The sequence below is a fragment of the Nicotiana tomentosiformis genome, chromosome 5 (assembly GCF_000390325.3).
Source record: "Nicotiana tomentosiformis chromosome 5, ASM39032v3, whole genome shotgun sequence".
Classification (NCBI taxonomy): Eukaryota; Viridiplantae; Streptophyta; class Magnoliopsida; order Solanales; family Solanaceae; genus Nicotiana; species Nicotiana tomentosiformis.
The window spans coordinates 407898-479986 of NC_090816.1; the positions used below are offsets into that span (position 1 = coordinate 407898).

Genomic DNA, 72089 nt, shown 5'->3' on the forward strand with positions numbered 1-72089 from the left:
TGCAGAACGAAGGAGTATATACTCAGTAAATCGTATGGAAATGCTGAGAGGAAGGAGTGCAATGTATAGCCAATTTGTTGAGTGAATTGTATGTTGTGTGTTGAGTGTCTTTCTTCAACATTTGCTGCTTATATATATAGCAGAAAAATGTTGAAGAAGACCAAACGTCCACCCTCCATGGTGGAGCAAGCATTACATATTTGTGGAGCAAGCACTTCATGTTTGTGGAGCAAGCACTTCATGGTGGGAAGACCATTATCCGGTTGCCAAATTATCAATACACGGATTGGAAAATATCTGTTACAAATACGGATAATCTTACGTTAATATTTACTATTAACAAATAAATTTGGTCCAAAAAATTAATCAATCAATCGATCATTTGACCAAATCCAAATCCAAATCCAAATCCGAAGCCGAAGCCGTAGCCGTAGCCGAAGCCGAGCCGAGCCGAGCGAGCGAGCGACGAAGACGGTGCGAGGCTTGCTTTCTTCTTAACTCTTTAAGAGCTACAAGAAGAGCAATTATATATATAACCACCAAAAATGTCTTCCTCTTCCAATATGGGACAATGTCTCATTGTTAAGAGGGGGAAACTTAAAATTTTACTCAAAATTTCATTTTCCCTCCATTTCCCATTCACCCTTATTTTAAGAATATTCATCTTAAAATAAAACCTCAACATTATACACACCAGACAAAGTCATATGTTGACACGACTAAGATTGTCCAGTGGCCGGAGTTAACAAAGGCTACAACAAGAGAGGTGGACAATGTTACTACAGTCGACTCGGGTGGTGAGAGTCATCATTTTCTTGCTATATGTTTGGTCGGTACCTTCAATGATCTATTCAATTATAATCCAAATCAAGAAGTTATCCAAAAAATGATTTGTGAATAGATGGAGGATCTGTGCTGGTATGAGAGTGACTCTGATGTCTCATAATCAGTTCGTGTTCGAACTTCCTTCAAGGCAAGAAGATGTGAGAGTCCATGCAGGGGATTGGTTTTGGAATGGACGTTGCCTCTCTTTACAGTAGTGGTCAGCGGTGGTTGGCACAGAAATTGCTTGCCAGAAAACTGACCAGAAATGGATTAAAGCTTTCGGAATCCCCGTCAACGCATGGAAACTCGATACATTCAGAACCATTAGAGATCTTTGCGGTGGTTACATAGGTATTGATGAAGACACAAAGCATCGGAGCCACTTTCTTTGGGCAATAATTTGTGTTACCAACAGGAGTGCTAAATGCCCAGATAAGATAGAGCTTGAAGTGGACTGTTGGAGATATGAAATCTCAATTTTGAAGGATGTGGCTGCAACACCAAAACCTGTTCGAAAAGCTGGAGAAGAAGGGTTGGGGATTTCATCAATCAAAGCAGCAGTGAATATGGGGAAGGGTGTCGAGAATCAGGTCAAAACGCAACACGAGAAAGGACACTTTAATTCAAAAGCTACAGTAGACATACAGCTGGACATAGGGCACTTTAATTCAAAAGTTGCAGTAGACAGACAGCTGGACATATGGCACTTTAATTTAAAAATACTGGGCCATCTACCCAGTCTCATTAATTCACGGGCCAAGCAAGGAAATTTTATAATTAGGCACAATGAAGCGAGCAGCTCAAACATTCGTAGAGTCCCAGAGAAGTTGGGCCAAAATAAAAACTTTTATTCAAAAGGCCCACACGTGAAGGCCCATTTTAAGTCAAAAACAAATAAACCCATTAGCTCTCAGTCTTGGCGTACCATAAAAAGTTTACCAGACCCTTGTCTTCTTCACAGTAATGTTATACCTCTCTCATCTGTTGATCTTCAGTAGACCCATGTCAACCTAGTCATTATGGAATCAACTTCGCGGGATTTAACAGTTATCCCCCTCTCAGAAGCCGATGATGATGCGGACGACGAAGCTGAAAGCCCTTCCCCATAAGGCCCCACCGTCGGGGCATAAGCGCCCTCTTGCTACCCGTATGCGAGGCGTCGTCTTAGCCAACAATCTTAGAGGTCTTTCATAAAGGTTGAATTGGTCAGGATCTGCTTCTACTCCTCTGGTATGTTCTGACACTGATTCTTACAGTGAATATGTTCCCCTCTCTTGGCATGACAGTGACTCAATGGAACTACAAGGAATTCAACAAGTAATTTAGCAACCCACAATAATAGAGACTTCTAAATCGATAAAACTAGTTATGGGAAAGGCATGCAAGGCTTTTTGGGATCAATATAGCCGGCTTTGAACATGAAATTCTACACTTAATCCCAAGAATGGACCAGAAGAGACAGGTTCAATTGCAAAAAAAAAGGATCTCCTTCTACTTCTAGTAAGAAAAGAAATGGGAGGAAGAAAGGGGAATGTGAAGTTCAGAATCTTATTTGTGGCATCAACTATGATGGGATGAAGAAAAGTGATCGAGGCCGGTATTACAAGATACTGTCGAGATGAAGGTCAAAATTCTAAGTTGGAACATTCAGGGTCTAAATAATAAGAATAAAAGAAGCACTCTGGCGTCACTAGTCAGAAGGTGGAAAGCTGATATCTATGTCTACAAGAAACCAAAATGGATGGCATACCATCAAGTATGATTTATCAGATATGGGGGAATAAGTGAGCTGACTGGGCAGAGTTTGAGGCAAATAGAAAGAGTGGAGATATTATTATCTTATGGGACAATAGATTATGGAGGTCTGTTAACTCTCACTAAGGTTGTTTTTCAATTACATGCGTCCTCGAGAGTCTGCAAGAAGATTTCAGGTGGGGTTTTACAGGAGTTTACGGCCCACACAAAAACACAGATAGGAATGACTTCTCGAAAGAGTTGGGAGAAATAATGGGTATCTGGAGTGATCAATGGGTTATAGGAGGGGACCTCAATGTGTGCAGATTTGAGGGGGAGAGATACAATTGCAACATAAGAACCAAATCTATGAGAAACTTCTCTAAAATAATACAGGCCTCAAGAATTGCAACATAAGAACCAAACCACACTCGGGGCACAATACACATGGTCAAGGGGGGAGAACAATTTACAGGCCTCGAGAATTGACAGGTTCCTTATCTCTACAGAATGGAATGAGAGCTTTAAGTGTATCAAATAGTTGGCAATGCCAAGACCTATTTCAGATCACAAACCTCTAATGCTAGAAAGTGGTGACTGGCATTCAACTCTATCTTACTTCAAGTTTGAAAATATGTGGCTCCAGCAAGAGGGGTTTATGGACATGGTGAAGGAGTGGTGGCAAGGTTATGTGATTAGTGACAGCCTTGATTTTATACTTATTTAGAAGCTGAGAAACCTGAAGAAAGACATCTCCAAATGGAACAAGGAAGTCTATGGCAATCTAGAGACAAGATTAAGCATAATTCTAGAGGAGCTTTCACCTTTAGAACATGCAACAGAGAACAGAACTCCTACTCAGCCTGAAAAACAAAGTCTTCTTAATATGAAATTGGAGCTAATGGAAATTGCTAAAGCTGAAAAAACTTCATGGAGACAAAAATCAAGATGCTTATGGCTAAAATAAGGGGACAAGAATATAAAATACTTTCAAACAATGGCCAACTCTCACAGAAGATACAACTCAATCGACAAGCTCAAAGTTGATAGTGAGATCACAGAAGACAAGGAAGTGGTCAATGATAAGATCTTGAATTACTACCAGAATCTCTACAAAGAAAGTGAAGAGTGGAGGCCTACTGCGAGCTTTGAGGAAGTAGCCAGACTCACATAGGCAGACAGGGAGTTGCTAGAAAAGGTGTTTGAAGAAGATGAAGTACTTAGTGTCATTCAATCATTTGCCCATGATAAGGCCCCAGTGCCAGATGATTTCACCATGGAATTCTTCCACAAATCTTGGGTTTCATTAAGGCAGAGGTCATAGGGGGCCTCAACTAATTCCACCAGCATTGCTACATGATGAGGTATTGCAATGTATCTTTCATTGCTTTTGTACCTAAAAAGAAGGGTGATGTTGAACTTAGGGATTTCAGGCCAATTAGCCTTATTGGACGTGTTTACAAGATAGTGGCCAAGGTTCTAGAAGAGAGATTGAAGTTGGTTGTTGGCAAGCTAGTCTCTAGCTATCAAAATTCCTTCATCAAACAAAGGTAGACAACTGATACAGCTCTAATAGCTAATGAGGTTTTGGACTAGAGGATTAAAATTGGAGAACCTAGAGTTATGTGCAAGCTGGATATAGAGAAGGACTTTGATAAATTGAATTAGTCATGTCTAATATCTATTTTGAGGAAGATGGGCTTTGGTGAAAAGTGGATAAAATGGATAAGGTATTGCATCTTTACTGTCAAATATTCAATTTTAATTAACAGATTCCCTGTGAGTTTCTTCTCTCCTCAAAAAGGGATTAGACAAGGTGATCCACTCTCCCCCTTTTTGTTCATATTAGCCATAAAAGGTCTAAGTAAGATGTTGGAAAAGGCCAGGCAAATGCAGTGGATTCAAGGTTTCAGAGTTGGCACCAATGCTGGGAATACAATTACTATATCCCATTTACTATATGCTGATGATAATCTGATTTTTTGTGCGGCAGAAAGAGCACAACTCCTATAGGACCTATACATGAATCTCATCCTCCTACTCTTTGAAGCCATGTCAGTATTACATATCAACAAGCTGAAAAGCACTATCTATCCAGTAAACAATGTGAACAATATAGAAGAGCTGACAGGTACTGGTTGCAGCATTGGGGCATTTCCTACCACCTACCTGGGCCTCCCATTGGGAACCAAATTCAAGAATTGTGAAATTTGGAATGGTGTTGTAGAAAATTTTGAAAAAAGATTAGCCACTTGGCAAATGCAATATTTATCTATAGGAGGTAGATTAACTCTTATCAGCAGTGTACTTGACAGCATACCTACCTATTATATGTCATTGTTCCCTATACCTAAAAATGTGTTAAAGCAACTGGATAAAATCAAAAGAGATTTTCTTTGGGACGGGAATAATAGCTCTCACAAATTCCATTTGATAAAATGGGATAAAGTCATACGGCCGAAAAGCAATGGAGTACTGAGGTCAAAGATTTAGCAATCCACAACAAAAGTATGATGATGAAGTGGATATGGAGGTATGGTACAGGTGAGCCAAGTCTCTGGAAGAAGGTGATTGATGCAAAATATGGGAAAAGAGACAACTGGAGCACTAAAATTTGAAATGCCCCTTATGGTGTTGGTCCCTGGAAATTTATTAGCAAATTGAACAATGATGTTTTTCAGAAGATCCACTTCAAACCTGGTAATTGAGAGCACATCAGATTTTGGAAGGACATTTGGCTGAATAGCACAGCCCTTATGGATGAGTACCCTAACATTTTCCAAATTGCCATGGACAAGAATTCCTCAATTGCTCAGAACAGGAGCAACAACAACTAGGATGTGCTTCTGAGAAGGTCTGTCCAAGATTGGAAAATGGAAAGTTTAATGGAAATGCTAGCAAGGCTGGAAAGCTACAACATTGATGAAGATCTTTCATACACTGTGTTGGGGTAACAAGGGTATCTTCACAGTCAAAGAGTGTTACAAGCAAAACTACAATCAAAATCAGGTGCTTGATGCTTGGCCATGGAAATTTATATGGATGACAAAATTACCTATTAAGGTTATATGCTTCAATTGGATTGCATTATATGAAGCTTGTCTAACACAAGAAAACCTTAACAGGAGAGGATTCCAGCTGGTCAACAGATGCTATCTTTGTAGGAGGAATCATGAAACTGTCAGTCATTTGTTCCTGCACTGCTCAGTTGCCACTGATATATGGAATATGTTCTATAGTATTTTTGGTCTGAGTTGGGTTATGCCACAAAATATGAGACAGGCACACATTAGTTGGAGTTTGTGGAAAGTTGATAAGGCCATCAAGAAAATCTGATTGATGATTCCTGCAGCTATTTTTTGGTGTTTATGGACAGAGAGAACTAGAAAATATTTTGATGGCATCTCAACTTCAAATCACTCTCTCAAGTCAAAATGCCTACTTGAATTTTTTGCTGGACAAAACTGTCTCCTATACTTGGTACTGGTCATTTTTTTGAACTTTCTTAGTACTCTTGTCCTAGATTGACACTTTGTACGGGGCCTAGCTTCTCCTTTTTGTTTTTGCCTTTGTAACTAGGCCTCATGTAACTATGTAACTATGCATCTTCTTGATGTTTTTATTAATGGAATACCTTACTTCATCAAAACAAAAAAAAATGTGAAACCAAGACACAAAGAAATGGACTTACACATATAAGCAAATATATATATATATATATATATATATATATATATATAAGATGACTTGGCACCTCTTATAAGCGAAGAAAGTTATTTATCTTTTTCCTTCAATTTTTACATTATTTTCCACTCATTATTTTCATTTCGATTGTGTAAGAAGTCCAAAAGACACGTCCCTTCAACAACATCCATTGATAAAAAGGTGGAAAAGTTATTACTATTAATTAAGTGCAACCGTTTATTTTCCAAAAAACCCAATGGCCATATTTGATAGTTATATATGGCATCTAATGTCGCATCACAATGTTGACGGGTTTCTGCTTCATGAATGTTGAGATGGCAACTGAGAGAATTTTTCATATTTTGCTTATATATTCATCGTCTTCTCTGCTTTTTAAGGTTTTGTCGATCTCTCTTTAATTGATGAATAGAGATCGTACTAATTTTTTGCGTGACTTTTAATGAATATATCTTCAATATGTTTCCCTTATCAAATTTGATTGATACAGTTGAATATCCAATCTATCTATATATACAAAAGAGGAACACAAGCAAGGTGAGATGGCACGTTCTTTTCCCAGGAAACTCACTTTTCTTTTTTCTCAATTTTTGGCTTCATCTCTTATTTTTCCATTTATTACTAATTTATTATGGTTTATGATTAATAATTAATAAGAGTTTCAACCGTTTCTTTTCCCTTTCTTTAAAAGTCAATTCCTCCCATGTTTGTTTCTCCTCACCGTACATCATCCCTCTCTCTATATTTGTAGAATTCGCATAGGTTATAAGAACATTTTATGTCTACTCTTTCCCTACGAAATTAAGGTATACGCATTTCTTACTCTTTATCTATGTACACTTTCTATTTTCTCTATTTTTACTTGCTTCACTATTTTTCCTTGTAATAATTTCTTATTTCTCTATATTTCCATAACTTTATACATAATTCCAGATTCATATAGAAATGAACTTTCAATTGCTCAGCATATTGCATTGACAACAAAGAAATTTGCGATATTGTTGAATATTATTGCTCATTAAATTTTGAAAGTCAATGGCAAAACGTAGACAACCATGATTCTCCCTGATTCTATTAATAACACTCTTTTCTCTATATTTTCACCACCTTAATTTTACTTAATGGTATTATCAAACTTTTCTAGCAATTGTAATCTTTGAAAGCAGACTTCAAAAAAGCATATTACGTAATAAGTTTTTATCTCCTTTGGTTGCTTTCTTCCCTTCATTTTTTTCTCTTTTGGTTTAGTAGTAATAATATATGACTATCTCTTTCATAATTAGGTGATTTTTTCCTTTTAAATGTTTTATCATCTTTCTTTTTTGATTACTTATTTTGGGTTAATAGTGTTCTTGAAGACTTTATCTCTTTGTAAAGTAAGGAATATGCAGTAATCTAAATTTGATATCTTATAATAATTGATTTTTCAGTACAGAAATTATGTAACAAAGAAGGAAATTTGACCCAACAAAAGGAAGTGATTTGACTAATTAGATTACAGTAATCATCTACGATTAAGCATTGTTCTATAGGATTGAAGCCGTGGACACCTCTAAGCTTTGACTTCCCCTTTTCATATTTGGCACATGAATTGTAATTCTCGGTTAAAGTAGGTTGGTGGTGTTGCATTGGTGGCTTTATTGGTTTGTTCCGTGAAGTGAGACAAGAAAATGAGATGTGATCGATGGTGTAATGCAAACGAAGTCAAAAGAGTGAAGAAAATCAGAAAAGGAACGTCGAGAGAGGGGAAAGTACTGTGTAATGGTGTAATGGTGTAATGGTTAGAACGTGACTTATTTTTGCTTTTCTCACTGTTACAGCAATGCTTAATGTTGCTAATTTGGGACTAAGATCAAATTTGTTTTGGTAGTTGTTTGGTGTAGTCTATGATAGATGTGGGGCTTTTGCATCTATACCCGATTTTGGGATCACAAATGAACTTATATTCACTTTGCAAAAAACTTCGCAAGTCTACCCACTTTACGATCAACTTCACACTTATCGGGTCTGAAGTTAAAAAATAATTTGTCTGAAGTGAAAGAATTGCGCTTCAGATGCATTTAAGGCAAAATAGGTATGAAGTGTAACCAATGGTTCCATGCGCTTAAGACCAATAAGTCTAATTAAAAATTGTATTTCAGATGCACTTAAGGCCAATAGGTCTGAAGTACAACAAACGTTTTCCTACACTTAAGGCCAATAAGTTTGAAGTAAAAAATTGCACTTTAGATGCACTTAAGGCCAATAGGTGTGAAGTGCAACTAATGGTTTTATGCACTTAAGGTCAATAAGTTTGAAGAGAGAAATTGCACTTCACATGCACTTAACGCTAAAAGGTACAACAAACGTTTTCCTACACTTAAGACTAATAAGTCTGAAGTGAAAAATTAGTTTTCAGATGCAATTAAGGCCAAAAGGTCGAAAGTGCAACCAATGTTTTCATGCACTTAAGGTCAAATAGGCTTGAAGTGCAAATTGCCCGAAAATAGAAATTTGTTCTTCGAATTTTACCAATCAAATGTATGATTTAATACCTAAATCTACTTCAAATGAGCTCAAATTTGAAACATGACCTCCAAATATCATCAAGAACAAGCTCAATCATCAATTTGTCAAAACAACAATAAATCTAATTGACCAATTTTGCAATTAAGAAAAAAAAAATCCTAAGCAATAGTAAAAAATAAAGGGTCACAACAGCTCACCACTGTAAAACATCATAAACTAACTTAAAATATGTTTGCAAACGCCATATAAAATCACTGTTACCTGAAGAAGAAGAAGAAGAAGAAGAAGAAGAAGAAGAAGAAGGAAGGAAGGAATGAAAAAAAAGACTTAAAGTTATTTAAACAATGGGTACAAGTTAAAAAAAAAAAAAAGTAGGTACAGGTTAAATGGGCACGACCAAATAGGCTCCCGTGCAATTTTTACGATAGATGTTGTATTTGATACGAAAGTTCCAACAATCAGAAATCGGGAAATTTAATCACATTAATATATCAATGACATGTTACACTTAATTGATCTTTTTTCTAATATCGTTTCCTCCTTTGTAGTTTTTTTTCAATTTTAACATTGCCATTTTTTTCTTTTCTATTAATTTTATTTTGCATATTCTATTTTTTTCAAGTTTAAATTTATTAATTTCTTAAATTGATCATTTCAAATTTTGCCTTAAATATTTCTCATAGATTCTCTTTTTATAAAAGTTATAATATTTGATTAGTAAAGATTAATGTTCTTTTATAAAAGTAATAACATTAGTATACAATTTTGTTTTATTTTACTTTCTTTAAAATACAATTTCATTTTGTTTTATTTTCCCGCCGCGCGAAGCACGGGCAAATAGACTAGTTCTAAAATAATAATGATGCAACGAGATCAACAAGAGCTCTGAAAAGTTAAAACAACATTTTCATCATTATTTAGTGTTTATGACCCTCCAAGAGTATAACTTCAGCCACACTCAGTGCTAGAAAGGAATTTTAAGACCTCACTTGTGACACTTTTATGCAATAAAATGATTTTTTTTAAAAGTTATAACAACATGATATCGACATTTACAAGCTCATTAATGGCATAAACAAACCTGCCCCAAGTAAGCGACTCATCAGGCATCATACTTGTTTCACCCTATAACATTATTGGGTACTTGAATACCTTCTTCAATCGATAATAACATAGATTCCAACTAATTATATATAATATCATATTTCAGTACAAGGTAAAGTTACAAGTAAATTTTGTTATTACCTCTGTCCCGCATCAATATCCACCTATTCTCGAGCTATTTGCAAATCGTCCCTAATCTATTCTTTAACTAGTGCCTTCATGTGCACTTATCAAACTAAAACAGTACTCTTTTGTTTAACCATTTCAATGAGAATGCCACTTCATATAGGACATTCAATTGGAGTCCAATAATTTTAATTTTAAAAGCTTATTCTCCAATTTATTGACATCTCAAGCTAGTTATTAACCAGGATATGATCACAGAATTTACATCTGTCGAGACAATTTGAACCTATTTGATGTGAACCTACCAACTTTGCCCCTATCTGACCATCTTTCCATGAGAATTTATTTATCGCTACAAACGCCACATTTTTGGTCTAAGATCTCTTCACCTCTTAATTAAACTGCCTAACAGAAACATCTTCCCCATTTTCATATAGAAAGTATGAAGTTAGTGAAGTACCTCCAATACTTGAATTGCTGCCGTAACAGCGTCTATGCATCCACCTGCACCCTAAAATTAAACCAACAACACAACAATATAAATGGAGGTGGAAATTACTTTGTAACGATGAATTGTGACTTGAAACACATATATATTTTTTAAAATACAACTGTACACTATATAGTTCCATTCAGAATACACACGGATGAATATGCATATGGAAATTAACTACTATAAAAGCAGATAAAAGTTAGTTTTATTCCAGTTCATGGTTTCTGCCTTCTGAATCTGATCTTTCGGAGAACAGAAGAAGCGGCGAGGCACGCTCGTCTCATGACGGAACGGAGAGCTTTCACGTTCGACGGCGCGTGATATCCAGCGCCGACGTGTACAGCCACGAAGAATGTCGGAGCTGAGAGGGTCTGATCAGCAACCTCATTGGGAGTCCGGAACCAAAATGTGATTCTTTTGGACTCAAACGATCGAAATGTGTGGAAAGCAAATACAACCTATTAAGGTATAGCGCCCTTTAAAAGGGCGTTATACTTGAATTTGAAAAGACAGGCAAGTAGTATAGCGTCGTTTATTAAGGCATTATAGTATAACGCCTTAATAAACGGTGCTATACCTACATAATAATCGTCCAACCAGAACTCCCCCCATTAAAACTTAAAAAACTAACCAGGCGGTCCCCCCATTAACGACCAAAAAAGCTTGAGTAGAGCCCACCCGTCCCACAAAAAGTAAAGATTCTCGGTCCCACATCGTAGCTAAGGCGTTATCTCGTTGTGGGTTGCTCGTTTCGGCTCCAAATCACCAAATCTTCAACTTTCCAAAAACCTTAAATCGAGGTATTCCGACTTAGTTTTTGTTAAAACTCGTATAAAAAATGCATATTAGTTGTTTTTAATGTGTTCTATGTTGTTTTGTGATTGTTTTGCGATTTAACTAATTTGTTATTTTTATCCGGACTATGATATTAGTGTGCTAAAAATATTAGTAAAACAGAGAAATTATTATTAGTTGTTAAAAAAAATGTTAATTAGTTACTTTTTACAGTGGTATATGTATTTTTCGTGAATGTTTTGTGATTAAATTGATTTATTATTTTTATCCGGTTTAGATTATTTATTTGCTTAAAGACTAGTAAAATAGATAAATTGTTACATTAGTTCCCTCTAGTGGTATCTTGTGGCCTAATGTAGTGCTTCTATTTGTAATGTAGTGCCCTTTTAGCGTAGTATAATGTAGTGCCATTTAGCGTAGTATCCTTGTAGTTATTGAAATTAATCATTTAAATATCTATTATACTCAAAAATACGTCAAAAAAGCTGATAGTTCAAACACAAACTCTGTCCAATTCTAGTCAACAATCGTAAGAAAATAACATGAGAAAACAACAATATTTCCTGGACTAAATATGAGAAAACAATAATATATTCAGGATACCTTGGTGCTACTGGGCCTCAAATATCGAGCTCGGAACCCATATGTGAATATTTAATAATTAAATATTGTATAATTATAAAAATTAATTATTTAATTTTATTATAGTCAAAAATAAGTGAGTCATAAACAAAAATATATAATAACAATAAAACTAACATATAAAATAATAAAACTAATATATAAATTAATAAAACTAACATATACAATATTAAACTAACATATAAATAATAAACTAACATTTAAAATAACAGACATGTTGAGTGATAAATTGAGAAAATTTTCTCATCATGAACACAAGAATTCAGGATATCTTGGTGCTACTGGGCCTCAAATATCGAGCCTCAAAACCCATATATGAATATTTAATAATTAAATCTTTTATAATTATAAAATTAATTATTTAATTTACAAACAAACATATAAAATAATATACCTAACATGTAAAATAATAAAACTAACATATTAAAGTAAAATAATGTACTTAATATTGTTTAATTTATAGTAGACGACATGGAGGTTCCCCTTTTGCATCCCGGACCTGCCAGTCTGGAGCTACTGTTGTTACAGGGCGATCATAGGTCGTCGCATATATGGGAGGGACAGTTACTGGCCCAGACGTTCCGTGCCAGGAGAGTAGATGATATGTGGGGATTTCTTGGGGACCACCCTCTCCATCCCCGTATAGTTAGATGCCTCCAGGATACGGGTGTGGAGATCGGTCGGCTGCAGCTGGATTGGTCGTTGATCACGGCCCTGATAGAGCGGTGGTAATCAGAGACGCACATATTCCATTTGCCCATTTGCGAGGCCACTATCACGCTTCAGGATGTGGAGGTCCTATATGGGATACCCGTTGATGGACACCATGTTGCTTTGTCGAATGCCATCAGAGAGTACACGAGTTTGCACTACATGGAAATGCTGCAGCGGCTAACTGGTTTCCAGCCACCGGATGAGACTGTACTAGTTGGAGCCAGTCGTCTGTAGTTGACGCCCGTACGGCAGCATTTGGAGGCATTGCATACTGACATCACAAATGATACATTGGAGCTTCATATTCACCGGTACACGAGGTTGCTGTTGCTCATTATGTTTGGAGGGGTTTTGTTCCCCAACACTTCGGGAAACCCAGTCAGCTTGAGATTTCTTCATCATCTTGAGCGGCTAGATGATTTACCTTAGTACAGTTGGGGTGATGTTGTTCTCGGTTACTTGTACAGGCATATGTACCGGGCGAGCATGGGCACCCAGCACCCAGCATAACGTTGCTGAATTTTTGCCACTGCTACAGGTGAAAACATAGTCGAATACTCTATTCATTATAACATACCCAGTAAAAATATACCTTAAATTTTACATCCACTTTGTATATTAGGTTTGGGCCTGGGAGCGGTTCCTGCAGTTGCAACCACCTCTACCACCCTTAGCTCTGGGTGCACCACCTTCGTTTCTCCCTCTAGTTAGGAGGTGGGTTGATACGCGAGGATATGGACGAGAGTACGAGGATCGACATAATCTCCACTTGTTCAAGGATTTGTTGGATTTGCCGGAGGGCGCACATGTAAATGTATACCTAAGTTTACTTGGTCTGGCTTCATATGTGTTGTGTATACCCACATTTTCTATTGTTACTTAATAGTTCATTTGGAGGCCATACAGCGATGAGCTAATAGCTGGTTTGCCCGATTATTGCTCGGCCGGCCAAATTATGTAGAGCTCTTCCGTCCCGTTGATGTGCCTTGATATTGTGGAGCATCATGCCACCGAGCGAGTACTTCACCAGTTTGGTCGCCGTAGCTTGTACCGCCACCGCTCGCCTGGCATATCACACATTACCAGCGGGATGATCGTTCCACGGTCGACTAGACATATATGGCATGGCTAGAGGCGTAAATCGATACTTGGGACCAACGACATGACCTGATTCCCCCTCCATCTGACCAGACGGAGACTGGGCATGATTATATGGGCTGGTATCGCAGCATTACTCGAATTTTTGTCGAGAATCTCATTTATCACGCTGGCTGTCGGTACGTTCCATACACCGGGAGGCACGAGGCACTGGTATGTTATTTGGTACACTTACTTATAATGTTAACCTAGCGTTCCGTAATTTATATTTTACGTGTTGTGCAAGCTATTGGCCTACATTTGTTCCACCAGTTGGAACTGCAGATGCAGCAGCCGCTTTGCACGAGTATGGCCGGCAGGTTACCGATCTGGCTACCCGTACATTGAGGCGAGCCCGAGATGATGAGCGATTAGGATACGAGTTTGAGTATGTGGCGCCAGAGAAGTACCATTGTGGGACACCAGTGGGGCCGAAACGTGGTCGACGTGGCAGGCGTACCCCACGAGGTAGGGGTGTCCCATGAGGTAGGGGTATTACTATTAAATTTAAATTTGTTTTTATCTCATTGATTAGTAATAAATATCTTTATGTTTTTTTTAAAGGCTTCATCCTCGCCCATCACGGAGGCCACTTTGTGCGATACTAACTTGGCGGTGACGGATGATTATATTCAGGAGGCCGACGAGACCATGGTAAGATAATTTAAATTTTTGTGACTTAACACGTACATTACTAATATATATTTCATATACTAAATTATCTTATTATTTTGTAGGTTACTGCTGGACTGACGGCCCCTTCTACCAAGCCTGCCAGCCCTACTGACGATCATACTGCAGCGCATCCTCCGATAAAGAGGCGACGTAATGAGGATGATCCTGATAGCGTAGCCGGGCGGGATGGAATGCGCCTCAGGCCAACGGCTGCATTAAAGCATACAGGATGTGGGACACATTGATTTTTTTGTATTTTAAGTACATATGACATTCAGTAAATAATAGCAACAATTTTTATTGTTTACATTATATTATGTTTTTATTCTCTGGTTCTTCGTTATTTTAATACTACAACACAAACACAAATATAGCAACTTAACATAATTTAAATTCAGTACAACTAATGAAAATACATGACCCGTAAAAACATAAAGATAAAATACTACGATCAACACATACATGTGTTTGTTTAGTCACTACCGTCTATTATTCTCTCCTCCAACCACTTAAATTTCTCTTCCATTTTATTTTTTTCTTCTTCCGCCTCTTTTAGTTTCTCCTGCACTGTCACAATTTCTTGTTGCATTTCAGAGATCTGGCATTGGTATTCACCGTTTATATTCCAAACATACTGCAAACATGATTTGTAATATTCCTGGTTAATGGGTTCATCATACCATTCCTCAAACATACAATAATTTTGTCATTGCGTCCAAACAATTATTGACACATCCAGTATTTGCGCCCAACATTATCGTCGGACCAACATGCCTTCAAAATCGCACGTTTGCCACAATAGCACTTGGTTGGTCATTGCGTCCAGACATTTGTTAATGCAAGAAAAATAAAAAATTTATGGAAGGTTTTTGTCACGCCCCGAACCTAGGAGCGAGACAAGCACCCGGTGCCTCACCTAACCTAGCGTACCAAATTGCGACTAAGGGACTCTGAACACATAATGTCATACTTTGGCCATGGGGAAACCTTGCAAGAAAATTTGCGAAGCAAAATATAAAACTGAATGGAAACTAGCGCTAACTAAACATCAATATAAAGCTAGGCTGAAAAGGCCGTCATAGCTACTACAGCTGACAAACCACCAAATTATACATACCAGGCCTACAAACCCAACATACTGCACTAACCAACAGGATATGTCTACAAGCCTCTACTGATAGATGTACTATGATCGGAACAGGGCCCCGACCTACCCATAACATATATACAGATATACATAAGATGTACACAACACTCTAGACCTGGCAACTCCGAAAGGCGTGGAGCTTACCGATCAGGCTGAACTCGGGAAACACCTACTGAGGAGATCTACTCGTCTGTCTATCTGAACCTGCATGCATGAAATGCAGCGTCCCCGGAAAAGGGACGTCAGTACGAAATAATGTACCGAGTATGTAAGGCAATAACATAACTGAAAATCGAAACTGAACTGATAATATAATAACTGGAAATAACTGGGAGTCAAAGATGATCTGGAGATATACTTACCTGCTGATACTGACTCAACTCCTTCAATATAGTAAGTAAAATAATTGTACGGCCTTATAAGGCTCGGTATATATAACTGCTATGCCATAGTAGGCTCGCTCATAGGCGCTCGGCCATACTAGGCTATGTATCTCGACCATGCTGGGCTCGCTCATAGGCGCTCGGCCACAGTAGGCTCGGTATATAAATTTCCATCTGATCAGAGGTTGCCCAATAGGGGCCTGCCCATCGATTATAGCTCGATGGTAATGAAAATACTGTAATACTGTATATATAGGCTTGCTGTTCTCTTGACTGGAAGAAGACAATACTAAAATTGAATATAGAGTCTCGATAAGGAATAATATTGTAACTTATGAGACTAGAATAGTGTGAATAAATTCATGAATATGAACTTCTCTTTTTGTCTCATTACTAACATATGTAGCTACGAGATCATGCCAAAATGAAGGAAGGCTTAGCCTTAACATACCTTATCACAATCTTTTCAATCACCAAGTTGAACTCACCTCTTCGCACCTTAATCTACAAGAATGATAATAATACTATCGTTAAGTTACGAAAGGTACAACTATCGCACAACGAACGACAAACCTATTTTGTATTAAAACGGGCAGCATCTCCCCTATAATCCTTACTTCCTCCAAATTCAAGATAACACCAACAATACAAGAACAGAACAATAACAACATATATACATCATTTTCCAGCCCTATATACACCATCAAATACTACAAAACAGCCCAACACACCCCAATCTCTTCGTACACAAAACGACCACCGTAGTAGTGTCAAACGACCCGAAAATATTATGACGAACGACCAGACAACCACCCTACATTTATATGGTGTTTATAAACCCCCTTCCTCCTCCAAAATCCACAAAATAGTAGTAAAACACGCAGCCCAACAACAACACAAAACAGTCCGCTACAAGTGAATAACTCGAACTCACGGCTTCCGATCACCGTCCCGTGAGTTCTTACAAGTATAGAACGACTTACCATGAATTTATAGAAGAAAAATTGGATGAAAGAGAGAATTAAACTCACATTATTTATTGGATAACTCAGCTCTTATCTTGGTTCTTCAAACTCTAGGTTTTACCTCCAATTGGAACTTGAAAGGGAGAGAAAATCAATTAGGGTTTGTGGGAAATTTTTGGGAGGATTCTTTGCAGAGATTATGTATGGTTATTATGCTCTATTTTAAGTCTAATATATGAATAAAATAGGCCCTTAAAAGGCCTCTTTGGACGACCCAAAATGGCCCCTTTTTTTGGGCTCTCATTTAAGCAAGTAGGTGACACACCTACTTGTCACCAAGTAGCTTGCGCAGTATCGCACAAATGCCCATATCTTTCTACTCCAATGTCATATTGACAAACGGTTTAATGCATTGGAAAATAGACTCATAGATCTTTAATTTGATGGGTGGAACACCCCATAACTCTAAGTATATTGGGAGAAAATCGCAGTTACATTTGACCCAAAGTTTCAGTAAAACTTATGAATGTAACTTGTGATGACTTTCATCGACTTTTGTTCCACAACTCTCTTGACTTCAAAACATAACACACGGATGTCATACGACTAATATAAATCATAACATAATCTCCTTATCATGTTAAGCACCCTAGTCTCACCCCAAAGGTATATGTTATAACATTCCCAACTTGTCGACTTTCGACGAAACATTATTTTCTTCAATTGCTTTAGCTTCTGAACCGTCCAACCCTCTTTGTACTTGTTGTTCATGATCTTCAATATTTGTAACCTCAGAGGTAACATGATTAAATTAATTTATATACTTTTAAATATTATCTCATTTTTGGTCTTACATTAGTTTGCTTACGATGCATTTTTATGTACGAAAATTTAGGGTGTAACAGTTTTGCTATTTGTTTTTGTTAAGCGCAAATAATAACTAAAATTTGCTAGTTATTTATAGGCAAGACAGCCCACATAACGTAGTAATTTACTGCGCTATGCTTCGCGTGTTAAAGATTCTTTCGGGTACAAAATAGCTTTTCCAGAAGATAGCTTTTGCAGGCGAGCAGCTTTTCAGGTCGACAAGACAACACACATAACGTAGTAATTCACCGCACTATGCTTCGTGTGTTAAAGATTCTTTCGGGTATAATACAACTTTTTCAGAAGATAGCTTTTGCACGCGAGCAGCTTTTTCAGGTCGATAAGACAGTTGTTTTTTTTTTGAATGGGTTTATGTTAGATTGTTATACTGAAGTATTAATATTAAATATCAACAAGATTTAACAGCAATGGAAACATAATTTTAGTTCATACATTCTGCAAGATAAACAAGTACATACATTTATTACAACCACATTATAGAAACAAAATACTACATGTATCCTTGATAGTTGGGCACATTAGATGAACCAGGAGCTGGATTACTACCGCCACCCAAACCAGCTGAAGGACATTTACGTCAGTCGTGTCCTGTTTGCGAGCATATGCCACATTTGCGCGCATAAACTGTATCACTAACATCCATTTAATTCTATATACGCGTTCTTTTTTGGACCTGTCATTGACGTACATAGTCCTTGTTACACACTATTTTAAATGGTACCGGCGGCCAATAATGCTCAGCACCCACTGGCTGCAACTGCCCACTATGGGTGTTTAAGTATGCAGCAACACTATATTCTTTATCAACGTAGTTGGTTGCCCATAAACCTCTATGTTGAAAGCACTTGATGGCATGTGAGCACGGCATGTGGTATATGGACTATTTCCCACAAGAGCATAACCTTCTGGCTTCATTTACGATGTGTGTATTATTCCCCCGGTTGTGATGGATAGCGGTGCGAACTTCAAAAATATTTCGCTCGTTGCAATACTGCAAAAATGAATGTCAATGTGCTCGCTTCCTGTATTTCTCAAATCTTTTCATTGGTATTGGCATAAATTCAACACACCTTTCCATCAATGACGATGCACCCTAGCCCTTTCAACAAACCTCTCTGACATCTGCTTGAATGACATCCGCACCATGGCAGTGACAGGCAATCCTCGTTCAGACTTCAATAACCCGTTGAAAGACTCTAACACATTTGTAGTTAGAATTTCCCATCTTCTGCCACCATCCGCATACAAAGTCCACTTGTCAAGCTCATGTCGCATCAACCAACGATAGGGTCCCTCGTCTTCCTGCCTGATTGATTCCATGCGCCTCCTAAATTTACATTCTTGGTGATCTGTTGCAGCCATCCATATTAAATCATGCAAATCCTTGTTGGGATATGCCTTCTGGAAATTGGCCTTCAGGTGCCTCACATAGTAACGGTGGTAGGCATACGGTTCTTTCCATGCATGCAAATTCTGTACAGAACTTAAAATACCACCATGTCGATCAGATATTAAAAAAATACCTGAACCTGTTTGATAACTTGCTCTTTCAAGTGGTTCAAAAATAGTGTCCACGTCTCTTGGCTTTCATTGGTATAAATAGCAAAAGCTAAGGGAAATATACTTCCATTAGCATCTACTGTAACGGCGATCAATAGCTTAATATCATACTTTCCATAGACATGAGTGCCGTCTATGGATATTACCGGTCGGCAATGCAAAAAACCATCAATTGTTGGTTTAAATGCCTAGAACACATATTTGAATATATGTTCTAGTATTTCTGAACTCCGCTCAAGATTCCATTCAACAAAAGTCATGTGTTTAAAGTGTTGCAATGCAGCCATGTACCTGGGTAGAGATGCAAAGGACTTATTCCAATTACCATAAAAAAATTCAAACGCACGTTTGCACCCGAGAAATGCCTTTCTTTTGGTAATGGTGCACCCATATTCCTGGTGGACGGATGTTATACACTCTTTGATCTTGTACCTTATGGACGCTTCAATATGTGGAATCAAGAGAAGAGAAATCAAGTTAGCATTCAAGTTAAAATGATTCCCACTGAATGTGTCCATTTCACAATTGTGGGTGTAAATGTATTTACCCACAACCCATATATTTGTTTTCTTCTTCCTCGCACGCAGCATCTAATTACAACCAGTAAACTATCTATGGCAGACTACCTTGTATACATCTGGAGATGACTCGCGTACCGTGATCTCACGACACTCTTTTACACTGTACATTAGCACCGCCCAGGTTAGGCGTATTTTATCGGGAAAAAGCATGCACTTTGACAGCACCATTGCTCTAGATTTATCCCATATTGCTGTCCGAAATTCGTTAGTATCCATTGTGAGGGCATCCACATCCGGCATACTTGGCAAATGATCAAGGTAGGAAATCTCCTTTGAATGAAATGGCATGCGGGACTCGTACACTCTTGGTCCAACGGGGGTGGAGCACGCTCTCTCGTCAAATCAGGCCCAGCATTCTCTTCCTCCTCATCATCACTCTCATTAGGGAAGGGTGTGTCATCTCCAAACTCATCAGCATTGTTATCATAATCACTATTCTCTCCTGACTCTGTGCATCTGCCAGATCCCGATTAAATATGTCATCTTCGGGCAATTGAGTAAGGACGGGACCTTCAGGATGCTCGTTTTCACTGCACAACCAACAAAATAATGAGTTACTAAAATTGGTAAATACTTTACGAATAGTTATATCACTTCACTTACAAATCGTAATGTGTTGGCATCCCATGATGGATATTATCCTGTTGGTGATGACTCCCGGATGGACCACCATGATCCAACACACCAGAACTAGGCATATTTTAACTGGGCGTTGGTTCATAATTTGTAAAATTTATATCTGGTCGGTACCCCCTGTGAAATATATGAGTGTTAATACAAATTCAATGCATAAAAAATAAACATCGTAACACAAAAAACAATTGCAGTTTACCACTCGTCTTGTGGATTATGTAAACTACGAGAGAAATTATTTCCTCGTTCCTCATTCGTCCATGGAGATAAGTTTAGATTAGGTCAAACTCTTTCAGCTGGAACCTGTTCAGCTAAAAATGCTCCAAAATAACCACCTGATGACTGAGGGATATCCCTGCTTTGCGCAACCTCATTATTGCGAACGTCTTCAACTTTGACGTACATTTCTAACATTTTTATCACAAGAAATTCCCAGTATTCATGTGGAGTCCTCAAAATATCTCTCAGAGTTTCATCGCCATCGATGTTAAACTCAGCATAACAAGCAACCCATTGCGGAGTGACAGAATACGAATATCTTCCGGTTACTTTAAGGTTCACCGAACGTTTGCTCACTCATTTTTTGTATATAATAACGATACCAATTTATCGTACTCCATTGTAAGTGGCAAATTAACATGATACTGTGGAGATAAACTATAGGTTACTGAGTTATTCGCCACCACAACCTCACCCCTCACCCTCCCCTCACCCCCAATATAATTAAACCCTTAATTTTCGCTCTTCAGACATTATGACAAAATGCAAAACAACTTAACGAAGAAATATTTCAGAAGACTTGAGAATATTTATGAATGGATTTTTAAAAAATTCTTAACCTCCTTAAATAGGGCAAAAAATCAGTTCGGGGTACAATTGTTTTAGGTATAGCGCCTTAAATAAGGGCGCTATACCCAATTGAATTATTGTTATGTCAGTTAAGCCCAGAAAAATTATTTGTGGGCCCACAAAATATGTATAGTACCTTAATAAACGGCGCTATACTTTTTCGTGTTTTCAAATTCAAGTATAACGCCCTTTTAAAGGGTGCTATACCTTAACGGGCAAACGACCGTTAAGGTATAGCGCCCTTTAAAAGGGTGTTATACATATTTTGGTCACTATATTTTTTTCACACATTTAGGTCGTTTGAGTTCAAAAGAACCACATTTTAGTTCCGGACTTCCTCACTACCCATTTCTCTTTTTTCTATAAATTTCCCAGACTGTCGGCGCGTACTTATATGACTTATCCATTGAATGCAATTTATAAGCCACATTTGTCTAATTCCATTTATATCTCCGTTTCTCCATTCTCCATATCCCATTTTGGACTCTTGTAATTGCATACAATTTTCTTTTTAAAAATTTAACTTTTCATTTATAATTCTTCGTTAGGGACTGACTTATTAGAAAAATAGTTTTTCCTTGGAAGTTAACCCCTTAGATGATTAATGGTTATCGATTTTCTTTTCATAAATATAAAAATTCATGACTCTATATGTATACTCAATAATACTTGTTGGAGTTTTTAGACCTTTAATAAATATTTGATATATTGAAGAATATCTCATTTGCTCTGCATAGGAGAAACATTTTTTTAAAGTCATTCTCTATTGAACAATCATAAATGAAGAGCTAAAATTTTGATAAGAAAATTTATGTGTAATGAATAAGAATCCAAATAGGAATCTAAAGTAGGAAAAACTTAGGCGTTTCTAAGCACACATAAGTTTATTGCATGTGACTTATAAATCGCATTAGGCAAGTGCAATTTGACATATTCGACTTATAAATTGCATTTGTTGCATATGCTACTTATGGCATGTATAATAAGGACTTCCGTCAAAGTCATAAACCGAATGGTTACTCTCCTTCTTCGTAATGCTCTCGGCACACGTTAGTTAAACGTATGCCGCTTGTGTAGCCATGGATAAAGGGAGAGGCAGAGGACGGGGTCGATCTCATAAATACCCATTAACTACTCTTGCAAGCTCGACGATAACTAAAAATAAGCCATTGATGGAGAAAGCAGCACCAGAAGCTACTCCACCATCAACAACTCAAACTGTAGATCCAGCTAAGGGAGGTGTTGCATGTGAATTTGGTTCTACATCGAGCCATCCTAACATCTCTAAGAGATTAGATCTAACTTCGCCAGTGTTAGTTGGTTCTGTAACAGCTACTTTGACAGTACCAGCCAATGGAACAGTAAATATGCTTAAGCCAGCGCAAAATCAAGTAAATTCGTCGGAGAAATCAGCAAAGGCAGAGGTGGTAAGAGCAAGTGAAGCTGAACCTAAATCTCCATGGGCAACTTTGTTCCAGAAGAATATATTCGTTACAAATGGTATGTCACTTTCCTATATCCCACCGCAAATTATAGATGGTCAGCATATGGTTCAATTAGACAAATCAGAGATAGAAGCGGAAGAGAACAAATGGAGGTGTGTATTGATTGCATATATTTTAGGAGATGGACCAAGGTATAATGCGATGAAGAGATACATTAATTTACACTGGTCACATGTTGCTGAGCCTGATCTGTTCTACCATGATGAAGGCTATTACATAATTAGATTTCAAACTATTGAAGATGCTCGTGAAATATTATGTGTTAGCCCTTATTCAATAGCTATTAAGCCTATCATTCTAAAACCATGGACCCCTGACTTTTGATTTCACTGAAGAATTTCCTACTGTTATTCCATTGTGTGTCAAATTTCCTAAGTTGCCTATATCTTGTTGGGGAGTTGGCTCACTCAGTAGAATTGCTTGTGTGATTGGGAAGACTATTTTTGTTGATGAGTGCACCACTAAGCAGACTCGGGTATCCTTTGCTCGAACGCTTATTGAGGTTAATGTTACTATAGAGCTGCCAATTGCAGTTATGGTTATGGATCCAACTGAAAAGAAGTTTATGCAAGTTGTTACCTATGACTGGAAACTTGCCTATTGTGACAAATGCTTAGTTGTGGGACACAAGTATTCCAATCAAGCAAGACCTATGATGCAGCAGTCAATCCACCCTAAGAAAGTATGGAGTAATAAGGTAATCATACAGTAATGGAGAACTAAAGGTCATATACCTAATGCATCTGAGCCACTGAATACATCCTCATCTGAGACTCAACAACAAGTTATCACCAATCTGGAAGCTGAAGTTCATAGAAGAGCAACACAAATACCTGAACCTAAGGAGAGCAATACTCAGCAAAACTTGGTGCCTGTAGCTGAGAAACAGGATGATAAAGGCAATGCAGTGCAAAGTCCTGAACTTAACCTCATCAACTTCCCTCTTTTGTCTCCCATCCCAATGAGAAATAGGTTTGAGGCAGTATCTATAAGTAGAAGTACACATTCCACCTTGTGATAGAGGTGGAAGTAGCAATCAATAGTAATGAATTGGTTGTTCTGGAATATATGGGGTGTAAATAAAAGGTATAAACAGAATGAGGTTAGGGAATATATTAGGAGAAACAAAATAAAGTTAGTAGATTTTGTAGAAACTAAAGTGAAGGAAGGGAATGCTCAAAGGATTTCAAAAGCTATTGTTCCTGGATGGAATGTTCTGACAAATTATAAGGATGCTAAGAATGGAAGGATTTGGTTGTTGTGTGATACTAATCATCTCATTGTCACTAGTCTTAAAGATGATGCTCAAATGATACATTGTCAGGTGAAAAGTAGAAGGGGAGATATAGACTGCTTACTCACTGTAGTTTATGGTTATAATGGGATAGAACAAAGAAGATCTCTATGGGATAACCTACAACTACTATCAGTAAGCATAATAGTTCCATGGTTAATAGCAGGAGATTTCAATGCAGTACTATATCCAAAGGACAGACTATCATGTAACCCAGTAAATTGTTCAGAGATTCAAGAATTTGCTACTTGCCTTCAACAAACAACATTGATAGAACTACCTTGGAAGGATGACTATTATACATGGATAAATAAACAACCTGGTGTAGATAGGGTCATCAGTAGACTGGATAGAGTTTTTGGTAACTATGAATGGATGATGTCCTGGGGCCATGTGGAAACTAACTATGGTTTGCCTCAAATATCATATCATGCTCCTATGCTGTTAACATTGTCATATTCAACATGGACTGGTAAAGTACCCTTCAGATTTTTCAACATATGGGCAGCACATGAAGACTTTTCTCAAATAGTGGCAAACATATAGAATTCTCACAATACTCATGAAACTTTGAAATCAGTATGGATAAAGTTGAAAGACTTGAAACCTGCTCTGAAAGCTTTGAATTCTAGAGAATTTAGAGGCATCACTCAAAGAATTGAAAATGCTAGACTAGAGCTGAGGACCATTCAAGAGCAGATATCAATAACTTGTACTGATGCTTTGTTAGATATGGAGAATGAAACACTACTCAATCTTGAGAAGTAGTCCTTAATTGAGGGGAGTGTTCTACAACAGAAGGCTAGAGCAAGATGGATACAGCTTGGAGATTCCAACTAAAAATACTTCACAGTAGTAATGAAGGATAGAACTCAAAGGAAGAAGATTACATAAATCACAACATTACTAGAAGACAAGTTGACGGACCCTGCATCTATCAAAAAAGAGATCATGTATTTCTATAGGAGTTTAATGGGATCAGTTGCCAATTCATTACCTGCCATAAACAGATCATACATGAAGAATGGTCTTACATTGTCTCATCAGCAAAGGATGGATTTGTGTACATAGATAACTGACCAAGAGATTGTTGAAAGTCTTAAAGCTATTGGTGATAATAAAGCACCAGGTATTGATGGATTTTATACAGTTTTCTTCAAAAACGCTTGGGGAATTATCAACATTCAGATTACAGAGGCTATAAAGGAGTTCTTCTCAACTGGAAAGATCTATTGGGCAATCAATTTTTCCACTATCACATTAGTTCCTAAAGTGACCAAACCTGCCACAATCAAAGAGTATAGACCAATAGCTTGTTGTTCAGTTCTATACAAGATGATCTCTAAGATCTTGGCTTCTAGATTGCAGAAAGTCATGCCAACCATAATTTGTGAAGCTCAAGCTGGTTTCATCCTTGGCAGAAAGATTGCAGACAATGTAATTCTAGCTCATGAACTAGTCAAATCCTATACTAAAGCTCAGATATCCCCTAGGTGTATGATAACGATTGACCTTCAAAAATCCTTGTGAATGGAGAAACTACCGAGCCTTTCAATGTTGCTAAGGGTCTTCGACAAGGAGATCCTATATCTCCTTTTCTATTTGCAATTGTGATGGAATACTTGAGTAGATCCCTCAATGAACTTAAGAAGGATCCCTCATTCCAGCACCACCCCGGGTGCAGGAAATTAGACATAACTCATATGAGTTTTGCTGATGATCTATTGTTGTTTGCCAAGGGTAACCTATCCTTAGTGACTACAATATACAAATACTTCTCTCAGTTCTCTGAAGCATCAGGTTTACATGCTAATTTGGGTAAAAGTTCAGTATATTTTGGTGGAGTGAAACAAGATGTGAAGAAACGGATTTTGGATCACCTGGGATTTGAACAAGATTCTTTGCCTTTCAAGTACCTAGGAATCCCCCTTTCTACTAAGAAAATAGCTCTCATTCAATGGCAACCTCTGATTGAAAAGATCACAGCCAAGATCTCCTCATGGACTACTAAAAAGTTATCCTATGATGGTCGTGTGCAGTTGGTGCAATCTGTTATATTTGGTATCCAAGCCTACCGGGCTCAACTATTCATCTTACCTGCTAAGGTTTTGAAAATGATTGAGGCACTCTGCAGAAGATATATTTGGCTAGGAACTAACACAATAACTAAGAAGGCATTAGTGACATGGGAGAAGATATGTACTCCTAAGTCAGCTGGTGGTCTAAACCTTATAAATCTCCCTTTGTGGAACAAAGCTGGAATTGCTAAAACATTCTAGGATTTAGCTCACAAACAGGATAAGTTATGGATAAGGTGGATTAATGCCTATTACATCAAACGGCAACAGCTCCAGCATATGCCAATCCCACAACAAGCTAGTTGTATGGTGAGAAGAATAATTGGATCAAGAGGTACGATGTTGCAGGCTCAGAACTCCAATGATCATAATACTAGTAGTATTAGGCAAATATACTTACAGTTGCTAGGAGAATTACCAAGAGTGGGCTGGAAATGTCTAGTTTTTCAGAATTCTGCTCGACCAAAGGCAGTGTTCACTATGTGGCTGCTATTGCATGGAAGGTTGCCTACTAAAGACAGACTAGCTAACTGGGTATTAAGTGTCACCCCTCACTGTGTTATGTGCCAAGGTCAGGTTGAAACAAGGGAGCATCTTTTTGTGCAATGCTCATATGCAATAGAGCTATGGAAGAAAATTATAAAATGGATTCAAGGAGGTCAAATGATAACATCCTGTTGGGATCAACACCTTCAGTGGATCATCAAGCAAGGTAAAGGAAAATCCAACAAGGCTAGCATATTCAGAATGATCTATGTTGAAACCTCATATGCACTATGGATTGAAAGGAACACACGTATATTTGAGCAAAGATATTGTGACAGTGCTGTTTTGGCAAGAGAAATAGCATATATTTGCAATATTAGAGTAGCGGCTCGAGCTAAGAATCATATACAACAATTTACAATAGAGGAGTAGATCAGTAGTAATATGTAATTAGGTTTGTGGTAGTGTTTACTTCTTTTAAGATAGTCAGCTGAGTTTGCTTGACTATGGAATTGTAAAGTATCATCTTTGGTGATTAATACAAATGAAATTTAATTACCAAAAAAAAAAAGGACTTCCGTCTATTCTTTCCATCAGGTTTTATCCTTAAACTGCATTCTATACTTGAGTTTTGTATATTCATAGTATTCTCTCAAAAACAAAACATCACTAAGTGTGGGGATAGCCAGTTGCTTGTCACTTATTATTATAAGTTCTCGTTGGGTGGGGACAGTCAACTGCTTGTAAAACAGGAACGGGTGACATGGTTAATCGAAACATATAGATCTCACTAAGCAGGGGCGGATGCACGTTCAATAAAGTGGTATCATACAATACCGCTTCGTCAAAATGTTTTACTAAATATGTATTAATACTGCGTGAAAATGACCAAGTAGAAAAAAAGGACAACACTCAACACAAATTGTCTCTTGGCATATTTATATGACTCTTTTTGCTCTAAGAGGTCAGAGGTTCAAATCTCGCATAGCATGTATTTTTGGAAATATTTGAGAAAGCTTCTACTAAGACTATTTCTTGTCTAGAAGTATGATAATTAAAATTATTTATTCTTGTTTTTCTATAAATTTTTGAAACAGTCTCTCTACATTCTTGAAGGTAAGGGTAAGGTCTGTGTACACTCTACCGGTCTACCCTCCCCAGACCCCACTAGTGAGATTATATTGGGTTGTTATTGTTGTTGTTGTTTTTCTATAAATTTCGACACTGCTTATAAAAATTCCTGCTTACGCCGTTGTCAATAAGTGTGGAAGAAGGGAATATAAGCGTGTCTTTCACCTTGACATAAATATCTATGAAGGAATATGCAAACTTGATAGAATATTATGTTACAGTTTACAGGTACACCTGAATCTGAATATCAGATTCTGCCCAGACAGTCGGTGGATAGAGATAATATTTACGTATAGAGGAGGCGCCTAGCTTCGGTTCTTAGAATCGAATAGAGCATAACTGCACCGCCCCGCCGTCACATCTATTAATTTTTTGCAATTCCAGCGACGGCGTGGCTTACCCGAGTCCAAATCTCGGACAGCCATCAGTGGGAAAACACTTGGGGCCTCATAGAAATCATGAGATGTCATCAAAAGGCACCTTTGGCAGAAAGTCAGCAGACCAAGGGATAAGCAGCCGAAAGTGGGAGAGCATCTTTGACATTCTTGGCCATGGTTGACAGCAGGATCCCTCTAGGCTGCCTTTTCAGCTTTGCCATGTTAGAAAGCACCAGGCAGCTTGCCAAGCTGGAATGCACCAGGCTGCTGGACAGCCTTGCCAGCCCTGTCAACCACCCCCTTTGTATAGCCATTTTGATTTTTATAAATAGTCATTAGACTCATTCTTTGTAATCAGCAGATATTTGATAATACAAAAAAAAGAGCGATTGCCTCCCAAATCTTGGTCTCTTTCTTTCATAACTTTCTTGCTTGTTTTGTGTGATTGCCATCGCTTCAGTACGGTTGTGCTATTTATTGTTTAGGACTAAAGCTAAGTAGCAGTCAAGCTAACTTTGTTATCCTCACAGAACCCTCAGAAAAACGGTTCTGTGACAATTGGTATCAGAGCCTAGGTTCTTGCATGGCTCAGAACTCACATTGCAACATAGAAGAAACCTACATTGAAGAAAACCCAGAAGCACAAAGAGGTATGGGCCGAAAGCGCGACAAAAATAGGTCCAGAGATGCATCTCCTGCTGATAGTGAGTTACTACCCTACGTGGAACCTGAAATTTCCAAAACTAGAACTCTCGATGAGAGGGTTGTTATGGTAGAATACGGTCTGGCGGCTTTTCACCATCGTATTGCCGCCGCCGAAAACAATATATGTTCCTTTGATTCAATTGCCCTTGATGGACTTGGCGAAGTCAAAGTGAACATTCAGGAGCAAGACGAAGGGCTAACCAACCTTGAACTCAAGCTCACTGAGGCTTTGTCCGCCCTATAGGCAGATGTTGAGGCATTAAAACTGCGTATAGAGAAGACCACAAGAGGCAGCGGGCTTGGTCCCGTCACTATCCGAGAAACACGTATTGAGGCTCATAAACCCAAATATTTTCAGGGTGAAAGAAGCGCTCAAGATGTGGAAAACATCTTGTGGCAACTAGATGCTTATTTTGAACATATGAGCATAGCCATCGATGCTGCCAAGATCCGAACGGCAGCCATGTATTTGACTGAGACCGCCATACTGTGGTGGCATAGGAAAAAGGCAGATATGGAGAAAGGAACATGCTCCATTGACATGTGGAAGCAATTCAAAGAGGAGCTAAAACGGCAGTTTTACCCTCAAAATGTAGTGCACGAAGCTCACCGAAAGTTGAGGGATCTCAGGCAAATATCCTCTATCCGTGAGTACGTGAAGGAGTTCACCATACTCACCCTTCAGATTCCCAACTTGATCAGTGAGTATCTATTGTTTAGTTTATTGGATGGCCTGTAGAATTGGGCCAAACAAGAATTGCAAAGGCGACAGATCGACACCGTCGATGAGGCTATTGTAATAGCCGAATCATTGTCAAATTTCCGGACCGGAGTGTCTAAGGGAAATAATAATCGGAGCCAAGTTGTTGCTGCTCCAAAGATGGACACCCACCGAGGTAAAAGCAAATTTGTTCCCAACCGGAACAATGAGAACAAAGGCAACCGCAACTACTCTTCCCACTTTTGCAAGAATTATGATGAGAAGAGTAAATGAGGTACTCAACGGGATGTTTTCTACCTTTACGGAGACCCTTCTCATGCTGCTCGATTTTGCCCTACACTCAAAAAACTAGGAGCAATAGTCGCAGCCCACCAGCAGCAAGGACAAACAGCTGCGCCAACCGGCAAGCAACATGAGAACCGTGGAGCACCAACTGATGGTGCAGGACAAGGGAAGAACAAAGTTGTTGTCACGCCCTAAAATCGAGGAGCGCGACCGGCGCTCAACCGAGTGAACCCGAATGAGCAAGCCTGTTAGTTTTCATTCTATCCAAATTCGTTCGTGAATAAAGAGGAGATATACTACGTTAATCAAGTACTAAAGATATTTCATTAACCGCTTCCATTTCATTCCCATTAACAGCATCATTCAATATTTCCAAAATAGTACGAGATTATAGATTTAATGAAAAACATGTTGCCAAATACCAACAGTTCTAATACAATTCCTAACATCAAATACCGCCCACAACCTGTCTACGGAGCCTCTAAGTACAACTAAAGAGTAATATGGAAATGCCGGCAACAAGGCCCCGGCTATACCTCAACCACAAAGTACATAAGAAACAAAAGATACATGACCCCGAAATGAAGTGGGGCTCACCAAATCGGCTGAAAGGAGTGTACTTCTATCACTGATCAATGTCGACCACTGTAGAACCACTTGCATCTATTAAAGATGCAGCGCCCCTGGCAAAAGAGACGTTAGTACTGACAAATAGCACTAGTATGTATAGCTAGAAATCCTCTTTCAAAATAGAATGCCTATATGATTTATACGTGGAACACATAATATAATATAATTGAAACAACATGAACAAACAAGGACAACAAAAAAAGGGCACCTATTGTCTGCATTAATAATGTGTCTCATTAGACCGTCCTTAGTGTTCACATATCATATTATACACTTATGTGTTTCATAGACCGTCCATAGTGTCTATTCATATCGTACATCTATACCTCTTATACACAATGTACCTATGCATTTCATAGACCGTCCACAGGATTTCATATCACAATGGATTTCATGACACAATGTACCTATGCGTTCATAGACCGTCCACAGGATTTCATATCACAGTGTACCTATGCTTTCATCGACCGTCCACAGGATTTCATAATACTATGTACCTATGCGTTTCATAGACCGTCCACGGGATTTCATAACACAATGTACCTATGCGTTTCATAGACCGTCCACAGGATTTCATAACACAACATACCTATGTGTTTCATAGACCATCCACAGGATTTCATAACACAACATACCTATGCATTTCATAGACCGTCCATAGGGTTTCATATCACAATTTACCTATGCATTTCATAGGCCATCCATATGGTTTCATAACACGTTATACCTATGCGTTTCATAGACCGTTCATAGGATTTCATAACACATTGGAAACAAAAGTACAAATATGTACATCTCATAACCGTTCACACCACATATCACCTAATCCATACTTTCAACCACTTACAACATTATTATTTTATTGGCTTCCTTGGCCATACATATGATTCTTTAATCATGGCGCAATGGTCGTATTTCATATTCTACACTTTTATTTCTTCCCTTTCATAGATCATCATCATAATTATCAACAAGTAGAATATTCCGAAAATCACAACTTTAAATTCATTAGTAATAAAGGCTTTTAAACACAATCGATTTCTTTTCAATAATTGGAGTAAAATGATTGGCAATCGAAGTACAAGTTAAAATATACCCAATTTCCACTCACGAATATGTAAGAACGCAAAACACATCGAAAATTACTTACAAAGCATAGCATTAGCTAAAACAGCCACATATGGGCATCACTTGAGTTCATAAACTTTTAGCCGATTATATTGTCGAAGTCAATATTGGAATAGTTGAGTCAGAGCTCATTTCATAATCTCTCTCACATTATTTCATTTCATTGACACAATTGGTCGCAAGTATAACTTTCACTATTGGCCCGTTGGCCACACTTTATATTCCCAATTATGACTTTAGGTACACATATCAGCAATTACGAGTTTTAAGAATATTGAGATTCTCTCACACAATTTGGCATACTAGCTTTCATTTGAAATACGATTCAAGCCACCACATCTTAATACACATCCCATACTTTGAAACTCATAGAAACATTATGGAATTCAATTCCAAGAGAGAAAGTTTAGCCAACATACCTCAATTGAGCTTTCCTTAAATTACTACAACATTCCAGAAATTCTAGCAATCCCAATCTATTTTGAGACATAACAAAATTTAACAACAATTAGGATGATATTTATGGTCTCAACTCTTTTGAGCATCTTATCAAATACTAAGTGTGCAAATTTAACCACAAGGTTCTTCTACAAGATTTCCTTTACTACACAACCCAATCCTTACTTATTTAAGCTCAACAATCTTCCCACAAATATTTTTGGTACATGCATGTATAGATAATACTCTCATACCCAAAATCATACTCCTAATCAACCATCTTTTACCCAAATTCAAAATTGAAAACTAGGGTATGGAACCTTACCTCTTAGATGAAGAACTTATGGGTTTTTCCTTGTTAAGCTTCCAAGATTTGAGCAAGACTTGATGAATAATTAGCCTAGGATTTTCTCTCTCTCTAAAACACTCTCCCTACACTCTAAAACATCAGAATATTTGCTCAAAAATGACCTTTTGCTTGTATTTAACGAAGTAGGGTCGGGTTTTAAAAATCTAAAAATGAAGCTCCGGAATAGGTTCTGCGGTCGCATATGCGACCGCATAATGGTTATATGGACCGCATATCGGTCGCATAATTGGTGTCCAAAATGACCAAAAATCTGCTTGAGTCTGCGGTCACTATGCGGTCCGCATAACTGTTATGCGGTCGCATAATACACCGCATAACAGTTATCCGGTCGCATAGTCGACCGCATAATTTCTTCTAACTAACCCATTTAACTGCCTCACTCTGCGGCCATTATGCGGTCCGCAGAGTGATTCTGCGGTCGCATAATGGACCGCAGAAATGCACTTTTCCGTCAAAAATTTTTCTTTACTTTTCCGTGCATTGTTCAACCCAAAAGGTCTGAGTCGCGGTGAGCAAGCTCGCCGCAAAGAATTTCTACAATTCTCAAACATGTAATCCTAGTTCGGCACCATGAAACATTATTTTCTTTGCAAATTTTACCGGGCTTTACACTTAAGTTCTTTAAAATTTTCTGGGGTGTTATATTCTCCCCCGCTTAGGATCATTCGACCTTGAATGAGGGTCAAAACATGTTATTAACATCTTATGCAACTCAATTTGTTTCATACCACATTCGAGCAACCCCAAATTTGACTAACTCGCAAAATTTCCAAAACCTTCGCTAGAGTTTCCCTTGTAACTAGGCCTATCCACCTGTCAAATATCCCCAAAAACACACCCTAACAACATATACGTAAGCCAATGATGTAGCATAATACAAAACAACACCAATTGTGGCCTCACAAGCAATTATATTACCAGAACGGAACACCCTTAACATCAAATGTACAAACCATACATAATTCATAGAAAGAAAATCTTAGAATACTTTGTAAATACATAGATATTCAAACATGTAAGGATACTTTTCTTTATTTCTTCATTAGACTCCCAAGTAGTCTCTTCAACCTGTTGGTTTTTCCATAGCACTTGATGGAGGCAATCTTAACTTCCGAACTTATCTAACAAGGATAGCAAATAGTCGTTCCTCATAATCCAATTATCCATTAACTCCACCTTCTTACACATAGACACATGAAACACCGGGTAAATGGAGGTCAACAATAGGGAAACATCATTCTCATAGTTTGGCAATAGTAGGCCTCAAAGAGAGATAACACTTATGTGATACTAGTCGCCTCCTGGAGTGTAGGGAAAAATCAGTTTAACTCGAAATGAGAATATTCTAACACCCTGAATGTAATATGGGTTTCAAAATACATGAAGTTGCATTATGCTCTTAACAGTAACTAGCAAAAAGGAATCTCTGCCACAACCCTACGAGGATGAAAAAAAGTTGAGCACTTGTGATATTATTATCATTCTAACAGCTTAACCCTTCATAATAGTTGATCCTATATGAGAGGACTAGAGATACGACGAATTTGTCTTTCAATTCAACATGCTCATGATATGTGTTAGAATCTGAAACATTCACGAGTGACACCACATAGATAGGATATCCTAATATTGGGGTTGAGGGACTTACTTGATGTCCCTTGACTGTTGGGGCAGTGCCTTAGATGGTGGCCCTTGACTCCGCACCAGAAATATTTATCTGTGCCACGTCGGCACACCCCCAAATGATGCCTCCCACACTTGGGACATGGGGGCCTTTGCTGCAGCTAAGAATCCCCATATGACTGGACCTGCAGATTAGACCCATGGTTGCCTTGCTTACTATGGCCCCACCGCTGTTGATCATGCCCTGATGGTAGTGCTCTAGCTGAAGACTGAGCAATTGACTGCGCGGGTCTGGATGACACTCTCATATGTAATGCCTTTCCACCATTACCCCTACTGTATGAGCCACTAAGATTTCCCGAGGATAGGGTATTTTTGTTATTATCTGGCCCTCTCTTTATTTTTAACTTTCGATCCTTTGTAGCTTGAGCAAACGCCACCATTATTCCATAATTCATATCAGAATTCAAGGCAGCCGTAGCGGCCTCATTAATTACCAAGGGACTAAGTCCTTGCACAAACCGGTGCACTCTAGCCTCCATAGTGGGCAACACATAAATAGCATACTTGGACAGGTGCGCGAATTTCATATAGTACTCCTATACACTCAGGCTACCTTGCCTCAGGCTCTCAAACTCATCGGCACGGGCTACCTTAGTTTCAGCAGGCAAAAAGAGGTCAATGAAAGCATCGGTAAATTCACTCCACCTTGCCAAGGGGATCCCTTCTTCACGGGACTCCTCCCATAGTTGAAACCAAGAATACGCCACCTCTTTCAGGTGGTAGGAGGCCAATTCCACTGCCTCTGTTTCAGTAGCACGCATAACTCTGAGAGTCTTGTGCATCTTATCAATGAAATCCTGGGGATCTTCCTCAGGATTAGTACCCGTAAACACTGGAGGATCTAACTGAAGATACTTGTTCACTCTGGAACTAGCAGATTCCCCTGGCTGGCTGGAAGGAGTAGGCCCAACACCCGATCTATGGGCCTGAGAAGCCACTATTTGTGCCAACATTTATATGGCTCCCCTAACATCAACATCAGAAACACCAGAATCGAAAGCTGGAGCTGGATGTGGAACTAGAATACTAGTCGGAGAGACCGTTGCACCCTCAGTAGGTGTAGGGACAGGTGCAGTCTGATCGATTGTGGTAGAATCAGGGAGTGTAGTAACTGGAGGAATATCCTCACTCCTTAGGTGCTCACCTGCATCATTGAATATAGAATCAACTACCACTCCTAGGGTGACATTGGCCCTTTGGCCAGTTCTTGCATTCTTCTTAGGCGCCATATACTGAAAGTTAAGGTAAAGCACTAGTTACCGGAGGAACAAACTTACAATCAGCTTTATCGCACGATCAAGGACATGAAAGAAGGGTATTATTCCTAAATGTCCATGTAGCATCCTAATTATAGATGTGGTCGGCAACACACCGATAATAAGGACTCTACTAGACACGGCTCCGAGATATCCTAAGACACTTTAAAACTTTAGGCTCTGATACCAAGTTTGTCAAGCCCCAAAACCGAGGAGCGCCACTGGAGCTCAACCGAGTGAATCCGACTGAGCAAGACTGTTAGATTTTATTCTACCCAAATTCGTTCGTGAATAAAGAGGAGATGTACTCCGTTAATCAAGTACTGAATAGATTTCATTAACCGCTTCCATTTCATTCTCATTAACAGAATCATTCAATATTTCCAAAATAGTATAAGATTATAGATTTAATGAAAAACATGTTGCCAAATACCAACAGTTCTAATACAATTCCCAACATCAAATACCACCCATAACCTGTCTACGGAGCCTCTAAGTAAAACTAAAGAGTAATATGGAAATGCCGGCAACAAGGCCCCGGCTATACCTCAACAACAAAGTACATGAGAAACAAAAGATACATGACCCCGAAATGAAGTGGGGCTCACCAAATCGGCTGAAAGGAGTGTACTGCTATAACTTATCAATGCCCCCTGTTGTAGAACCACCTGCATCCATTAAAGATGCAGCGCCCCCGGCAAAAGAGACGTTAGTACTGTCAAATAGCACTAGTATGTATAGCTAGAAATCCTCTTTCAAAATAGAATGCCCATATGATCTATACGTGGAACACATAATATAATGTAATTGAAACAACCTGTACAAATAAGGATAGCAAAAAAAGGGCACCTATTGTCTGCATTAATAATGTGTCTCATTAGACCATCCTTAGTGTTCACATATCATATTATACACTTATGCGTTTCATAGACCGTCCATAGTGTCTATTTATATCGTACATCTATACCTCTTATACACAATGCACATATGTGTTTCATAGACCGTCCACAGGATTTCATATCACAATGGATTTCATGACATAATATACCTATGCGTTCATAGACCGTCCACAGGATTTCATATCACAATGTACCTATGCATTCATAGACCGTTCACAGGATTTCATAACACAATGTACCTATGTGTTTCATAGACCGTCCACATGATTGCATAACACAATGTACCTATGCGTTTCATAGACCGTCCACGGGATTTCATAACACAACATACCTATGCGTTTCATAGACCGTCCACAGGATTTCATAACACAACATACCTATGCGTTTCATAGACCGTCCATAGGGTTTCATATCACAATATACCTATGCGTTTCATAGACCGTCCATAGGTTTTCATAGCACGTTATACCTATGCGTTTCATAGACCGTCCATAGGGTTTCATAACACATTGGAAAAAAAGTACAAATACGTACATCTCATAACCTTTCACACCACATATCACCTAATTTGTACTTTCAATCACTTATAACATTATTATTTTATTGGCTTCCTTGGCCATACATATGATTCTTTACTCATGGCGTAATGGCCGTATTTCATATTCCACACTTTTATTTCATCCCTTTTATAGATCATCATCATAATTATCAACAAGTAGAATATTCTGAAAATCACAACTTTAAATTCATTAGTAATGAAGGCTTTTAAACACAATTGATTTCTTTTCAATAATTGGAGTAAAATGATTGGCAATCGAAGTACAAGTTAAAATCATACCCAATTTCCACTCACGAATATGTAAGAACGCAAAACACATTGAAAATTACTTACAAAGCATAGCATTAGCTAAAACAGCCACATACGGGCATCACTTGAGTTCATAAACTTTTAGCTGATTATATTGTCGAAGTCAATTTTGGAATAGTTGAGTCAGAGCTCATTTCATAATCTTTCTCACATTATTTCATTTCATTGACACCATTGGTCACAAGTATAACTTTCATTATTGGCACGTTGGCCACACTTTATATTCCCAATTAAGACTTTAGGTACACATATGAGCAATTACGAGTCTTAAGAATATTGAGATTCTCTCACACAATTTAGCATACTAGATTTCATTTGAAATACGATTCAAGCCACCACATCTTAATACACAGCCCATACTTTGAAACTCATAGAAACATTATGGAATTCAATTCCAAGAGAGAAAGTTTAGCCAACATACCTCAATTGAGCTTTCCTTAAATTACTACAACGTTCCAGAAATTCTAGCAATCCCAATCTATTTTGAGACATAACAAAATTTAACATTAATTAGGAAGATATTCATGGTCTCAGCTCTTTTGAGCATCTTATCAAATACTAGGTGTGCAAATTTAACCACAAGGTTCTTCTACAAGATTTCCTTCACTACACAACCCAATCCTTACTTATTTAAGCTCAACGATCTTCCCACAAATATTTTTGGTACATGCATGTATAGATAATACTCCCATACCCAAAATCATACTCCTAATCAACCATCTTTTACCCAAATTCGAAATTGAAAACTAGGGTATGGAACCTTACCTCTTAGATGAAGAACTTGTGGGTTGTTCCTTGTTAATCTTCCAAGATTTGAGCAAGACTTGATGAATAATTAGCCTAGGGTTTTCTCTCTCTCTAAAACACTCTCCCTTCTATCTAAAACATCAGAATATTTGCTCAAAAATGACCTTTTGCGTGTATTTAACGAAGTAGGGTCGGGTTCTAAAAACCCAAAAATGAAGCTCCGGAATAGGTTCTACGGTCGCATATGTGACCGCATAATGGTTATGCGGACTGCATATCGGTCGCATAATTGGTGTCCAAAATGACTAAAAATTTGCCTGAGTCTGCGGTCACTATGCGGTCGCATAGTACACCACATGACAGTTATGATATCGCATAGTCGACCGCATAATTGCTTCCAACTGACCCATGTAATTGCCTCACTCTGCGGTCATTATGCGATCTGCAGAGTGATTCTGCGGTCGCATAATGTACCGCAAAAATGCACTTTTCAGTCAAATTTTCCTTTACTTTCCCGTGCATTGTTCAACCCAAAAGGTCTGAGTCGCGGCGAGCAAGCTCGCTGTGAAGAATTTCTACAATCCTCAAACACGTAATCCTAGTCCGGCACCATGAAACATTATTTTCTTTGCAAATTTTACCGGGCTTTACACTTAAGTTCTTCAAAATTTTCCGGGGTGTTATAGTTGTGGGCATGTTCAGTCATATGGCCTTATTCAACCACATGACTGTTGCCGCTATTGCTGCCCAACCGCCTCGTGTGAGGCCCCATGAATCATTATTTGTCGATGCCAAGTTAAACGTCAAAGACATGCGCATCATGGTGGACACAGGTGCGACACATAATTTCGTGATAGAGGAACGAGATAGGGATCTTGGACTTGTCTTTGTATTCAGCGATACGATGTTAAAGACCTTCAATTCCCTTCCAGCTACCGTTCATGGCTTTGCTCCTAACGTGCACATTACTTTAGGAGGCTGGCAGGATTGACGGACTTCACTGTTGCCCCCATAGATGTCTTTGATATCATATTGGGTTGGATTTCTAGTATGAGATCAACGCGCTTATCTATCCGCGTCTCAAAGGTTGGCCACATCCGTCCATCCAAAGCACCTTACAGAGCCCCTGTCTTATTTCAAAAGAAGAAGGAGGGTACCATGCGCTTATGTATTGATTATCGGGCCCTTAACAAGATCACTGTAAATAACAAGTACCCAATCCCTTTGATTCCTGATTTATTTGACCGCCTAGGGCAGGCCAAGGTATTCACCAAGATGGACCTGAGGAAAGGCTACTATCAAGTGCGGATTGCCGACGGAGACGAGCCCAAAACAACTTGTGTTACATTCTATGGGGCTTTTGAGTGGTTGGTCATGCCATTTGGATTGACCAACGCTCCTGCAACATTTTGTACATTGATGAACAAATTGTTTCATCCATTTTTGGATCAGCTTGTTGTCATATATTTGGATGACATTGTGGTTTACAACAACAACCTGGATGACCATGTGGAGCACCTTCGCACGGTATTCAAGGTACTAAGGGAGAATGATATGTGTGTAAAACATGAAAAATGCAGCTTCACACAACCCATAGTACAGTTCCTCAGGCATACAATCAGCCATGGGGAAATCCGGATGAATAGGGATAAGGTAGAAGCTATCTAGAACTAGGAAGCTCCAGCGAAGGTACCGGAACTTCGGTCCTTCCTAGGCTTAGCCAACTATTATCAGAGATTCATCTTCGGTTACTTAGCTATTGCATCCCCACTCACCGACTTGCTGGAGAAAGACAGGGAGTAGAAATGGAGCGACATATGCCATGAGGCATTTGAGAAACTCAAGGCAGAAATCACCAAGGAACCCGTATTGGCCCTGCTTGATTTCTCTAAAGTTTTTGAAGTTCAGACCAATGCGTCTGACTTTGCTATATGAGGTGTAGTGATGCAATAGGGTCATCCTATAGCATTTGAGAGTCAAAAATTGAACGACGTCGAAAGGCGTTACACTGTCCAGGAAAAGGAAATAACGGTCGTAGTTCACTACCTAATGACATGGAGTCACTACTTGTTGGGGACTCATTTTGTTTTCAAGACTAACAACATCGTAACAAGATACTTCCAGACCCAGAAGAAGCTATCTGCCAAGCAGGCCCATTGGCAAGATTTCCTGGCCGAGTTTGACTACACCCTGGAATACAAACCAGGGAAAGCTAATGTGGTAGCCGACGCTTTAAGTCGCAAAACTATACTGGTAACCATTGTTAGCTCATCAAGCAGTGGAATTATCGAGACCATCAAAGAGGGCATGTAACATGACCCTGTGGCAAAGCAACTTCTTGTCTTGGCCAGTCAAGGCAAGACCCAAATATTTTGGAAGGAAGACGGTCTCCTATACACCACTGGAAAAGGAGTGTATGTACCCAAGTGGGCAAATCTCAGGTGTACACTGCTGAAAGAGGGTCATGACATTGCCTGTGCAGGTCATCCAGGGCAAAAATGCATGTTGGCCCTGATTAAGTCTTCTTATTACTAGCCTCAGATGCGGGACGACATCGAGGTATACGTGCGCACTTGTCTAGTTTGTCAATAAGACAAGGTGGAATCCAAACTCCCAAGGGGTTTACTTAAGTCGATGCATGTTGCGGAGAAGTCATGGATTAGCATCACCATGGAATTCATTACATGTCTGCCAAATTCAGAGGGGTTTGGCACCATTATGGTGGTTGTCGACAGATTCACCAAGTATGCAACCTTTTCAGCCACCACGGCTAGTTGCAAGGCTAAGGAGGCAGTTTGTCTATTCTTGAGTTACATCGTGAAACATTGAGGTATGCCTAAGCACATTATTAGCGATAGAGACCCTGGATTTACGGGCGCATTCTTGAAGGATCTATTCAGCTTGTTGGGAACTGAACTGCACTTCTCAACAAGTTTTCATCCTCAAACCGATGGACAAACGGAAAGGATTAATGCCCTCCTCAAGTGCTATTTGAGGCATTATGTCAGCACAAACCAAAGAGACTGGGCTAAGCTACTTGATATAGCCCAATTATCTTACAATTTGCAACGCAGTGAAGCGACCGGGAAGAGTCCCTTTGAGCTCGCAACTGGGCAACAGCCCAACACCCCACAAGCATTGCCCGTCAACATTGGATTAAATAATCCGGGCACTTATCACATGGACAAATTTTGGGAGGAACAAGTCGATCTAGCCAGGTCATATCTTGACAAGGTTGCCCGCAAAATGAAGATATTTGCGGACTCGAAGCATCGTCCAGTCAACTATAGGATTGGAGACAAGGTCATGGTAAAATTAAATGTACGGCAGTTCAAATCACTGCGAGGCATACATCACAGTCTGATTCGCCGATATGAGGGCCCATTCGAGATTGTTGCCAAGGTGGGTATAATCTCTTACCGACTGGACATGCCGCGTCATCTAAAAATCTATACCGTCTTCCACGCTAGCCAACTGAAACCATATTTCAAATACATAGAAGATAAGGATCGGGCGCAGTCCAGCCGCAGTCAAGTTTTTATTACTCCACCAACCACAGACAAGCAAGTAGAGGCCATCATAGACCATCAGTTGGTCCGTAGGAAAGGATGGGGCAATTCGAGTGCACAGTTCCTTGTTCATTGGAAAGGAATTTCGCCAGAGGAGGCATCATGGGAGAAATTCGAAGATTTGTGGCAGTTCAGAGAACAAGTCCACAATTATCTTCAGTTGTGCGGCGTCGGGGTCGTCGCCATTTCAAGTGGGGGAGAGTGCACCGCCCCGCCGTCACACCTATTAATTTTCCGCAATTCCAGCGACGGCGTGGCTTACCCGAGCCCAAATCTCGGACAACCATTAGTGGGAAAACACTTGGGGCCTCACAGAAATCATGAGATGCCATCAAAAGGCACCTTTTGCAGAAAGTCAGCAGACCAAGGGACAAACAGCCAAAAGTGGGAGAGCATCTTTGACATTCTTGGCCATGGTTGACAGCAGGATCCCTCTAGGTTGCCTTTCCAGCTTTGCCATGCTGGAATGCACCAGGCAGCTTGCCAAGCTGGAATGCCCCAGGCTGCTAGACAGCCTTGTCAACCACCCCTTTTTGTATAGCCATTTTGATTTCTATAAATAGTCATTAGACTTATTCTTTGTAATCAGCAGATATTTGATAATACAATAGAAAAGGGCACTTGCCTCCCAAATATTGGTCTCTTTCTTTCATAACTTTCTTGCTTGTTTCGTGTGATTGCCATCACTTCAGCACGATTGTGTTATTTATTGTTTAGGACTGAAGCTAAGTAGCAGTCAAGCTAACTTCGTTGTCCTCACAGAACCCTCAGAAAATCGGTTTCGTGACAATAACCCCCTAATGGTTCTCTATGAAGGTCTCAGAACAGAAAGGTTGTTCTAAATCAGAATCCAAGACCTATAATGGAATGTAGGGGTATACATAGGTCGGGTTGGTTAGGATTTTACAATTACCAAACCAATTGTATTGGGTTTTTAAATCTATAGACCAAATCAAACCAACAAAAGTCGGGTTTTTCAATATCGGGTTTTCTCGGATTTCTTGGATTTTTCGGGTCTTTTGGATTATTCTTTTTCGATAAACTTGTGTTCCAAATATTTCTATAGTCCTAAATACAATTTTACCAATAACAACCATATTTTTATTTTTTAGTATTGGCCTCAACTATGCTAGTCAATAGGTTGTATGGTTCCACTTTATAAAGGTCTCTACTTTATAAATTATTTTTCACTTTACACCAAAATGCTAATAAAAGCTTAAAGCAATTGACCTATCCAACTTCAATTGAACCTTAGATAAACAATTAGAAAGAGCAGGTTGGAGTATCATGGACAAATCAATTACTTTAAGTATTGTAAAAAGTCTAATTTCTTCAATTGTCAAATCAACAAGACCTTAGAGAAACAATGTAATACAAAAGCTTCTTAATCGATTAAAAACTATGCACCAACTTTCTTTTAATTAATTACCTTGAAGTAGTAAAGATTTCAAAAATAGTCATGAAGCAAATTGTAGTTAACTATCCCTCTAATCAATCCTCAAAGGCAAGTATGCATATTCTGAAAGAAAAGAAATAATTAACATATTTAATATTAAATAATATAAAAAAAATAACTATACTCATTAACAATTGAATATAAATTACTACATTCTTCAACTTGCTCAATTTTCTGGACTTCCTCTAACATGTCTTCAAACTTATATTCTTTGGAAATACATCAATGTAAGAAATAATGTAAGAAATATATCACTCTTAATTTTACATAGTCCATATTATTTAACCAAATGATTCAAAATATAAGTAAAAAAGTTTCAATATCTTTTTAAGTAACGGTCAATTACTCATGTTAATCATCTAAGAGAAATAAAATAAACAAATGAATTCGACAATAGGGAGGAATATAACAGATTTGCAAAAAAACTCGCTAATCAAAAAAAGAAAAATCTTAGTTAATTGGGAAAAAGCAAGACGTATGTATGCAGCTAAAAGAAAACATGTAAAATGAGAAAGGGAAGAGCCTTACCGATGAGAGCAAGAGAGAGTTGATAGGGTTTGAGCTAACTTGGTTTGAGCTAATTGGGGGGTTTTGGAATAGAACGATAGGGTTTCTTGCTTTTGGAGAAGAGGCAAAATGATTTCAATTGTTTTAAGTGTTTTAGAACAGCTTTAGGACTAGTCTAGTTCTGCTTTAGGACTAGGTTTTGGTTTGGGTTCAATTATTCTTTTATGGGCCAGACAAAAACAAACATTTACATGGGCTATAAAACCAACTTAAATATTTTTATCTATCTAATATATAAAATATGTATACATGTAATGTCGAGTTAGTTTTGTTTCGGTTTGACTTTTTTTAGTTAAAACCAAACCAACCCTATTATGGTCGGATTTCATTTTTCAATACCAAACCACTAGTCAGATTTTTTTTTCGGGTTAACTCGGATTTTCGGGTTGGTTTGTACCCCGGTGGAATGGGTGCATTATCACTGTGATAGACTAATAATAGCTTGTGACAGCTTCTTTTTCCCCTACTTGTGCTTTCATAATCTTTTTTCAGACCTTTATTCTAGATGGTTCTTCAGTTGGATGCACTACAAGGATGAAGATTAAATCTAGGACTGATGGAATTACTTGTCCGTCAATAGAGATCGCGGAGTTCAACCACATTCCTCAACGAAAAATATATTGTGGTATCTTGCCTCCAAAAGAAAGTCGTCGAACATGATTTTTGAATTGAAATGTAAATAAAAAGTACTACATTCATATTATAATTTTTATGGTAAACGTAATACAACAATTATTGCAATTATTCATTTCTGTCGTGCATAGGTTACAGGCATACAATCGTGTATTTGAAAACTGCAACAAGCTCAAGAACTTCCATTATCCTTGCCGAGGAATAGATCAGAACACTGCTTTACTGTGTCCTCCGGGCAAGTAACTGGAAAAAAGAGAAAGAAACAAACAAATAACTGGTGATATGATTCTTAGGGTAATTATGCAGGCGAATAAGTATTCAAACATCAGAAGAATGTGGTTTTAGGCGAACCTGTGTGACCCACAGTTCTCTCGGACTCGTAGATCTCATGGTCATTTCCTCCCTGTTAGAGTAAAAAGCAGGATTCTAACTTCAGGTCAACCATGAAGAAAAAACTTCAAGCACATCAGTAACTAAAGACTGACCTTGTATGTCTTGTCACCAAAAAAGTGAATTTCATTAAATTCTTCAAGGTATCTCAAACAATAAGTCTTGTCCCATCCTTGAGGAAAAACCTGTCATGAGCAAGATTACAAAATCATCCGTCAAGAATACACTTTAAACATTAAAGTATCAATGAGCACAAGTATAGGCTTAAAGTCGCTCACATCAAAACTAATTTGGCCTCCAATGGAGAAGGTGAGGTTAAGGTGTGCAAACTTTTCTCTGAGCACAGATACCATTGTTTGACGTATCTTGTGTACCTGAACATAGTTCATTAAGTCTTTAATTTATAGAGAAAGAATCTGCCAGGGGTACATTACTGCAACACATATATGTGGTACTAGAGCAGTTGTGTCTACCTTGTCATACTCCTCAAATTCATCCCGTTCTTCCTGACTACAGTTCCTCCCTATAGGTGAGACATTTAGCATGCCACTTCTGAACTCAATGAATGTTCCTCTGCAAAGGAGAATGATTAAGAAGTTTTCCACAAAGAAGCACATAATTCAACTGTTCAATTTTGATGACCTTTCATGTGCTCACCTCTTTATTGGAATATCCAAGTCAGCAATGTAATGGAGGGCAAAGTTAATAAATTCCTGCACATCATTTGCATCCCATCAGGATATATTTCGGCCCTTAACATACAAACTCATTTCTAATTCAGTTGGGTGAGCTTAAGTGATGAACATGAATGCTCACCCAACTTTACGCAACAAACATACACAATTAACTCTTCATTGAACGTTTACTATTATGGGAAAAGAAAGACTATCAACTAAATGCTGAAATTTACGAGCATCTGTTACCCTTTCTTGGATGTGTATTATCCCCTAAAGTTTTTACCAATTATCGAAGAAGGGAAGCTATAAATATCTTGAATCAACACTTTGTTTTGGCTTTTAATGGACAAATTTCTTTGTTAAGGTTACAAATTCCAAGTATCATAGAAAACATGTGATATGTCAACAGAAAATTAAGATAAACTATACCAAGCCAATTTCACACAAGAATTGATAAAACAAATGCAAATACAGAGAAACACATCCAGAAAACACCACTCTTATATAGTAAGTCTTGAAGTAATTGCTGAATAAAATTATTAACCTTGAATCTGTTTAATAACTTAGTTATCAAACTTCCATTAACTATCATACATGTTAGAACTTGTGAAATACTCCATAGAAGATATACTTTCAAACTAATTTATTGTTTCAACAAAATTCTTTCTCGTAAGTTATCTTATCAACACATAATTAAAAGGATCACTAAGCCCTTCTCGAACTGCACTTGGTTGGGTATGTTCCCCTCTTTGGACTTTTAGAAAAATAAAGCATTTCCTCATTAATAGGGAAAGTGCAGTGACTAACCTTGAGCTTCTCGTCTCCAAGAAATGACTTCAAGCTCTGCATACAGGGAATCATGGCATTTCAAAAGATATCACCCTGCTAATTATCAACTAAGGAGAATGAAAGAAGAGATGCGCTTTGAAGTTGAAAAGAAAGAAAAACTCTCCAAGTTGTTCCATATATCATGAGACTATTGTTTAGTCAAATGGTTGTGAGTAAGAGAAGTTCCATTTCCATGTAAATCATATCCAAATTTGAACTACGAGGTTAGGATCCAATTATGACATGTTTAGGGAATAGCAAATGTGCATTTATTGCATATCTTAAGAAGTTCTGACTTGGTAAGAGGCACTTATGTTTTGGCAACAAAGATGTTGGTTTAAGTTTGAGGATAAAGACAGTATCCAAATATCTCGTTTTGTGACAAAACAAACTTGCACTCACGAGTAAAATTACAGAGATAAGTTGTCAAATCTTTGTCAGTACCTGTGTACAAACTTGCACTCACGAGTAAAATTACAGAGATAAGTTGTCAAATCTTTGTCAGTACCTGTGTGCCAATAAGCTTGCCATCCTTATGTGCTACAAGGCCATTTTCAGAGAAACAATAATCATAATCCTTTGTAACTGCATCACAGATATTAGAGGATTGGTTAATAGCCACACATTGAGAATTTTCTAACCTCCAGCAACATTAGTCAAATAAGCTCTTATTACAGATAATTTTATTTAAAAAATTGAAGGATAAATATACTCCCCCTTCTACATTTCAATTGTCAGAGATTGCTTGAACAAGTAGCATAACAGTAAAGTTGAGATAAGTAGTAGTAGTAGTAGTAGTAGTAGTAGTAGTAGTAGTAGTATTTTACAGAGAAGTTCTCCAAAAGTCAAGGTTAATGTTATGCCTTGCTATGTTTGAGATTTCTCTGAGGCTAAAAGTGGGCTTCATATTACTTTTCAAATTTGTATAATATTCAGTGTCAATGACAAGAAAAGACTTCTATCTATGCAAATTGGAACGAGTAAAAAGCAATGCCAGTAACGTTTTTGGGGTAGAGGGAGTTAAACAAAAAAAGACATTTGCCAAGGGGGAAGGAAAAGAGCACGAAGGCAGGGGTCTTTACAATTTATGACACCCCCATTATGACCAACAACCAAGGCTTCAGTATAAGTAAAGTTCCGTTTTGTGTGACTGGAAGAACTGTGCCCCACGTGAATTAAGTGGCTAAAAGATTTGTCTTCGTTTGGCTGTTCGGACCACATAAATGGACAGAATCGCAATAGAATCATAAGAGATCATTGATAGACTTCTTTTTTATGTTTTTGTTTTTTTCACATTGATAATCATTGATCGACATTATTGATGACCATAGATTTTCTTTTGGTTCACCGGACAGCAATGTTTATTATACTTATTACTTCAGATAATGATAGATAAAGTAAAACAGCGAGAGTGATCAAGTTATAACTATTTTGTGTTCTTTCTTGTCATTGGAAGTTTCTTTCTTCTTCCTTTCAGAAGGAACGGGGTTAACAGTTTACTACACTGTCATTTTCTGGTGATAGTTCTCGCGATAATCATATCTTCTCCATATGGACATGCCTGACCTCAGGGAACGTTTAGCATTAAAGTTAACCAAAACATACATCTCATCTGCATACATGGAGCTATAAACATAGGACTACTTATACACGCCAGTAGAAAGGTCTTGACTTTGAAAAGGAGCACTGGGAAAACATACATTTCATCGGCATACATGGAGCTATTACCATAAGACTACTTACACACGCTAGTAGAAAAGTTTTTACTTCGAAAAAGAGCACTAAACTGAATTTTACTGAAAACTTTTCGTACAAAACCTTTTTTTAAAGTCGACTCAGTTCACTGCTCTTTGGCGAATGAAACCATAGTTCTGCTCTTGCTCTAATACTAAGATGAATCTTAGATACTGAGCTACAATAAGCTCATTTGGCACCTCGATCACAACCCTTCGCACAATTTTAATGTTCTAAACTTTTGATCATAACGACTCCACGTTTAATATATAGAAAAGCTAGTTAAGCTGACCTGTCTTGCCAAGCTGTTCTGATATCTTAACCAGGTCAGAACCCCCAACAACTCCGACAGTAACCACCTGCAGGAAAACAAACAGATAAGTAGGAAGGAAAAAGAAATTAAAGAAAGAAATTAAAGAAAGAAATAAAAGGAGGAGAAACAACAACAAAAAGACCCAGTGTATTCCCACAGTTGGGGAAAAAAGAGTATAGAAAAGGATCATCCACCTTTCTAAGTTCCGTCATAAATTTCAACATTTCTGGAGTAACTTCCTGAAATTTTGAGGTAAGAATTCCGAAGAAGAGTCAGTTAGCAGTACAAAGATGAGTAAAAGTCATTACAAGTAAATTTATGAAAAAGAGTGGAACAAAAGAGAGGAAGAATGAGAACAAGGGGCTAGATTTTAAAAATATAATTAGGAGGCAAGCAAGAAATGAAGTGTTGAAAAGAGTTTCACAAGTGAGGATTTTGCTCTAGTGGTGCAGCACTTCCACCACCAACCATAGGTTATAAGCAGCAAATACAAGCAACCAATTATACAGGCAGATGCGCAAGAAACTCAGTAGCATTGCTGGGTTGGATAAAGATCAGCAAGTAAATTTACTTTAAAAAGAAGAAAAAAAATCATACCTTGCGAGGTGCTGTAAGAGTTCCATCGACATCAAACAGAGCAATTAAACCAGGCTTCCTTGCAGCCATTTTTAACCTATAAATTCTCAGCAATTCTCTCTCTCTCACTGCATTCAAACATCAAAAATGTCAACTTTGCCACTGCAATTATTCAAAAAAACAAAAGCGTCTCTGGATATGCACAAGATTATGTTATAGAAAAGGTAGACATATAGATACAAGTGGTATTTTCGTGTTACAGAAAGTGCAAATTTTGCACCGACGGAAGAAAAAGAAGAAGAGACGTGCAAGAGAGGTCATCAAAATACATATGGCATTGCAAAATGAGGATGTTACAGTTAGACTTATAAGGTTCAATGTATGAGGAAGAGCATTAGCTTACCTCACCAAAACGTTCCTTCTCGGACAGATCTGAACTGCTTTCACAACTTTGATGATAGGGGTTTTTGGAATTTATAGCATTTTGAGTGGAGATCTAATACGGGAGGTGGAAGAGGGGGTTGTGCTATTTTCACTCAAAGGTATAAGCTGCCAAGATCTGAACAGTCCAACTGAAAAAAGTTCCATCTGTTACGTGCTTTCTTCAACAAGTAGCCAATCATACGATGACAAATCATCATCTTACAGCCGCAGTTGTTCAGATACACGTATTTAGAAGATCTAATTGGAGGAGGTTTGTAAATTGTTGGACCAGAAATTTGAGATAAAAGAATAGTATTTGGTTTCATTTTGCTTCCTTATGACACATTTGTTTGAGTTTGTTCGAAAGTGATGTTTTAGGAATGACATTTTATTAAATTGAGTTTTAATAAGCTTTGATGTCGACTCCAAAATTATTTCTTGTATTGGTGTACTAAATTATAAACTTTCATTTTGCTTGTCAATTATTATATGACATCAATAATATCTAGAAGCGATATAAGAGTTGAGAGCAACATCAAGATATGAAAGAGAATTCATTGGAAATTCTTTCATTTTATGGTCCGATAAAAGTACAGTACATTATGTCGACTCTAAATACAAATAAGTTGATTCTTCCAAAAAAATATATGAGCTCAAAATTTGCTTAACTTTCTCAATAACATGCTTAGCCAGTATATAACTATACGGATCTATGGGACCCTTAGTATGATGAGGAAGGAAACATCGGAGAAGGCACATTGGAACATTCCAAGTGTAGGGTCGATTATGATTTGCATTTCTGTTTTGTCCACCTCAAGTTATATGCGCATATTTTTCTCAAGATGCTTGCAATTAATATCAGTTTGACATAGTTAGGGCAAACACAGTTGATGAGGAAACTTCGCTACTTCTTGGCCAGTATATAGTGCATAAGCAACTGCATATGAGGGCCAACCTTTTCTAGAAACCCTCCTTTAAATCTTTGAAATTCATTCAAAACCTCATCCACTTTGCCTTCTGTTAGTAGATTCTCAGCTCATATAAGACTCCTATAGCCTATGCATTGCACGCAAACTGAAACAACATTTTTGATAAAATGCAAAACTAAAGAAACTCAACATTTTCCTCTCTCGTTTCACCTATGGTTGTACAACAGGACGGGACGACATTTAGCCGGGACAAAACCTATTATATCATTTATATCTTCTCATAGAACTTCTACTCTAGACTTAGAAGTAGAAGGCGGGACGGGACAAACGGGACGAAATGGCCATCATGTCCCATCCCGTATCCCATTTAACATGGGCCCATCCCGTTTAGAATTAAGTGGGACGGGACACGAGACGGGACCGGGACGGCTCGTCCCGTTGGACAGCACTATTTCACCTATCTCCGTACTCCTGGCTGCTTTAGTTTATTTTTATTTTTTGTTCACCATTAAGCAAAATTCCTTGAAACGAAGATGTCTGCGATAACCACCAAATATGCTTTGGATCAAGTAAAGGAACCCATATAAAATTACAAAAGAAAAGATCAAAATAAATATACGCCAGCTTAAAAGTGGGTTAACATAAACGCATGCAGATGCTAAACTGAATAAAGTAAATTAGCATCTATGGTACATCCCTTTACATTCACATTCAATGACATAAGCGCTAATAAACTACCTGAAAGATCCCTCTACTGTATGATTCAAACCGACCCTCCACTTCCTTTCCAATTTCTTTCCTTTTAATCTTTTCTGTGACAGTATGTCCTTCCTTTCGACTCTGTGGATATTATATGGTGCACAATGTAGAGCTTTTGTATGGCATCAAGTAACCATCCAACTATCTCACATTTGATGTCCAGAGGAGAAAAATAAAACCATGTTTGTGGGATAACTATACCAGTGGAGACTCTGTGATTGGTTGAGGAAGCTGAATACCCGGTCTTGATGACCATCCTTTCCGCTGCCTGTAGGCCTCAACTGCTTGCAATCGAAGTCTTTCTTTGGAAGCATCTTGTGCATTCTTGAATGCCTTCATAAGGAGAAAACAAGTACGTTTTATCATATGAATTGCAGTATATACCAAGGTCAATGCCATAAGCATAGGCAAAGTTTAGGACTTCAGATGTCAATGCGGGTGTATATAATATGACATAAAACCATCCAACTGTACCTTTGGAACAACCAACTTAGGTGGAGCTTCAACAACTTCACCAAATTTTATTTCTTCACGGCCGGGGAAATCCACATTTTCATCCATATTGGCATTCTTATGTTTCTTCTTTCTTGCTTCTAAACGCCTGCATAGATCCAAATATAAACCATTCAGTAACAACCAAACCCCACCACCCACCCCCAAAAATAAATGAAAAATGAAAATATGGCATCACAAAATGTTTGTATACGCGAAATCCTTATTACATTTGCTTCAGGCAAAACAGGCTAATCTGGGTGAATCCTTTTTCCTTTGCTTACAAACAAAAGTTGCTTCATTGGCCCAAAGTTCAAATTGCTAATAAAATGTGAAATTCAAAGGAATACATTCTGCCAGCATAAACAAACAGTAAAACAATGCTCAACTAATTGTTATGTCTTAAGTAGTAGTAAGTCATTTGGGGGGTGGGGGGTGGAGAGGAGGGAACTCAGCTGCATCTTAACCATCAAAAACAAAGGAGAAACAAGCAAGTAATATATTAAACTAGAGAAAACAGGTAACGGTGACAAAAGATTAGTTGCTAAATTCAGTTAATAAAATACTGAATCTGAGCTAGAGTCAAACTTCTCATAGAATAAAGTGCAGCCTTAGCATGATTAACCACCTTACTGCATAACAATGAAGTTACGGATTTGACTCCCTCGATACTCCAGGTTAAAATGGATACCCATCTCCCCTCATGAAATAGAGTTGGTTAGTTGTTCTGCTAACAAGATATGCATCATATATATTTAAGATGATGTAAAACAATCGCTCTGCCTCTACTAACAATATAAAAAAATCTATGTGCCTCTACTTCAGCTCACCTTTGTTATAATAGAAAAGTTTATCTCAAGTAAATGTCACTATCTTTAAGGCAGGAAAGTAAAAGAGAGATCTTCACTGGGGCATTAGTTCTTACTGTTTCTTTCGCTCCTTTCTCTTTGAACTAGTAACACCCAGTTCAGCCGTTTCAAACCGAAGGTCCTTCACTTCCTTCCTTTTTCTCTTTTTATTTCGCCTCTGATGTGAGTTATCTCCGACACCACTCAAATTGCTTTCATCATCTTTCCTTTTGTTACCCGCATTTTTAGCTTGATCTCGATCTTCTGAATGCAGTCTCTGTTAAGGGACACATAAAAGTCCGAATTTTCAACACCTAATATAACACACATAACACATTTGCATTTGGAGGGGGGGGGGGGGAATGCCAGAAAAAACAGTGACGGTCTTAGAAGAACAAACAGGAGGAAACTCGAAAGGAGGGAGAATTCAGGAGTTTCTTTTACTAATGATTCACAAAAATATGTAAGTTATTCGAGACAAAAAAAAGAGCGACAAACCGATAATGACGAAAGACCATAAATGGAACAAGAGACAATGAAAAGATCAATCGCATTGGAAAGGTGCGACAAACTTAGCATACAGATGAGCATTGGCTTTTGTTTTGGCCAAAATGGAGACTAACCGCAAATACTTGACACTTCAAGTATACCTTTTATTTTTTTATTTTTTTGATACGTTGAAATTGAATTTGTGTTGATAAAGTTTTTCTTCTTTTTTTTGATAAGTAACTAGAGATTTTATAAAATTCTGCACTAAGCCAGTGCATCAGGTATAATTACAGGTTGCGCAATCCCTCTATGGTGTCTAGCATTCCATCTAGATCATGTTTAACTAGATTGCACCAAAAAGCTAACAGAAAAATACATCTCTGTTTAAGGTTGTGTATGTTTCTTTTTTTTGCCTTCAAAAATTCTATCGTTTCTTTCAAGCCAGACAGTCCACCAAAATAGCCATATGTATGGCTGATAAAGTTAATTATTCTTTGATGTAACAAGGAAAGGCCCCCCAAACAAGATGTATAATGAGTAGGAATCTTAAACAAACGCATGATAGCATCCAATTGATTATTTCAGAAATAAATAAAGATTGTATTTTGTTCAGAAAAAAATATAAGTAAATGCACTTGGCTATGCTTTGGTAAAAATTAAGCTCTTCTGAACCATGTAATAGCTAAGTAGCACCTTTTTTTTTCCTATAGTAGGGAGGCTGAAAAATCCATCTCGCAGTCTTTAGCTCATAGGCGAAGACAAGTGTTGGAGACAGAATAACTAGGAGAGCAAGAGAGTAAACAAAATTGCAAGGGACCGAGCCTTGACGTAACTTGGGCTTGATTGAACATGATGCTTTGAAGCTTGACTGCATGCTTGAGCTGATCATAAATCTAATAAACCTATCACTGAACAGTTCTGAGTCTTCCAAGCATATTAATGTTAATAAACTATACTTGCAAGCAGAGGCGGACCTATGCTATACCGAGAGGGGTCACCGGCACCCGATAAGTTCGGCAAAAACTCCATGTATACATGTATAAAATAGTGATATATCAGTAGTGGGCACGCTACATACAAAGCAGATTTGGTTGAATCCAAAAGTACACCCCGACCTTCAAATCCTGGGTCAGCCTCTGCTTGCAAGATTGTCTTTTTAAGGCAAATTATGGATTCTCTGAAGATAACACTGCCTACAACTAGAAGACTAGAATAACTCCAAACTCGGCATTAAAACCAAATTGTACAACCAAACTACAGTACAACATTTATCTCCATGAAGACAAGTAATACGAGGAGCCCGAGCTTAAAGATCCAAACTTTACCTTCCCATTAGCACTGCCGCCACCATCTCCTTTCTTCCTATCTGCATTATTGGATGAAGCTTTCCCAGCACCTAAAATCATAAATATGAAAAACCCATTTCGAATTAAATACTAAAAACTAAAAAAACTATTAATTTCCCACCAAATACATGTATTAGAAAAACTTCACGAGCAATAACATAGATACAAGGGAATGTACTGTATTGTGTACCTGAAAAGGCCATAATTTGACGGAGCTTAGAGGGAAGAGCATCAAGGGAGGAGGGGGTGGGTGGGGGAGGGAGCCTAGTGGTGCCTCCATGAGCTGCTCTGTAATTCTTCTCTCTTCTCTTTTTCCCTTTCCCTCCCATCTTTGCTTCTCTCTGTAATACGCTAAACCCTAATGCACTATTCTTTTCTTTGCAGAGTCGAAGCAAAGCAGTATTAAATGCAAACAGGTCCTCTTGTTCTTTAAGATATTGAAATAGAACCTTACAACTTTTTAAAATCTCAAATATTCCCTCTAGATGGAGAGTTCTCATCATTTTTAAACCCACATAATTAACAATATCATTAAAGGATCCCTAGTGGTGTTTAAGAATAATCGAATGGTCCACAATCAAACCCAAACCTCAATTATGGAATCAAATTTCCATTAATTTATCTAGTCGAACTACTCAGATCAACCATTCTGAAATTTTAAACTTGAAAGAACCCAAATTGAAGACACTTTGACAGAAAAATAAAAAATAAAAAATAATTTAGAAGCTTCTCTATCTTTGATATACATATTAATTACGTAAAGATATAATTTTAGCTATTCAAACTCCTATCTTTATAGTGGTTGTCCTAATTTTTGAAATTGATAAAGAAAACAGCTTAGTTACTATACTAGGTTATAGGTTCAGTTGGTCAACGGAATATTAATTATATCATATGTGTGAATGTGAATGGTTCGACTATATTTTTAAAAGTATAACTCTTTCTTTTTCCTTACATACGCTAATTTTTTCGCAACATAATTTAGCCAGGAAATTTGTAATTAGAGGAACTTCTGATGACTTGTTTAGCCGCTTTGTGGGCCTAGATACATCAAGGGTGTGTTACGGAAAATATTTTCCGCGGAAAATATTTTCTAAGAAAATGACTTCTTGAAAATTAAGAATCTTATTTATTTTTTGGTATTTGGTACGCAAATTAAAAAAAAATAACTTCTGAAGAGTATTCATAAATAATTTAGATACAATAAACATGAAGTCATAAATTTTCAAACCAACAACCTTCTGAACCCACAAATTTCATAAACTTTCGAACTGCTAAACTTTCGAACCCATAGACTCTATAATTTCTAAACCCGCAAACTTTCAAACACATAAATCTCTGAACTCATAACTTTAGAACTAGTAAAATTTCGAACATGTAAACTGAAAAATGAAAAAACCAGATTTACCCTGGAGGGGTGTTAGGGGGTTTGGGGTGGGTAGTACAGAAAAATTAAAAAAAAATTTTTTTTTTTTTTTAAAAAGCAAAAAAAATAATATTTTTGCAGGGGTGGGGGTGCGCTAGGGTCTCGGGGGTGCCGTAGAAAACAATTACAGAAAATTAAAAATACAAAAATAGTGAGGGGGGAGGGTTAGCAAGGTGAGTGGTAACGGAAAAGAAAACAAAAACTGAAATCTGAAAAAAAAAAAATGTTTGGAGAGAGGGGATTGGAGTTAGATGTGAGGGTAGGTGAAATTTTTGGAAAATATTTTCCTAACTTTTTCTAGGGAAGTCATTTTCCTTCAATTTCAGGAAAATGTGATATCTAGGAAAATATTTTCCAAACTATTTTGTACAACCAAAAAATAAAAAATGAAAAAATATTTTCCGTCATACCAAACACACCCTAAATTTCCAAGAGATACATTGAGAACATTATTAGTGATCACAAATGCTATTGTCCTCCAAGGGCGGCTCAATAAATTTGGAGGCCTAAAGCACAAACTTCAACGAGAGGCCTTATATAAAATCTTGTTTGAAATCAATTTTTAGTTGAGATACAAAGTTATTAAAAAGACTTATATTGATTTATTTTAATAATTTTTTTTCAATTGATAATATGGTTAACTTATTTAATCTCTCTTGAAACATCATTTATCTTAGATAAATTTTATTGATTTTAGTTTTGGAAAAATTCTTTCTGCTAAAGCAATCGTTATAGGATCTATTAACATTATTTTACAACCAATATATATAGGCATTTGTAAAAAAATCAAATCTTTTTTTAATGAAAACTGTACTTTACTCTTTGCAATAATAATATTTTAAGAAATATTAACATATTACTCTACTAACTATCAGGAAATTTGGGCCTAAAGCAATTGATTCAACTGCTTTACCCATGAGCCGGCTCTGCTGTCCTCCATATTGTATTCATTGGATGGGTTGCAAAAAGATGCTGAGAATTTTGCAAGCAACGTAACGTGGGCATATGGATTCATTTTTAACAATGTTCTTAGCTCACCCAAAAAGGAAAGAACATAAGCTGAGCATTTAATTTAATGAAAATAAATGATCTTAATGTAACGGTTAGTGTTAATAGGAAGTCGTCCTCTTCTTTTCTTTTCTTTTCTTTTTGAGAATAATGATGATGTTTGACTAACTTGCATGCATTTTGATTATTTTGTAGGAATCTATTATTTTCTATCGGACAACATGTACATAGTGACATTGTCCACGAAGCATTAAACAAATATAGGAAGAAATTTGTTTGTTTTGCTGAAATTTCAAGCGTAGTCTCCCAAGAAATAGTAGGAGAACCACCATCTTATTTGTTTTGGTCTTTTTCTTCAAATAATACCTATGGTAAAAAATAAGCTCTAACTAAGGGTACAGTTTATACAGTCATGAACTTCAAAAGGAAAAAGGATGTGCCATATTTCCATACCTTATAAGTTAGATATTTGTCTTAAATTGCTATTTGCGTTTGAGTTTATTAGAAAGTTAAATACGTTGCTCCTATATTATCGAAAGTTCATGACCTGATGGCCAAATTGTGTAATGTGTAGATTTATATAACGATCAAATTTAACCTACATTTCATGACATGCTATCTTACACAAATTGTTTACCCGAAAAATCGGATATGGTTAAATTTATAAGTAGTTCTAAGGATATGTGATATATCTTAACATAAATCGTACGTAAAAGTGGAAATGTTTAGATTCTTGGCTATAAACGGGAGATAAATTATTGTTATTGAATAAGAAGAGTGAGTATGCTGAGTAAAACAAGCTCAAGAGATTTATTCTTCAATAAGAGAAGTAGTCTTTTCTTACGGTGTGTGCCTTCCCTATGCTTACAAGGATTTCCCCCTTTATAGTAGAGGGATCTTACTTTATTTAAAATTAAAAATATATATATTGGAGAACCCATGATGAATTGTCTCTTCCTCGATTCCCGCTAAGATTCTCTCCCCTAGTGCGGTTGCAACGGCTTTTGTCTGCGAGCTCGATACTGGCTCGAGCTCGGGATTGGGTCGAGCCCTCGGCCTTGGTTCGAGATCGACATTCGGGATGAGTGTCAATCGGTTTGTGCGACACTGACATCCTTCACGTTGCTTTGTGGTTCGATTTGGTCATGGGCTCGATAATGATACCGAGTCGATTCATCGATCGTTCTTGGAGCTCGAAGCTTGTTTGTACTATCTTCGGAATTCGTCTCGAAGTCTCACTTCGGTCGCTTACCATTCGAACTCGATCAAACATACGAAGGCCGAAATCTATTTCGACCGTATACAGATAGTTCCCTCGTTTCTTAGGAAGAATATGGTGAGAAGCGATATGATTTTCAAGCTGACGTTTTCATTGGGCTCGATCACGACGTATGTGATAGTTGTCCCGTCGATTTGGTCTTTCAAGGTATTTAATGCATGTCAGACGGTGGTCGGCCACCGCTAATACTGAACCGCCACGGTATAAACCTATAAATAACCCTTCCATTTATCATTTACCACTTTACCTCTTCAATCTCCCAATTTTTCTTACTCTTTCTGCCTCTATTTCGCCGCTTGTAGAGCCACCTTCATCAGCGTTTGGCACCATCAATCTTTCATCTTCCTTTGCTTTTCTTTCTCTTATATCAATGGCAAAAACTTCAAAAATCGTACCCTAGAAGGAGAAAACTTCCTCTTCATGGTCGTCCAGCGACAAGGCGTCGGTGGAGCTGCCTCCCCACGAGTATGTTCCTGGCCCGTGTACTCTAAAGATCGATTTTAAGGTTAAAAATCCTTCGTCGGTTCCGGGTCAATGTGAGCATGTGTCGATGTACATGTGCTCTATAACAGAGGGCCATCTCGAAGTTGTGAGGAAAGACTGCAACTGGGGTCCCGAGGTTGTGTTGCAAATTCTCTCTCCCGAAGAGAGCGTCATCACTCATGTGGAGGGCTTTTTAAGTGTTTATACTTACCTCTTCACGTTGGGTCCCGTCGACCCAATGATCATTGATTTTTGTAAAAGATATCAGGTTACCCTCGGTCAAATTCATCATTCTCTATGGCGCATAGTAACCTTACTTCGCTTCTTCTCCAACAAGGCCCGGGGGCTGGATTTCACCCTAAATCACCTCATACGATTGTATCGGCCTCAAATCTTTCGAGGACTAATCAGGCTCCATCATCGGGCAACGAAAGCTTTAATGTCGAGCATCGACGAAGACAAGGATCGGGTTTGGATGGGCCGTTATATTCGGGTGAGGACCCGTGACCTTATCCCGGAAAATAAGATGGCATTCCCCGAGTAATGGAATTTCGACCGTAAGTGATTTTCGTAAGGCGTTGCATTTCGTATCTTTCTCTAATTCTATCTGATATCTCCTTCCGATATGCAACTGCCCCTTGGATGCCACAAGCGGTACCCGACCTCGAGGATTGGGTTTGGAAGTTAGCCTCGACTTCCTCTTATGCCGAACGCGCTTGGCGTGATTTGGCAAAGGATAGGTGGGAGGCCAAGAATCACGGTAAGGGTCACTTCTCATGTTTTTCGAAACTTTTTTTATGCTCCATTCGTTATTGACTTCCTTTTATGCACGCGTAACCAAGGATGCCGTTTTGAGGCCTTCGAGTGGTGAGGAAGGAACCAAGTCCTCGGTCCCGAAACTAGGGAAAGATAAAAAGCGAAAAGTTGTCTCTCAGTCAGAGGACCTCAAGCCCAAAACTCGAAGGGTGGGTAGGAAGGCAATCTCTCTTCCGATGGACTCGGTCCAACGACTGAGAGAAGAAGAAGAAGAAGAAGAAGAAGAAGAAGAAGAAAATGCTTTGGCTTTGGTGGTCCGATCCGCGAAAGCTATCGAGGTCGCCAGACCTTCGGAGCCGATGACGGCTACACCGGTCGAGTTTGGTTCTGATACACCGAGTCTCGATCAGAGCGTCCCGAGCGATTCGCTCGGCACTATGATAGTGGGTCATTCGCCTTCTCTTCCGACCTTTTCTGAGGAGGCATTAAAGGAAGCTCAAGAATTGAAGACCCCGATATAGATGGAGACTCTAGTGTAGGGGATCCTTTTCGGGATTGCTTTACTGGAGTCGGTGACGCCTTCGATATTAGTAATGCTTCTTTTCTCCTAGAAGAGGCCCAACGTTTTATTTCTCGGGTAATGATTTTACTGTGCTTGGTTTCTTCGTTCTTTTTTAAACCTGACTTGTGTTTTTTCCCTTTTGTGTAGGCCATTAGCAAGTTTCGAGCCGACCTCATTCAGTGTGAGGTCGAGCTTCAAAAGGTCTCGGGGGAGAGAGATGCTATGCGGCCTTTTTACAGCCAAAAGGACGAGGTTATAAGGAACCTCCAAGCAGATTTGGCTAAGGCTCGTAAAGAAGAGGCCGAACTATATAAGCAGGTGAGCCTCGTTCTGTTAGAGTATGGGTTGGACCCAACTGTGGAAGCTAACCCTTCGTTATCTCAGTTGCAGCAAAAGGTTGAAAAGATCGGGTTGCTTCTGGGAGAAGTCAATCAAATCGAGGCCGAATGTGATCGGTGGAAGGAGACTATCGACTGCTTGGCTGCAGAAAAAGAAACTATCTTGGCCAAATTATCATCGGCCGATGTTCAGCTTCGAAGCGTCAAGCAAAAAGGTTCGGCGCAGGCTAAGATGATCGAGGAGCTTGAAACAAGGCTTATTGAGGCCAAGGCGGAGATTGAGTCATCGAAAGTCATGGCGGACAAGTCTGTTGTTGTGTATCAAGCCGATGTCGAGGATGCTCTAATGGAGGCAAGGGCAGCGGATACTGTCGACACTCGAGCACATTGGGTTGCCGAACTTGCTAAGTGTCAATCTCGGAGGGAGACCCTCAAGGAGATACACGCTCGAGGTTTCGATCTTGCTGAAGAGATAAAAAGGGCCAAAGAACTCAAAGTTGATGCTGAAGCCTTGGCTTCTGATGGCGACGACGACGATGTTGATGATAGTAGCAAGAGCGGGTCCGATAGCGGGGGGGGAGCCCGGTGGAGAAGAGACCGCTCTTGATGATAACCCATAAGCTTAGCCCTTAGCTTCTATGTTGTTTTTATTCATGTAAACAATCTTTTTATATTTATACTAATATCATTTTCTTTTACTGACTTGCTTCTGCTTTCTTACCTTGTGAAGATTTCAGTTATGCCTTGCGAATGTTTTCATAAGGATTTAGGCGATCTCATCGAATTTCGGCCTTCGTAGCCTTTATGGCCGAGTGAGTGTTTGCTCGAACTCGAAATAAAAGTAGCCCACAGGCTTAGTAGTCGAGTGAACGTTTCGAAATCGAAGTAAAGTAGCATGTAGGTGTAATGGTCGAGTGGGTGCTTGTTCGAACTCGAAGTAAGATAACCCTTAGGCTTTAATAATTGAGTGAGTGATTGTTTCGAACTCGAACTCAAAGTATCTTAGCCCGTAGGCCTTTTATGACCGAGTGAGCGATTGCTCGAACTCGAAGTAAGATAGCCCTTAGGCTTTAATAGTTGAGTGAGTGATCGTTTCGAACTCGAACTCAAAGTGTCTTAGCCCGTAGGATTTTTATGACCGAGTGAGCGATTGCTTGAACTCGAAGTAAGATAGCCCTTAGGCTTTAATAATTGAGTGAGCGATTTTTTCGAACTTGAACTCAATGTATCTTAGCCCGTAGGCTTTTTTATAAGTGAGTGATTCCTCGAACTCGAAGTAAGATATCCCTTAGACTTTAACAATTGAGTGAGTGATTGTTTCGAACTTGAACTCAAAATATCTTAGCCCGTAGGCTTTTTATCACCGAGTGAGCGATTGCTCGAACTCGAAGTAAGATAGCCCTTAGGCTTTCATAATTGAGTGAGTGATCGTTTCGAACTCGAACTCAAAGTATCTTAGCTTGTAGGCTTTTTATGACCGAGTGAGCGATTGCTCGAACTCGAAGTAAGATAGCCCTTAGGCTTTCATAATTGAGTGAGTGATCGTTTCGAACTCGAACTCAAGGTATCTTAGCCCGTAGGCTTTTTATGACTGCTTGTATCAAAAATTCTCTTGATGGTGGTTGGCCTTTAGGCCTTTTTGAATCATGAAGCAGTAAGATCTTTTCAAGTGTGAGATATCTGAAAAATAAACAAGAAGTTCTCCTTTATAAGTCATTATACATGTGTTTGTATCTTGTGCTAGAGTTCTAGCAAAACTACGTGGGCATGATTCGTTTTGACCATTTGGCCCTTACACTTTTCTCTATCGAAACCCTGTTCGACATGAATTTGATATGAAACAACTTTCTTGTGCCGAACTTGATTTATTCGATTGGTAGCCCCCCAGTATTCGAGGTTGATTACGAAGGAGCCTCGGATACTATTGATTTATCCTCGGGTAGCACATAGTTTTTGCCTCGTTAAAAACCTTGCCGGAAAAACCCATTTGGGATAAAAGCCAAACTAAGGGGAAAAAGAGTACAACGCGTGCTTTGAAACCAGAGGTCTTGATGTTTTTTGTCGAATTCCTACAATTAGTTAGTGTCGAATATACGTATATAGAAGATAGAGAAGAGAAAATCATACCTTAACAATAATATGGTTTGAGAAGCGATATGTTCTAATTGTTTGGTAATGGTTTTCCATCCACTGATCTAAGTTTGTAAGACCCATTCCTGACTGTATCGATGACTTGATAGGGTCCTTCCCAATTTGGGCCGAGCTTCCTTTCATTAGGATCTTGAATGTTGACGGTGACCTTCCTTAGGACCAAGTACCCGGTCTTGAAATGGTGGAGGTTGGTTCTTTTGTTGTAATACCTTTCGATTCATTATTTTTGTGCAGCCATTCGAACCAGTGCCATTTCTCATTTTTCATCTAATAAATCGAGGCTAGTATTCATTGCCTCGTAGTTCGATTCTTCCGATGTATGTCGGAACCTTGTGATTAGTTCCCCGACTTCGATCGGAATTAAAGCTTCAGAGCCATACACTAAGGAAAATGGAGTCGCTCTTGTACTGGATTTAGATGTTGTCCGATATGCCCAAAGAACTTACTTTTTCGAACGCCTGTGCTTCAACCCATTTAGAGAAATAGTCAGTCATAAACAAAATGAATTTAGCTTTACCTGGGGCCGATGGTATAGGGCCGACGATATCTATTCCTCATTTCATGAATGGCCATGGAGAAATGACTGAATGAAACTGCCCTCCGGGTTGATGGATCATTGGTGCAAACCTTTGACATTTATCGCATTTACGAACGAACTCCTTAGTGTCCTTTTCCATGTTATCCCGGTAGTATCTTGCTCTGATGATTTTGCGAATTAGTGGTTCGATGGCGGAGTGGTTTCCACAGGTGCCCTCATGGACCTCTCGTAAAACATAATCAGTGTCCCCTGGTCCCAAGCATACTGCCAGTGGTCCGTCGAACGTCCTTCTGTACAATGTTCCATCTTCAACCAACGTGAACCGAGCAGCCTTGGTTCATAGAACCCTCGATTCAATAGAGTTCGATGGGAGTTTTCCGTTCTTTAAGTATTCAATATACTTATTCTTCCAATCCCAGGTTAAACTCGTGGAATTTATCTCGGCATTCCCTCCCTCGATTATAGATCTCAAAAGTTGAACGACTGTCCCCGAGTCAATTTTATCTTCTTCGACCGACAACCTCAAATTTACTAGTGCGTCGACCTCACTATTTTATTCTCGAGGCACATGTTGTAGGGTCCATTCTTTGAAACAGTGTAGAGTTACCTGTAGTTTGTCCAAATACCTCTACATCCTATCTTCTCGAAATTCGAAAGTTTTGTTCACTTGGTTCACCACTAGCAAAGAGTCACATTTGGCTTCAATGACTTTTGCTCCCAAGCTCTTAGCTATCTTAAGACCTGCAATCATGGCCTCATACTCGGCCTCATTGTTAGTTAATCTAGTAGTTTTGATGGATTGCCTAATAATGCCACATGTGGGAGGTTTTAATATGATGCCAAGCCCGGATCCCTTCACATTTGAAGCACCATCTGTGTAGAGGGTCCAAACCCCCCGACGATGTACCTGATTTTAACAAGATTTCCTTTTCAACTTCGGGTACGAGGGCTGGTGTGAAATCGGCCACGAAGTCTGCTAAAATTTGGGACTTGATGGTCGTTCGAGGCTGATATTCAATATCTTACCCACTGAGTTCGACGGCCCATTTGGCCAGTCGGCCCGATAGTTCAGGCTTGTGCAAAATGTTTCGAAGTGGGAAAGTTGTTAGAATGCCTACGGGGTGACATTGAAAGTATGGTCTTAACTTTCTAGAGGCGCTTATCAATGCAAGCGCCAATTTCTCTAAGTGTGGGTATCTAGTCTCTGCCTCTCCTAAGGTCCGACTTACATAATAAACAGGAAACTGCGTACCTTGCTCTTCTTGAACTAGGACACCACTTACCGCGATTTCCGATACCGCTAAGTATAGGTAAAGCTTCTCTTCTGTCTTTGGAGTGTGAAGTAATGGTGGGCTCGATAGGTAGCGCTTCAGTTGTTCTAGTGCCTGTTGGCATTCTGGGGTCCAGGTGAAATCGCTCTTCTTTTTTAGTAGAGAGAAGAATTTGTGGCTTCAATCTGACGACCTTGAAATGAATCGGCCTAAGGCAGCTATCCGTCCGGTTAGCCTTTGCACTGCTTTCACACTATCCACGACAGTGATGGCTTTGATTTTGTCGGGGTTGATCTCGATCCCCCGATCCGACACCATGTACTCGAGGAACTTGCCCCATCCAACCCCGAAAGCATATTTCTCGTGGTTGAGCTTCATGTTATATTTCCTTAAAATTTTGAACGTTTCGTGCAAATGAGTCAAATGGTCCTCTGTGCGCAGGGACTTAACTAGCATGTCATCAATGTAAACTTCCATCGATTTATCTATTTGTTCTTCGAACATTTTATTCACTAGGCGTTGGTACGTAGCCCCTGCGTTTTTTAGCCCGAATGGCATTACATTATAGCAATAGGTTCTATACTTAGTGACAAATGAAGTTTTTTGTTGGTCCTCTAGGTTCATGCTAATTTGATTGTACCCAGAATAGGCATCGAGAAAAGTAAGGATCTCGTGGTCGGTTGTGGCATCCATCAAGCGATCGATACTAGGCAGTGGAAAAGAGTCTTTGGGGGCATGCTTTGTTTAGATCTTTATAATATACACACATTCTAAGTTTTTTCCTTTTTTTTGGGACTACAACCACATTGGCTAACCATTCGGGATATTTTACTTCCCGAATTGACCCTATTTTGAGAAGTTTAGTTACCTCATCTCTTACAAATGCGTGTTTTACCTCGGATTGAGGTCTTCTTTTTTGCTTCACCGGTTTGAACCTATGGTCCAAACTCAGCTGGTGCGTTGTTATCGATGGTGGGATCCTTGTCATGTCTGAATGGGACCAAGCAAAATAATTTATGTTATCAATAAGAAATTGAATAAGTTGTTTCCTGAGTTCGGGGGTCAACCACGTTCCGAGGTATACCTTTCTCTCGGGCAGACGTTCGATTAATATAACCTGCTCCAGTTCTTCGATCGTCGACTTGGTGGCGTTGGAGTCGTCAGGGACGATGAGAGCTCGAGGTGTCGGAAACTCTTCCTCGTCATCTTCTATTTCCTGCTTCACCGATTCGGTCGAGACTGGTTGCTGTGATTGCTATTTGGTTTCTCGCCTATCTTTTGTGCTCGACATTTCTGAGGCCGATAACGTTGGTATCAGTGTTATCTCATCGACCGCAAACATTTCCTTCGCAGCATGTTGCTCCCCGTATACTGTCTTCACGCCGTCCGACGTAGGGAATTTCATCACTTGGTGTAGAGTCAAAGGCACTGTCCTCAAGTTGTGGATCCATGGTCTTCCGAGTAGGGCATTGTACCTCATATCGCCTTCGATTTCGTGGAACTTGGTGTTTTGGATGGTTCCAACCACATTCACGGGGAGAATATTTCCCCTTTAGTTGTTTCACTGGCCATATTGAAGCCGTTTAAGATCCGAGCTACGGGCACGACTTGATTCTGTAAACCGAGCTTCTCCGCTACCCAAGATCGGATGATATTCGCAGAGCTACCTGGATCCACTAAGACACGCTTAACTTGAACTTTATTTAATAGGATAGAAATTACCAGAGCGTCATTATGAGGTTGAGAGATACCCTCAGTTTCTTCAATTCCGAATAATAAAGTGCCCTCGGGTACATAACCTCGAGTTTATTTTTCCCCTGTGGCCAGTATCTTGCCGTATTTAAGCACGGGTCCTTCTAGAGTATCGACCCCACCGATAATCATATGAATGTTATGCATAGGTTCCTCTTGTTTATCTTTTTTGCTAGCGTCCCTTTCTCTAAATTGATTCTTGGCTCGGTCACTAAGGAACTCTCGAAGGTGGCCCTCATTGAATAGACGGGCTACCTCTTTTCTTAATTATCTGCAATCCTCGGTCCTGTGGCCATGCGTACCATGATATTTGCACATCGAATTCGGGTTCCTTTGAGAAGGGTCGATTTTCATGGGGTCTGGGCCACCTAGTATCTTTGATTCTTCCGATCGCCGATACAATGCCCAATGCGTCGACGCTGAAATTGTACTCCGATAGCCGAGGTGCCTCTATAGGATCGGCATATTTATCAAAGCCACTCTTGCTCATAAGCCCCCGAGAATTTTGTCCTCGATCACTCCTTCGATAACGGCATTGCACGTCGAACCGTTGTTCATTCGATCTGCGGCGTACAGTTGATATCGGTCTCTGTTCGGCCTTTGCTCTCTGTCGATGTCCCTCTGGTTTTTAATAGCTGTCATATTCTGATGCACGGATCCGGAAAGAGCTCCCAACTGGTCGTCTTCGACCCTAATTTTCTACTGATATCGGTTGTGTACATCCGACAAAGTTATCGCTAGATACTCGGTTAAATTTTGCTTCAACCAACGTGATGCTATTGAACTTTGCTCGTTCAACCCTTGGGTGAAAGCTTGGATGGCCCAGTCGTCTGTGACCGGTGGCAATTCCATGCGTTCCATTTGAAATCGGGACACAAACTCCCTCAGCATTTCATTACCCCTTTGTTTTACTTTGAAGAGGTCTGATTTCCTCGTTGTAACCTTTATGGCACCAGCATGTGCCTTTACAAATGAATCTGCTAACATGGCAAAATAATCGATGAAATTTGGTGGCAGATTATGATACCAAATCATCGCTCCCTTCGAGAGGGTCTCTCCGAATTTTTTCAATAACACAGATTTGATCTCATCGTCTTCCAAATCGTTACCCTTGATGGCACACGTGTAAGAGGTGACGTGTTCGTTGGGATTGGTCGTACTGTTATATTTGGTAATTTCGGGCATACGGAATTTTTTGGGGATTGGTTTTAGGGCTGCACTCGAGGGAAAAGGTTTTTGTATGAATTTTTTCGAATCCGACCCTTTTACCATTGGTGGAGCTCCCGGGATCAGATCAACCTTGGAATTATATGTTTTTACTTTTTTATCATTGGCTTCGACTCGTTTTGTGAGTTCCTCGAGTAATTTAGTAATTTCGGGAGTAGTCCCCGATTCTTGCTCGTTTGACTTCATTATGGCTGGTTTCCGTTCTGTGGGTGATTTCTCGAAGCGGATTGGGCTCCGACCTACTTTGTACCTGAGTTTGGCTCTGCAGCTGAGTTATTGCTATTTGCTGGGCTTGTAACATCTCGAAAAATCATCCGTAAGCTAACTCCGATCTCCCCCACGTTATGGGTGTTTCGAGCTACAGATCACGTACCAACCTGAATGCTTTTTTCCGGTTCGGAACGTTGGTTCGCCTCAAGAGCCACTTGCGAATTGACGTCTAGCGGTACTTCGACTCGGATTTCAGGTACTTCGATTCGAGTTTCAGTGACATCGTTAAGTGGCCTTCCGGCCCTGGGTATCAAGTTGTTGGTTTCATCTTGAAGGCCGACTTCGTGGTCGATAGGTAAAGCCATCAATTGAGGGTTTGCCATTGCTGATTTGAAGTTGTAAACTGGTGTGTATTGCAGATTTGTATCAAACAACCACCGTTACCCTTAGCCCCACGGTGAGCACTAAACTTTTTACCCGAAAAATCAGATATAGTTAAATTTATAAGTAGTTCTAAGGATATGTGATATAGCTTAACATAAATCGTACGTAGAAATGGAAATGTTTAGATTCACTACAACATTATGCATTTATAGCTATAGATTTTTAGCTACAATTTTTAAAAAATATGGCTATTACCGAATATTAGCCACACAAATTATAATTTGGTAGCTATTCACAATTTCGTAAAAATTATTAGCTACAAAAGTTAAACTGACAAAGCTAATTTCTCATTTTTGTTATAGTGTCTAACTATCGTGGCAATAGCTGCCAAAATAGCTACAAATTTATTGCTACACTAAAGATTTGTAGCTAATTGTTAGTTTTTGCCACGTGTTTGAAGTTGTTATAGTAACAAAGTATCGTTTGCCACAATAATTTATGTCAATCAAAATCTTGCAGCTAACTGAACATTTTTGCTTCAATTTATAAAATCTGTGACAGCAATTAGCTCAATAGCTACAACTAACTTTAGTGACAAAATGATGTAGCCACGAATTTAAATAGCAACAATAAGTGGTGTAGCTAATTCTAAGCTTTAACTATGAATTTAAAATCACTGTAACAATTGTAACTTTTTAGCCATGATACACGTGTTTGAACATAATTTTATAGCTAAAAGAATGATGTTGCTTTAAAATGATATAACTACCAACTTTGAGACAAAAAAACTTTCGTAGCAAAGTATAAATTTTATTATGCACTTGCAGTAACTATAAAAATAGTACTAACATAACTAAAGTTTCATAGTTAGATGAATAATTGTAGCAATATTCATGTATATGTGCTTCCCGAAAGATTTCTACGTTTATCAAATCAATACAGAACTTGCTTCGATAGTCTATTGATCTAACAAAAAAAATATAAGTTTCTCATAGATTTGGTTGAAACTTGAAAAAAGAGTTTTTGAAGTTCCATTGAAAAATAATTTATGGAAGTTGAAGTTGTATTTGGACATGCATTTTACTTTAAAATAATATTAAAGTTTTGTAAGTGGAAAAAAGTTCCACACAAAAATTGGTCAAAACTAATTTTTGGAACTTTTCCTTCAATTCTTTTTTTCAAAAATTAATTAAATTTCATGAACAAACAATATTTTTAATTTCTTTTTGAAAAAAATTAATTATAATCTATTAAAATGGGAACCTAATATTTAGAATGAAAATAAAATTTTCTGGTGATGCAGAAGTAGAAAAAGAAAGGAAATCACAATAACCAATTGTGTTGACTATGAAGAAGAAAGAAGTGTAAGGACAAGAGAGTGCACTCCTTCTCATTTCTCACACGGAAAGTGTGCAGTTGTCGAATTATTTAGAGCATAAATAATGGTCGTATACGGTCGAATTAACTGAGCGACAGTTTGGTTGCAAGGGAACACTCTAGGTCAAATTTTCTCTCCTTTTTATCTCTATTCTCCTCCTCAATCCTATTAAAAGATTTTTCTAATAAGAGACTACATAGTATAGAAAATACTGTTGAATGATGTTATCTCTCCGCTTATTAAAAGCACTTTTCCTAATAATACTTCATAAATAGTGGCGTATCACAATAATTTCATCAACCTTGTAAGTTGTAACTGGATAATCCATCAACATACACCCTATAGAAAAGAACATTTGAACACTATTAAATACTAATTCATATTCAATCAAAATAATTCAGTATATTGCAGTAATTCATAAATTTAGTAAAATAATAAAGAATTAAACATCATCTCTCAAGCAAATAAGTAAAAGTTTTAACATTAACTGAGTATAAACAAACATGCATATAAGACTTCTAAATATTTAGAGTAACAAATCTTCATCATTAGTTTCAGGTTCTGATTCGATGTCTTCAATAATATCATCAGCTAAGGTAACATCAGTGCTGATAACACCAAGATCATTTCTTCTCCAATACATAAAGTCTTCATCTTCCTCAAATGTACATGATAAATCTTGAGCATCTTGTTGAAACGTTTCTTCATTGACAGTACCATCAGTTAAATAAGCCGAATGACCATTCAAAACAACTGACCAATTGGAATGAAGATTATCCTTGATATAAAAAAACTTGTTCTGCTTGAGATGCAAGCACAAATGGTTCATTTGTTGCTAACTTTCGGTTAGTATTGACACTAACGAAGTCATGCTTATCTATTTTTACTCCTTTTTCTATGTGATCAACACCCCACCAATCACATTTAAATAATACAATTCGTTTACCTTCGAAGTATTGAAGTTCAACTATTTCGGTTATAACATCATAGTAATTTGTATTTTGACCATTCGTTACTCCTCTTACTAAAACACCACTATTTTGCCTCACCCTATTACCTTCGAGTTGTTTAGTATGAAACCGAAAACCATTTATTTCATACCCCTTGAATCTTTTAATTCCATCAAAAGGACCTCTAGCCAAAGAATACAATCCGCAACTTACATGTGAATTTCCTTCTTTGCGTATTTGCAGGATCAGTACAAAAATAAATAATTAAATAATCTAATGATGCTAAAGCGGGATAGAGAAGATAACAAGAGGGATACTTTTGGCAAAGAACTTCCTAAAACTGGCGGATTTAGTAACAAATACAACACTTAATATTATAGGATAGTTTGGACTATGTAATGCAATGCCCATACAACTAAAGAAATGAGACTAGAGACAAGCCAACATTAACGAAAAATTGTCAATTTGATTCAGGTTATCATATAAAATAGTTAGGACTACAAAGATGGGAAGAACAATAAAATTCTTGCAGCAACACCCACCATACAACCATAAATACTCAAAAGATAAACTAAATTAAATTATAAGTATGACAAATTGAATAAAGAATACAGTGAAAATTTACTCGATGAAAAAACCAATCATCAAAGTTCATGTCACTATTACTCTGCTCGTACTCCCTGTTTAAAAATTAAAATAATAATTGAGAAAAAGCTAACAAAATCAAATTGCTATATACAATACCATAAGAAAGTATACCGTAAAAATGGTTGAACTTCTTCATAATTTCTCAAAACATAAAGATGAGCCTGTTTTCGCTCAAGCTCTTCAAGATTTCTAGATGTATCTCTTAACAAAGGGCCACCTTTTTGTTCAAATATTGACAATCCACAGTATGACTCAACATGATCATCTTCATCATTCTTTTCCACTCTATTATACCATTTCTCACTTCCATGTAAATATCTTGAACAAAATATTAGACTTTCTTCAACAATATACCCTTCTGCAATAGATCCTTTAGGTCGACTTCTATTGCGAACATAACATTTCAGTTTTCGCAAAAATCTACATAATATAACAATCAGTTAAACGCTTAGCATGAAAAATTAACAAGCCACATAAAATTAAATCGAAATTATAAAATACAAAAATATACCGCTCTATTAGGTACATCATCTGTATTGTACAGGGCCAACAAGCTTAGCCTTTCTTGGAAGATGAATGACCAAGTGCACCATAATATCAAAAAATGTTGGCAAAAATATTTTTTCTATTTTGCTCAACGTAATTGGAATTTGAGTTGCAAGTTGATCCAACACATCAACTCTTACAGTTTTTGAACATAACTCTCTGAAGAAAATACTTAACTCGGTAATAACATCATAGACATGGTTCAGCAGGACTCCGCGGATTGCAAAAGGGAGCAGTTGTTCCAAAAGAATATGAGAGTCATGACTCTTCATTCCATAAATTTTACGATCCTCTAACTTTACACATCGTGATAAATTGGAAGAATATCCATCTGGAACCTTAATAGTTTTCAAGAACTTGTATACTTTAGACTTTTCATCTGGTGATAAAGTATAGCATGCTGCTCGATAATACCACTTTCCATCTCTTTGAGTTGGATGTAAATCTTTTCTTATACCCATTTCCTTCAAATCACGATGAGCATTCAAATTATCTTTCGTTTTTCCTTCCATATTTAATAACGTCCCAATAATATTGTCACAGATATTTTTTTCAATATGCATGACATCTAAATTGTGGCGTATTAGATTATTTTTCCAATAAGGAAGTTTGAAAAAGATGCTTTTCTTCCTCCAATTATGAATGCCTTTACTTTTTTCGTGTCTTTTTCTCTTTTGGGTCTTACCAAATTTAATGTCTTCCAAGCTATCCAACTGGTTTAAAATATCATCTCCAGAGAGAAATTTTGGAGTAGGTCTTCTTTCTACTTCCCCATTAAAATCACGTTTATTTCCCCGCCACTTATGATTAGGCGATAAAAACCTACGAGCACCCATGTAAGAGAATTTACGGCCATACTTTAATCGAGTAGACGGAGTCTCTTTGTTGCATGAAGGGCAAGCCAAAACTCCCTTTGTGCTCCATCCAGACAAGTAGGCATAGACTGAAAAATCATTTATAGTCCATAAGAGTGCTGCCCGCATACAGAAGTTCTCCTTTCTCGAAGCATCATATGTATTGACTACATTATACCACAATTCTTGCAACTCATCCACCAAAGGTTCTAAGTATACATCGATATCATTTCC

The 72089-nt window shown here is 38.3% G+C and overlaps 6 protein-coding genes and 1 long non-coding RNA gene across 8 annotated transcripts in view; 4 read left to right on the forward strand and 3 right to left on the reverse strand.

Moving 5' to 3' along the window:
* Nucleotides 1–6576: 6576 nt before the first annotated feature.
* On the forward strand, nt 6577–8130 carry LOC104093870 (uncharacterized). The gene is made up of 2 exons (XR_685737.3): nt 6577–6798; nt 7692–8130. It is a non-coding gene; the product is annotated as an uncharacterized lncRNA (long non-coding RNA).
* Nucleotides 8131–22633: 14503 nt separating this feature from the next.
* On the forward strand, nt 22634–26539 carry LOC138891703 (uncharacterized). The gene is made up of 6 exons (XM_070175456.1): nt 22634–23213; nt 23302–23663; nt 23715–23938; nt 24053–24737; nt 25332–25697; nt 25826–26539. The coding sequence occupies exons 1-6, from the start codon at nt 22634–22636 to the stop codon at nt 26537–26539; spliced, it is 2931 nt and encodes a 976-aa protein (XP_070031557.1).
* Nucleotides 26540–26677: 138 nt separating this feature from the next.
* Nucleotides 26678–27256, forward strand: LOC138891704 (uncharacterized). Its single transcript, XM_070175457.1, has one exon. The coding sequence runs from the start codon at nt 26678–26680 to the stop codon at nt 27254–27256; it is 579 nt and encodes a 192-aa protein (XP_070031558.1).
* A 17077-nt stretch (nt 27257–44333) lies between these two features.
* On the reverse strand, nt 44334–49378 carry LOC104102334 (phosphomannomutase). Its single transcript, XM_009610016.4, has 12 exons — nt 49212–49378; nt 48830–48936; nt 48427–48471; nt 48212–48278; nt 46694–46770; nt 46165–46200; nt 45338–45393; nt 45154–45253; nt 44959–45054; nt 44776–44865; nt 44642–44693; nt 44334–44533 (listed from the first exon to the last, which is right to left on the reverse strand). Exons 2-12 carry the CDS (start codon nt 48896–48898, stop codon nt 44463–44465), a joined length of 759 nt encoding a protein of 252 aa, XP_009608311.1. The 5' UTR covers nt 48899–48936; nt 49212–49378; the 3' UTR covers nt 44334–44462.
* Nucleotides 49379–50749: 1371 nt separating this feature from the next.
* On the reverse strand, nt 50750–54463 carry LOC104102335 (protein PXR1). 2 transcript variants are annotated; one of them, XM_009610018.4, is made up of 5 exons: nt 54285–54463; nt 54074–54144; nt 52337–52536; nt 51394–51520; nt 50750–51252 (listed from the first exon to the last, which is right to left on the reverse strand). In XM_009610018.4, exons 1-5 carry the CDS (start codon nt 54421–54423, stop codon nt 51115–51117), a joined length of 675 nt encoding a protein of 224 aa, XP_009608313.1. In that variant the 5' UTR covers nt 54424–54463; the 3' UTR covers nt 50750–51114. The 2 variants fall into 2 exon arrangements, with proteins under 2 accessions (XP_009608313.1, XP_009608312.1); XM_009610017.4 differs by having other exon boundaries at nt 54273–54453.
* A 4819-nt stretch (nt 54464–59282) lies between these two features.
* On the forward strand, nt 59283–60708 carry LOC138891705 (uncharacterized). Its single transcript, XM_070175458.1, has 4 exons — nt 59283–59357; nt 59756–59926; nt 59993–60356; nt 60677–60708. The coding sequence occupies exons 1-4, from the start codon at nt 59283–59285 to the stop codon at nt 60706–60708; spliced, it is 642 nt and encodes a 213-aa protein (XP_070031559.1).
* A 10201-nt stretch (nt 60709–70909) lies between these two features.
* LOC138910747 (uncharacterized) overlaps nt 70910–72089 on the reverse strand; it is a 3141-nt gene continuing 1961 nt past the window's right edge. The window contains exon 2 of the mRNA XM_070201893.1: nt 70910–72089. This exon is cut by the window's right edge and continues 1141 nt beyond it. Coding sequence (XP_070057994.1) covers nt 70983–72089 — 1107 coding nt within the window. The 3' untranslated portion in view covers nt 70910–70982.

Excerpts from the sequence above, each read along its gene's own strand:
- LOC138891703 (XM_070175456.1), top strand. The coding sequence starts at position 22,634 with ATGGAGAAAGCAGCACCAGAAGCTACTCCACCATCAACAACTCAAACT. Across the intron at positions 23,939-24,052 it reads CCCATCCCAATGAGAAATAG|GTATAAACAGAATGAGGTTA; the intron begins GTTTGAGGCAGT and ends TGTAAATAAAAG. Across the intron at positions 24,738-25,331 it reads ATTCAACATGGACTGGTAAA|ATAACTGACCAAGAGATTGT; the intron begins GTACCCTTCAGA and ends TTGTGTACATAG.
- LOC138891704 (XM_070175457.1), top strand. The coding sequence starts at position 26,678 with ATGTTGCAGGCTCAGAACTCCAATGATCATAATACTAGTAGTATTAGG.
- LOC104102334 (XM_009610016.4), bottom strand. The coding sequence starts at position 48,898 with ATGGCTGCAAGGAAGCCTGGTTTAATTGCTCTGTTTGATGTCGATGGA. Across the intron at positions 45,254-45,337 it reads TTGGATATTCCAATAAAGAG|AGGAACATTCATTGAGTTCA; the intron begins GTGAGCACATGA and ends TCTCCTTTGCAG. Across the intron at positions 44,866-44,958 it reads GAGGCCAAATTAGTTTTGAT|GTTTTTCCTCAAGGATGGGA; the intron begins GTGAGCGACTTT and ends TGCTCATGACAG.
- LOC104102335 (XM_009610017.4), bottom strand. The coding sequence starts at position 54,423 with ATGGGAGGGAAAGGGAAAAAGAGAAGAGAGAAGAATTACAGAGCAGCT. Across the intron at positions 52,537-54,073 it reads GCGGCAGTGCTAATGGGAAG|AGACTGCATTCAGAAGATCG; the intron begins GTAAAGTTTGGA and ends GTCCCTTAACAG. Across the intron at positions 51,253-51,393 it reads CTAAGTTGGTTGTTCCAAAG|GCATTCAAGAATGCACAAGA; the intron begins GTACAGTTGGAT and ends CTCCTTATGAAG.
- LOC138891705 (XM_070175458.1), top strand. The coding sequence starts at position 59,283 with ATGGACTCGGTCCAACGACTGAGAGAAGAAGAAGAAGAAGAAGAAGAA. Across the intron at positions 59,358-59,755 it reads AAGAAAATGCTTTGGCTTTG|GCCATTAGCAAGTTTCGAGC; the intron begins GTGGTCCGATCC and ends CCTTTTGTGTAG. Across the intron at positions 59,927-59,992 it reads AGGCCGAACTATATAAGCAG|TTGCAGCAAAAGGTTGAAAA; the intron begins GTGAGCCTCGTT and ends TCGTTATCTCAG.